The 72,089-nt window shown below is 44.6% G+C and overlaps 4 protein-coding genes and 3 pseudogenes across 4 annotated transcripts; 1 reads left to right on the top strand and 6 right to left on the bottom strand.

Moving 5' to 3' along the window:
- The first annotated feature begins 33,840 nt into the window (after positions 1–33,840).
- Positions 33,841–37,571, top strand: LOC121567928 (ribosome maturation protein SBDS-like). The gene is made up of 5 exons (XM_041878316.2): positions 33,841–34,090; positions 34,795–34,924; positions 35,067–35,267; positions 35,854–36,018; positions 36,420–37,571. The coding sequence occupies exons 1-5, from the start codon at positions 33,963–33,965 to the stop codon at positions 36,546–36,548; spliced, it is 753 nt and encodes a 250-aa protein (XP_041734250.1). The 5' UTR covers positions 33,841–33,962; the 3' UTR covers positions 36,549–37,571.
- Positions 37,572–39,389: 1,818 nt separating this feature from the next.
- On the bottom strand, positions 39,390–40,781 carry LOC121568377 (claudin-4-like). Its single transcript, XM_041878924.2, has one exon. It carries the CDS (start codon positions 40,438–40,440, stop codon positions 39,757–39,759), a length of 684 nt encoding a protein of 227 aa, XP_041734858.1. The 5' UTR covers positions 40,441–40,781; the 3' UTR covers positions 39,390–39,756.
- Positions 40,782–45,340: 4,559 nt separating this feature from the next.
- Positions 45,341–45,985, bottom strand: LOC121567926 (claudin-4-like). Its single transcript, XM_041878314.1, has one exon. The coding sequence runs from the start codon at positions 45,983–45,985 to the stop codon at positions 45,341–45,343; it is 645 nt and encodes a 214-aa protein (XP_041734248.1).
- A 6,337-nt stretch (positions 45,986–52,322) lies between these two features.
- On the bottom strand, positions 52,323–53,001 carry LOC121568168 (annotated as a pseudogene).
- A 1,233-nt stretch (positions 53,002–54,234) lies between these two features.
- Positions 54,235–55,580, bottom strand: LOC121567927 (claudin-4-like). The gene has a single exon (XM_041878315.2). It carries the CDS (start codon positions 55,458–55,460, stop codon positions 54,825–54,827), a length of 636 nt encoding a protein of 211 aa, XP_041734249.1. The 5' UTR covers positions 55,461–55,580; the 3' UTR covers positions 54,235–54,824.
- A 1,766-nt stretch (positions 55,581–57,346) lies between these two features.
- Positions 57,347–60,863, bottom strand: LOC121568376 (annotated as a pseudogene).
- A 10,335-nt stretch (positions 60,864–71,198) lies between these two features.
- On the bottom strand, positions 71,199–71,642 carry LOC121567925 (annotated as a pseudogene).
- Between the last annotated feature and the right edge of the window lie 447 nt (positions 71,643–72,089).

The raw sequence follows: 72,089 nt of genomic DNA, 5'->3' as shown, positions 1-72,089 counted from the left end.
TGACCAATGTTAATTGTGTAGATACTACTCTAAGAAAGACATGAGGTTTGGAACATAGGTTATCATAATCCGTTCAAAAGTTATTGGAGTTTTTACCCCTTGTAAGATGGCCACCCTTACAAAAAAAGATTGCAGTCAGAGTGCAGTATAATGTCACGATAGTCATAATGATTGGACCAAGGCGCAGCGTGATATGCGTACATCTTTTTAATTAGTACTTAATGACTACAACAAAACAACAAAACGAAACGTGAAGTCCTCGGTTAACAACACAAACCACCACGGAACAAGATCCCACCAAACACAAGTGCACAACAGGCTGCCTAAGTATGGTTCCCAATCAGAGACAACAAGCAACAGCTGATTCTCGTTGCCTCTGATTGAGAACCACCCCGGCCAACCTAGAAAACACATGAACTAGAAACTGAACATAGAACACAAAACATAGACCCTACACACCCTGGCTCAACATATAAGAGTCCCCAGAGCCAGGGCGTGACATATAACTGCAGTACACTGCAGTATAACTGCAGCTAGAGTGCAGTATAACTGCAGTACACTGCAGTTATTCTGCAATTACTGCATCCAAAATACTACAGTTGACTGCAGTTACTGCAATTTTACTGCAGTTTCAAAACTGCAAAAAAAAATTGTAAGGGCATAATTCGGGTGACTAAATCGATGGAGGCCAGAGTAAAAAAGGGTGCAAAAACCTAAAAAAAATGTATTGCGTCAGCTAGGCTGGATGCTCTGCGAGAATTAAGGATAAACTGACAGAATCACCGTTGAACTCGTCATCTTTCTTCTCGAATCCGGGGGACGTCAAACAGTATAGGAGGTAAGATAGATATACATTTTGAGACATGACATGTTGTATTTTCCTATTATTTCATACTAATGCAAAATTCCTGTTCTTTTTCGAATATTTCTCACAAAAACAAGCATATTTCTGTGAAATGTCAATGGAAGCACTGAGCATACCACAAGCTTTTTATTTTAAAATCATTTTACATTTAATTCAGCTCGTGTCATGCTAATTTAGCTTTTTGTGACCCACTGAAAATACTAAAATACTAAAAAGTTCCTGCGAGAAAGCGGCACCACTCTGTCAACAGAGCTCAGAGCTTATTATCGGATGTATTAGGTTACGAAATCCGACTTTTTACAAATATAATGTGAAAGATATGTTAGAGAAAGACCCCACTGAACGATTAAGAACATGAAGAATCATATGTCTTGGTAAAATGTATGTTAAACATAAGGAAGTGAAATTTCATCACCCAAGCGCGTTTTCACCCACTCGGCAGACTGTCAGTGAATTCATTATAAGCTTAGCACAGCGATTGATGACCTGCTGTCTCAATGGTGTTTTGAGAGGAAGTCTGATGTATTGAGGTACAGTCAGTATTAGGCTACCTGTCTTTGACATCCTCTAGTGGTAGAGCCATATACTACATGACCAAAAGTATGTGGCCACCTGCTCGTCAAACATCTCATTCCAAAATCATGGGCATTAATATGGAGTTGGTCCCTCTTTGCTGCTATAACAGCCTCCACTCTTCTGGGAAGGTTTTCCACTAGATGTTGGAATATTGCTGAGGGGACTTTCTTCCATTCAGCTACAAAAGCTTTAGTGAGGTCGGGTTCCAATTTATCCCAAAAGTATTCGATGGGGTTGAGGTCAGGGCTCTGTGCAGGCCAGTCAAGTTCTTCCACACCGATCTCAACAAACCATTTCTGTATGGACCTCGCTTTGTGCACAGGGGCATTGTCATGCTGAAACAGGAAAGGGCTTTCCCCAAACTATTGCCACAAAGTTGGAAGCACAGAATCCTCTAAAATGTCATTGCATGCTGTAGAGTTAAGATTTCCCTTCACTGGAACTAAGGGGCCTAACCTGAAGCATGAAAAACAGCCCCACACCACCAAACTTTACAGTTGGCATTATGAACTGGGGATGATAGCGTTCTCCTGGCATCCGCCAAACCCATTTTTACGCACTACGTGCTTCAGCACTAGTTGGTCCCGTTCTGTGAGCTTGTGTGGCCTACCACTTCGGGGCTGAGCCATTGTTGCTCCTAGACGTTTCTACTTCACAATAACAGCACTTACAGTTGACCGGGGCAGCTCTAGCAGGGCAGAAATTTGACGAACTGACCTGTTGGAAAGGTGGCATCCTATGACGGTGCCACATTGAAAGTCACTGAGCTCTTCAGTAAGGCCATTCTACTGCCAATGTTTGTCTATGGAGATTGCATGGCGGTGTGCTCGATTTTATACACCTGTCAGCAACGGGTGTGGCTGAAATAGTCGAATCCACTAATTTGAAAGTGTGTCCACATACTTTTGTATATATAGTCTAGAAATGCCATTATACACTGAACACAAATATAAACGCAACATGTTAAGTGTTGGTCCCATGTTTCATGAGCTGAAGAAAAAAAATCCCAGAAACGCACAAAAAGCGTATTTCTTTCAAATTTCATGCACATTTTTGTTTACATCCCTGTTAGTGAGCATTTCTCCTTTGCCAAGATAATCCATCCACCTGACAGGTGTGGCATATCAAGAAGCTGATTAAACAACATGATCATTGCACAGATGCACCTTGTGCAGGGGACAATAAAAGGCCACTCTAAAATGTGCAGTTTTGTCACACAGCACAATGCCACAGATGTCTCAAGTTGAGTGAGCATGCAATTGGCATGCTGACTGCAGGAATGTCAACCAGAGCTGTCGCCAGAGAATTGAATGTCCATTTCTCTATCATAAGCCGCCTCCAACGTCGCTTTAGAGAATTTGGCAGTATATCCAACCTGCCTCACAACCGCAGACCACGTGTATGGTGTTGTGTGGGCAAGCGGTTTGCTGATGTCAACGTTGTGAACAGAGTGCCCCATAGTGGCGGTGGGGTTATGGTATGGGCAGGCATACGCTACGGACAACGAACACATTTGCATTTTATCTATGGCAATTTGAATGCACAGAGATACTGTGACAAGATCCTGAGGCCCATTGTCGTGCAATTAATCCACCGCCATCACCTCATGTTTCAGCATGATAATGCACAGCCCCATGTCGCAAGGATCTGTACACACATCCTGGAAGCTGAAAATGTCCCAGTTCTTCCATGGCCTGCATACTCACCAGACATGTCAACCATTAAGCATGTTTGGGATGCTCTGGATCGACGTGTACGACAGCGTGTTGCAGTTCCCGCCAATATCCAGAAGCTTCGCACAGCCATTGAAGAGGAGTGGGACAATATTCCACAGGCTACAATCAACAGCCTGATCAACTCTATGCGAAGGAGATGTGTCACGCCGCATGAGGCAAATAGTGGTCACACCAGATACTTACTGGTTTTCTGATCCACGCCCCTACCTTTTTTTAAGGTAACTGTGACCAACAGATGAATATCTGTATTCCCAGTCATGTGAAATCCATAGGTTAGGGCCTAAATTATTTATTTCAATGGATGGTTTTCCTTATATGAACTGTAACTCAGTAAAATCTTAGAAATTGTTGCATGTTGGGTTTATATTTTTGTTCAGTATAATTATATGGGAAGAACCAGAGCCATATATTTAGAGAGTTAGGTTAAGTATTAATATTGTTCTAATTCTAGACATTCAGTTACAAAGCATTGTTTAAATATTCTGCATGTAATGTCAATACTGATGGAGAGTTAACATGTCTGCCCTAGAATGTTTAAATAAATGCATCATAATGCAGAAACCGCATTTTCTCAACTCTCTAAATAGATTGGCTCTGTGTAGAACCAATCATACTGTAAAGAGTCGGGCCAACGCGGTTTCTCTCTGAACTATCTGAGAGCGCCACTATCTCCTCCATAGCCATTGCTAAGTGATAATTGACGCTTCCGCATTGTGCTGTTTACATGCAATATGTTGACACCACAACACAGTACAGACTTGGATACACATTATCCCGAATGCTAATCAATAAAAACATCTGTTAAATTTGCTCTGTTTTGATTGTTTACAGCGGATCATTTCATAGGGAATTGTCGGAGGCTCTCTCATATTTTTTAAGACGATAACATGGCAGCCGTTCTAAAACCTGCCTGAACTCACTATACACAGTGCATTTTGTTACGTTAGAGCCTTATACTAAAATTTATTTAATAAAACGTTTTCATCATCCATCTACACACAATACCCCATACTGACAAAGCAAAACCAGGTTTTTAGAAATGTTGGAAAATGTATTACAAATAAAAAACAGAAATACCTTGTTTATATAAGTATTCAGACCCTTTGCTATGACACTCGAAATGGAGCTCAGGTGCATCCTGTTTCCATTGATTATCCTTGAGATGTTTCTACAACTTGATTGGAGTCCACCTGTGGTAAATATATGCAGTTGAAGTGAGAGGTTTACATACACTTAGGTTGAAGTCATTAAAACTCGTTTTTCAACCACTCCACAAATGTCTTGTTTACAAACTATAGTTTTGGCAAGTAGGTTAGGACATCTACTTTGTGCATGACACAAGTAATTTTTCCAACAATTGTTTACAGACAGATCATTTCACTTATAATTCACTGTATCACAATTCCAGTGGGTCAGAAGTTTGCATACACTAAATTGACTGTGCCTTTAAACAGCTTGGAAAATTCCAGAAAATGATGTCATGGCTTTAAAAGCTTCTGATAGGCTAATTGACATAATTTGAGTCAATTGGAGGTGTACCTGTGGATGTATCTCAAGGCCGACCTTCAAACTCAGTGCCTCTTTGCTTGACATCATGGGAAAATCAAAAGAAATCAGCCAGGACGTCAGAAAAAAAAATGGTAGACCTCCACAAGTCTGGTTCATCCTTGGGAGCAATTTCCAAATGCCTGAAGGTACCACGTTCATCTGTACAAACAATCGTACGCAAGTCTAAACACCATGGGACCACGCAGCCGTCATACCGCTCAGGAAGGAGACGCGTTCGGTCTCCTAGAGATGAGCGTACTTTGGTGCGAAAATTGCAAATCAATCCCAGAACAACAGCAAAGGACCTTGTGAAGATGCTGGAGGAAACCGGTACAAAAGTATCTATATCCACAGTAAAATGAGTCCTATATCGACATAACCAGAAAGGCCGCTCAGCAAGGAAGAAGCCACTGTTCCAAAACCGCCATAAAAAGCCAGACTACAGTTTGCAACTGCACATGGGGACAAAGATCGAACCTTTTGGAGAAATGTCCACTGGTCTGATGAAACAAAAATAGAACTGTTTGGCCATAATGACCATCGTTATGTTTGGAGGAAAAGGGGGTTGCTTGCAAGCCGAAGAACACCATTCCAACCGTGAAGCACAGGGGTGGCAGCATCATGCTGTGGGGGTGCTTTGCTGCCGGAGGGCCTGGTGCACTTCACAAAATAGATGGCATCATGAGGGAGGAAAATTATGTCGATATATTGAAGCAACATCTCAAGACATCAGTCAGGAAGTTAAAGCTTGGTCGCAAATGGGTCTTCCAAATGGACAATGACCCCAAGCATACTTCCAAAGTTGTGGCAAAATGGCTTAAGGACAACAAAGTCAATGTATTGGAGTGGCCATCATAAAAAGCCCTGACCTCAATCCTATAGAAAATGTGTGGACATAAATGAAAAAGTTTGTGCGAGCAAGGAGGCCTACAAACCTGACTCAGTTACACCAGCTCTGTCTGGAGGAATGGGCCAAAATTCACCCAACTTATTGTGGGAAGCTTGTGGAAGGCTACCCGAAACGTTTGACCCAATTAAACAATTTAAAGGCAATGCTACCAAATACTAATTGAGTGTACGTAAACTTCTGACCCACTGGGAATGTGATGAAAGAAATAAAAGCTGAAATAAATAATTCTCTCTACTATTATTCTGACATTTCACATTCTTAAAATAAAGTGGTGATCCTAACTGACCTAAGACAGGGAATTTGTACCAGGATTAAATGTCAGGAATTGTGAAAAACTGAGTTTACATGTATTTGGCTAAGGTGTATGTAAACTTCCGACTTCAACTGTATAAGGTCCCACAGTTGACCGTGCATGTCAGAGCAAAAACCAAGCCATGAGGTCGAAGGAATTGTCCGTAGAGCTCCGAGACAGGATTGTGTCGAGGCACAGATCTGGGGAAGGGTACCAAAAAATGTCTGCAGCATTGAAGGTCCCCAAGAACACAGTGGCCTCCATCATTCTTAAATGGAAGAAGTTTGGAACCACCAAGACTCTTCCTAGAGCTGGCCGCCTGGCCAAACGGAGCAATCGGGGGAGAAGGGAGGTGACCAAGAACCCGATGGTCACTCTGACAGAGCTCCAGAGTTCCTCTGTGGAGATGGGAGAACCTTCCAGAAGGGCAACCAAATCAGCAGCACTCCACCAATCATGGCTTTATGGTAGAGTGGCCAGACGGAAGCAACTCCTCAGTAAAAGGCACATGACAGCCCGCTTGGAGTTTGCCGAAAGGCACTTAAAGGACTCTCAGAGAATGAGAAACAAGATTATCTGGTCTGATGAAACCAAGATTGAACTCTTTGGCCTGAATGCCAAGTGTCACATCTGGAGGAAACCTGGCACCATCCCTACGGTGAAGCATGGTGGTGGCAGCATCATGCTGCAGGGATGTTTTTCAGCGGCAGGGAGACTAGTCGGGATCAAGGGAAAGATTATGAAAACCTGCTCCAGAGCGCTCAGGACCCCAGACTGGTGCGAAGGTTAACCTTCCAACAGGACAACGACTCTAAGCACAAAGCCAATACAATGCAGGAGTGGCTTCGGGACAAGTCTCTGAATGTCCTTGAGTGGCCCAGCCAGAGCCCGGACTGGAACCCAATCGAACATCTCTGGAGAGAACTGAAAATAGCTGTGCTGCAACGCTCCCCATCCAACCTGACAGAGCTTGAGAGGATCTGCAGAGAAGAATGAGAGAAACTCCCCCAATACAGATGTGCCAAGCTTGTAGTGTCATACCCAAAAAGACTCGAGGCTGTAATCGCTTCCAAAGGTGCTTCAACAAAGTACTGAGTAAAGGGTCTGAATTCTTATGTAAATGTCATATTTCATTTATTTTATTTTGCAAAACTTTCTAAAACCTGTTTTTGCTTTGTCATTATGGGGTATTGTGGGTAGAGTTATGAGGGGGGGAAAACTATTTAATTCATTTTAGAATAAGGCTGTAACGTAACAAAATGTGGAAAAAGTCAAGGGGAGTAAATACTTTCCGAATGCACTGTATATGGCTCTGGATAGAACCAGCTGGTGCCAAACTAAGCTTCGAAATCTAATGTGTGACATCCTGACCCAAAACATCCTGCTCACTCACAGCCAGCCAATGTACCTGAAAGTGTTTGTCTTTTTTCTCCACCCAGCTCACAAAATGGGTGATTCATTTGAATGAGTAGCAATGACTGCATTGAGTTGAGACCAATTAAAAACGTTCCTTAGCATTCTGGAACTGCTTCAGCTCAGTGTTCTATATTCCATACGTATAGTTCCCTCTGGGTCAATGTTCTGAAATTAATCTTCCGGTATTTAAGTGAATGTAGACTGTTGCATTGTGGTTAATTGCTGGATTGCTTTTTTATATGTCCGTCTAGGGGCCTGAGGGAACTCAAACTTAATATGGAACAAAACTCAAGACATATCTCTTGACAATGGGGAAGCAAGCGTGCAAACTAATTTTAATCAAACAGTCATGGATTAAAAAGATGTCTCCTGGACTAAATGCTCATATAGGCCTTCATTATTTGTAAGAAACATACTCTTCTCATTGACTGTGGATGACCATTGACAAGCAAGGAAATATTGTAAAAATTAAAAATACAAATTAAATAGATTCTTCAGAACTCAGCTGTCTATTTTAATCTCTCCCATGTTCCTCCTCAAATATCTCCCTAGATACACTGAACAGATCTCAATCTGTCTGAACACAGTGGACTATCTTTCATGTGTCTTTCTCCTCAAATCCATCACTGACACGTAAAGATGTCATACATTCCACCGAACACATTGTGAACAAAGAGAATGGGCAAAATTCTTAAAGTTCAACGTAAAGTGAAAGAAGGAAAAGGTAGAATATGTACATACTCAAGTCATGGCCTTTACTGTCCTTCAGCCATCCCGAGATGCTGAAAACACACAAAACATAATTTATTTCACACCCCGTCTTGAGCAAACACACACACACACACTTTCCCCTGCGGGCAAACATGATAACTGACAGTTGAGAAAGAAGTGCTCCTTCCTGGTTATAGAGGTCAGGATCAACTTTGAGGAATCCAACCTCACTAAATAATATTTCCCTCCTGGTTAGGCAAATGTTTTATAACATGATACGATTCATATGTTTTATATTGGGCATGCTTGATATGTTTTTATCACTGAACAACCAAATTATTTGCTAATTGTGGGCGTTGAAAACGTTCCCATTCTGGTTCAAATGTAAAGGACATGCCAATCAAATGGACAGGTAGACAGAGGGGATGGATACTTGTAGCTCTTACTCTTTCTCTCCATTCCTTCTATCTCCACCAGTGAGTGTGATTAAAATGAGATGAGGAGTAAATGTCTCCTCTCCCTCGTCTCATCTTGAGTCACTCGTCCCCAGAAGTCTGGGGAGTGGGCGTCCACAGCACGTTCACAGCTCACTCTTACGCAAGTCCCCACTTCGCCTGCCCAGGCTGGTGTCTACCAAACCATCTGCCGCTTTCTCCGCTTTTTCTTCAATGAAACCACGTTTACTCCACAGTCACATGTTCAGCTTATGTGTTAGCTGCTAAAGCAAGGCAAGGAGGCTTCACACCACTCACTCTGGTGTCTCCATGGAGCCTGAGTTCACAGAAGCCAAATAGAGCATGTGCTTGTCGGCAAATCAGAGGATGGGAGGCCTTTGACTGTGTTGTGCTACAATACTATGGCAAAAACAGCCAGGAGAAGTTGTAAAAAAAAAATACATCATAATGGCTTATGGATCAATGGTATGAAGTTAGAAAATGGTTACCCTTCAGCCTCACAGATACAGTACCATACAGTACCATGAACTATGTTGAAACTGAAATTGAAACCATGGCTATGTTCCAATCAAGTGTCCATACTAGCAAACCTTGTATAATGCATGCCCATTACATTTCTACGTAGTATGCTAGTTTGGGTGAACATGATGGCGCCGAAGGGGATGGCTGCCGTTTTATGGACTCTTAACCAACCGTGCTATTTTGTGTGTTTTTTCTCATTGTTTGTAACTTATTTTGTACATAATGTTGCTGCTACCGTCTCTTATGACCGAAAAGAGCTTCTGGACATCAGAACAGCGATTACTCACCTCGAACTGGACTAATAATTTTAATGAGTCGGATGAGAGGGGTTTGCTCCAGACACCCGACAGGGCCCGCATACCCATCATTCGCAGTAGAAAGAAAAGGAGATATCGAGGAAGGAGATCGGGGTGCTTGGTAAGGAGCCGGCGACGAGTGGCTAATCTGCCTTTGCCATCGATACTATTTGCCAATTTACAATCGCTTGATAATAAAGTGGATGAACTACAGGCACGAATATCCTACCAACGGGACATAAAAAACTGTAATATCTTATGTTTCACCGAGTCGTGGCTGAACGAAGACATGAATAACATACAGCTGTCGGGTTATACACTGTATCGGCAGGATAGAACGGCAGCCTTTCGTAAGACAAGGGGTGGTGGTCTATGTATATTTGTAAACAACACCTGGTCCACGATATCTAAGGAAGTCTCAAGGTTTTGCTTGTCTGAGGTAGAGTATCTCATGATAAGCTGTAGACCACACTATCTACCAAGAGAGTTTTCATCTATATTCTTCGTAGCTGTCTATTTACCACCACAAACCGATGCTGGCACTAAGATTGCACTCAATGAGCTGTATAAGGCCATAAGCAAACAGGAAAACGCTCATCCAGAGGCGGAGCTCCTGGTGGCCGGGGACTTTAATGCAGGGAAACTTAAATCTGTTTTACCTCATTTCTACTAGCATGTTAAATGTGCAAACAGAGGGAAAAAACTCTAGACCACCTTTACTCCACACACAGAGACGCGTACAAAGCTCTCCCTCGCCCTCCATTTCGCAAATCTGACCATAATTCTATCCTCCTGATTCCTGCTTACAAGCAAAAACTAAAGCAGGAAGCACCAGTGACTCGGTCAATAAAAAAGTGGTCAGATGAAGCAGATGCTAAGCTACAGGACTGTTTTGCTATCACAGACTGGAATATGTTCCGGGATTCTTCCAATGACATTGAGGAGTACACCACATCAGTCACTGGCTTCATCAATAAGTGCATCGATGACGTCGTCCCCACAGTGACTGTACGTACATACCCCAACCAGAAGCCATGGATTACAGGCAACATCCGCACTGAGCTAAAGGGTAGAGTTGCTGCTTTCAAGGAGCAGGACTCTAACCCGGACGCTTATAAGAAATCCCGCTATGCCCTCCGACGAACCATCAAACAGGCAAAGCGTCAATACAGGACTAAGATCGAATTGTACTACACTGGCTCCGACACTCATCGGATGTGGCAGGGATTGCAAACTATTACAGACTACAAAGGGAAGCACAGCCGCGAGCTGCCCAGTGACACGAGCCTACCAGACGAGCTAAATTAATTCTATGCTCGCTTCGAGGCAAGTAACACTGAAACATGCACGAGAGCATCAGCTGTTCCGGAGGACTGTGTGATCACGCGCTCCGTAACCGATGTGAGTAAGACCTTTAAACAGGTCAACATTCAGACGGATTACCAGGTGGTGTACTCCGAGCATGAGCTGACCAACTGGCAAGTGTCTTCACTGACATTTTCAACCTCTCCCTGTCTGAGTCTGTAATACCAACATGTTTCAAGCAGACCACCATAGTCCCTGTGCCCAAGAACACTAAGGTAACCTGCCTAAATGACTACCGACCCATAGCACTCACATCTGTAGCCATGAAGTGCTTTGAAAGGCTGGTCATGGCTCACATCAACACCATTATCCCAGTAACCCTAGACCCACTCCAATTTGCATACCGCCCCAACAGATCCACAGATGATGCAATCTCTATTGCGCTCCACACTGCCCTTTCACACCTGGACAAAAGGAACACCTACAGTGGGGAAAAACAGTATTTAGTCAGCCACCAATTGTGCAAGTTCTCCCACTTAAAAAGATGAGAGAGGCCTGTAATTTTCATCATAGGTACACGTCAACTATGACAGACAAATTGAGAAAAAAAATCCAGAAATTCACATTGTAGGATTTTTTATGAATTTATTTGCAAATTATGGTGGAAAATAAGTATTTGGTCACCTACAAACAAGCAAGATTTCTGGCTCTCACAGACCTGTAACTTCTTCTTTAAGAGGCTCCTCTGTCCTCCACTCGTTACCTGTATTAATGGCACCTGTTTGAACTTGTTATTAGTATAAAAGACACCTGTCCACAACCTCAAACAGTCACACTCCAAACTCCACTATGGCCAAGACCAAAGAGCTGTCAAAGGACACCAGAAACAAATTTGTAGACCTGCACCAGGCTGGGAAGACTGAATCTGCAATAGGTAAGCAGCTTGGTTTGAAGAAATCAACTGTGGGAGCAATTATTAGAAAATGGAAGACATACAAGACCACTGATAATCTCCCTCGATCTGGGGCTCCACGCAAGATCTCACCCGTGGGGTCAAAATGATCACAAGAACGGTGAGCAAAAATCCCAGAACCACACGGGGGGACCTAGTGAATGACCTGCAGAGAGCTGGGACCAAAGTAACAAAGCCTACCATCAGTAACACACTACGCCGCCAGGGACTCAAATCCTGCAGTGCCAGATGTGTCCCCCTGCTTAAGCCAGTACATGTCCAGGCCCGTCTGAAGTTTGCTAGAGTGCATTTGGATGATCCAGAAGAGGATTGGGAGAATGTCATATGGTCAGATGAAACCAAAATATAACTTTTTGGTAAAAACTCAACTCGTCGTGTTTGGAGGACAAAGAATGCTGAGTTGCATCCAAAGAACACCATACCTACTGTGAAGCATGGGGGTGGAAACATCATGCTTTGGGGCTGTTTTTTCTGCAAAGGGACCAGGACGACTGATCCGTGTAAAGGAAAGAATGAATGGGGCCATGTATCGTGAGATTTTGAGTGAAAACCTCCTTCCATCAGCAAGGGCATTAAAGATGAAATGTGGCTGGGTCTTTCAGCATGACAATGATCCCAAACACACCGCCCGGGCAACGAAGGAGTGGCTTCGTAAGAAGCATTTCAAGGTCCTGGAGTGGCCTAGCCAGTCTCCAGATCTCAACCCCATAGAAAATCTTTGGAGGGAGTTGAAAGTCCGTGTTGCCCAGCAACAGCCCCAAAACATCACTGCTCTAGAGGAGATCTGCATGGAGGAATGGGCCAAAATACCAGCAACAGTGTGTGAAAACCTTGTGAAGACTTACAGAAAATGTTTGACCTGTGTCATTGCCAACAAAGGATATATAACAAAGTATTGAGAAACTTTTGTTATTGACCAAATATTTATTTTCCACCATAATTTGCAAATAAATTCATTAAAATTCCTACAATGTGATTTTCTGGAAAAAAAAATCTCATTTTGTCTGTCATAGTTGACGTGTACCTATGATGAAGATTACAGGCCTCTCTCATCTTTTTAAGTGGGAGAACTTGCACAATTGGTGGCTGACTAAATACTTTTTTTCCCCACTGTATGTGAGAATGCTATTCATTGACTACAGCTCAGCGTTCGACACCATAGTGCCCTCAAAGCTCATCACTAAGCTAAGGACCCTGGGACTAAACACCTCCCTCTGCAACTGGATCCTGGACTTCCTGATGGGCCGCCCCCAGGTGGTAAGGGTAGGTAACAACACAACACGGGGGCCCTTCAGGGGTGCGTGCTCAGTCCCCTCCTGTGCTCTCTGTTCATCCATGACTGCATGACCAGGCAGGACTCCAACACCATTAAGTTTGCCGACGACACAACAGTGGTAGGCCTGATCACCGACAACGAGGAGACAGCCTATAGGGAGGAGGTCAGAGACCTGGTCATGTGGTGCCAGGATAACAACCTCTCCCTCAACATGATCAAGACAAAGGAGATGATTGTGGACTATAGGAAAAAGAAGAGGACAAAGCACGCCCCCATTCTCATCGACGGGGCTGTAGTGGAGCAGGTTTAGAGCTTCAAGTTCCTTGGTGTCCACATCACCAACAAACCAACATGGTCCAAGCACACCAAGACAGTCATGAAGAGGGCACAACAAAACCTATTCCCCCTAAGGAGACTGAAAAGATTTGGCATGGGTCCTCAGATCCTCAAAAAGTTATACAGCTGCACCATCCAGAGCATCCTGACTGGTTGCATCACTGCCTGGTATGGCAACTGCTTGGCCTCCGACCGCAAGGCACTACAGATGGTAGTGCGTACGGCCCAGTACATCACTGGGGCCAAGCTTCCTGCCATCCAGGACCTCTATACCATGCAGTGTTAGTGGATGGCCCTAAAAATTGTCAAAGACTTCAGCCACCCTAGTTATCGACTGTTCTCTTTGCTACTGCACGGCAAGTGGTACCGGAACACCAAGTCTAGGTCCAAGAGGCTTCTAAACAGCTTCTACCCCCAAGCCATAAGACTCCTGAACATCTAATCAAATGGCTACGCCGAGCTGTAATCAATGAATAGTATTCTCACATAGGTGTTCCTTTTGTCCAGGTGGGAAATGGCAGTGTGGAGTGCAATAAAGATTGCATCATCTGTTGCTCTGTTGGGGCGGTATGCAAATTGGAGCGGGTCTAGGGTTTCTGGGATAATGGTGTTGATGTGATCCATGACCAGCCTTTCAAAGCACTTCATGGCTAGAAAGAGAGAGATGGACAGAATAAGAAAGGTAGGTGAGAACAGAGGTAGTAAGTGGGAGAAAAATAGGGAGAGATCACTCACACCTTGTACACGAGAGACCTGCCTCACTTACTTCAAGCATCTCCTAAAGAAGTCGAACCACCTTCAGATTTATGAAGGCATAAATCCACAACTAATCTTAAATACATCCATGATTAAACACATCCAGGATCCCATATGGGATACATTTGATTAAAAGTCATTTTCTTTTGTTGGAGCTGCTTGATTAAATAAAGAAATGCATATGTATGGAGTTTGGGAACTCCTCAGGGTACGTGGCTGATTAAAATGATGTTGCCCACCACATATTCATCGGCGTTGGCCGGATTAAATAAAGCACCGGAGACTGCAGGAGGAGAAAGTAGCGCAGCTAACTCACATTACCATGACAATACGAGAAAGAGGGCAAGTGCATGCATACGTGTTTAGTATAGCAGTATTGTCAAGGAATCCACTCCAGATAAAAGTGTAAGAAATAGAGAGAGAGGGAGGTTCCTTGTGGCTCCCAAGAGGAATGTAATGACATGGACCAGTCAGAACAGCAGGCCCCTGCTGGTGTCCTGGAGAGCCCTGAGGCCCGGGACAGCGATGAGGGCAGTGACCCAGTCAGCAGCAGCAGTAGCGTCAGCAGCAGTAGCAGTGAGGAAAGCGGAGCCAGGGAAGAGAGAGCCCCTGCTCCCTCCAGCAGTACTCCTGAGCCACCTGCCATGGAAAGCGGCAGCCTGGACACGGGGACCAGTGAGGAGCCCATGGAGCAGGACTAGGACCTCAGCATCCATCTGACTATTTAGAACATCTGTCCTCAAGTCCAGCTTGAGTGTCACCGGTGAAGGGGATGCGCCATCCTGGTCCCCTAGATACTTTACGGCTTGTCTAAATTTTGGGCACTCCTCAAAATGACCACCTGATGTGGGCATAAACATTTTATTTTGAATCAAATATTTTTTAACTGGATTTCCTTTTTTCTACACTATTTCTGAGTTCCATTTTAAGGCTTGTGGTCTCTAGAGGTTTTTGTTTCAGCCTTGATCAGTCTTTGGAGTTGCAGATTATGCTTGTTGTAGATGTGCTGATAGGACGGGGTGTTCATCTGGCAATTGTTTTCCCTCATCAGTTTAAGCTTTTGGCAGGAAAGGTAAAGCAGGCAGTTTTGTTCCTGTAGCCAGTTTCTCTCTGTGGATTATCACCCCAGCCACACCAGAGTCGAGACAAAGCTATCCCCGCTAATTAACTTCCTCATTATTTATGCCGTCAGTTACTCACTCCAGCAATGAACTAGCTAGAATCATTTCTGTTTCTGACTGAAGCACAAGCCTTAGCATCGGGTGCCAATGACATGGATGTCGATTAAGGCAGCCCCTCCGCACCTCTTTGAGGGGTGGGGTTAAATGCGGAAGATATTTCAGTTGAATGCAGGTAGCGGCAGGGGTGGCAGGTAGCTTAGTGGTTAAGAGCGTTGTGCCAGTAACCGAAAGGTCGCTGGTTCTAATCCCTGAGCCGACTAGGTGAAAAATCTGTTGATGTGCCCTTGAGCAAGGCACTTAACCCTAATTGCTAATGTAAGTCGCTCTGGATAAGAGCGTCTGCTAAATGTAAAATGTAAATACCTTATTGTGGACAGAATAAACTTGCATTGAGCTACGTGAACCACAAATCAGCTCTGTGAGATAACATGCATACCTCCCATTACTAATGTTAAGTTCAGTGTTGCCTCAGAGCTCTGTTCTGGAGATGCCTGGTTATCCTTAGTCTGTTCCTGCTCTTACAGGAACCGCCCGTCTTACAGTTTCCACTGCGAGCCTGCAACCAGGGCCTGCAGGAAGTTCAGGAACTTGGTCTTCCAGACCAGGAAGTCAGCCTGCATGCTGCCATTACGGGTCTTCACTACGTTGCAGTTGCCATCTCCTCTGGACAGAACACAAATGCCACTCAAATGCTGTCCAAGTGCTTACTCACCTAAAGGAGAGGGAAGAAGGGGTTGAATTATGTTTTTCAGTGAGCCTAGAGAAAGTGGATGGTTAGCTATTGGACAGGAGAGAACAGTCATTGTGGTAATGGTAATCAACTGAATGAGCTTAGTATTCTAGTGTGTACAAAAAGAGGAATGTATAATATGCAAAAAAATATCCATAAAAGTATCAGACAAGCAAAGAAACTGATTGCATTTCATAAGTGTAAGTAGCACCACACATAGTGGAAACATATCAATGGGAGAAATGTTTTGTCAGATCTCTTACCGTATTGTAGTGGCTGCCATACACAGAGTTGCCCAGGCCAAACACTGCATATCTCAGTCTATTCAGGTAGGTTTCCCCATATCTGAAGTCAGTGGATGCCTCCTCCAGCCACTTACAGAACCATTCTCTGTGGGCTGTCCGTCAGTGTACATTTACATTTTAGTCATTTAGCAGACGCTCTTATCCAGAGCGACTTACAGGAGCAATTAGGGTTAAGTGCCTTGCTCAAGGGCACATCGACAGCTTTTTCACCTAGTCGGCTCAGGGATTAGAACCAGCGAACTTTCGGTTACTGGCACAACACTCTTAACCACTAAGCTACCTGCCGTACATAGCTAATAGGAACACACTGACTTGTTGGAGCACTGGAGAGAGAGAGATGGAAAGTGGAAGAATATGTAGCATAGACATATAGAATAAGGATAAATGATATATCTGGTATATACATCCAGTGAGACAGAAATGGCCCCATTTCCTTATAAAGTACAATACATTTGGCCAGAGCCAAATGAAGTGCACTTCATAGGAATGAGGATGCAGCTATGGACAACCTACTGCATTGCATGCAACCAGAATGAAAGTAGGAATCAATAACAGAACAGCAGCATAGGGAGTACTATGATGAAGTATGAGGACAACAATTTGAAGGCAGAACAAATCTCCAAAGCAGAGCAACATTGTAAATGATTTAAGCCCTACAGGGCAGCCAGTGTAGGGTGCCCTTAGCCCCATGGTTTCCTACGGCAAAGAGCTGCCTGCAACACTCTATGCTGCTCAAGGGAGAGAGCATCATGACTGATCACTGGGTACAGAGAGTCAATGCACTGAGCATCTGTAACTAGATCTCTGGGCCGGTGGCCGGGCTGAGCACCTGTGGTCAATTCTCTTTGGGGAGAGGGATTTTCATCTCCAAACTGTAAAGTATCCCTGTTGAATAAATGGCAATTTCCTATCAGGCTGCTGCACCAGGCGACCAATCTCCAATTAATTTATCATATAGAGTGGAGTATTGCAAAACAAAATGGAATACTGATGAAAATAATACATCTTTCCTGGTTGAACAAGATTTATTTAACATATTTATACATGTGCTAGCCATTGGTTTGAAGAATACAAAAAAATAATTACAAAAAGTGGCAAACTTGAAGCTAAGATAGTAGCACTTCAGTACTGCACGAAATCAGTATGTGAATGATAACATATAATAGTATGGTAACAAGTTATAGTTACTCACAACTTTTAAAATTTAAACATGACTTCCCAGATAGATACCAATTAAGGTCAGTATAATTACAGAATCATTTTCTTCCAGGATAAAGGAAACATCACCTCATCAGCTAGTCTGTCATCTGGTTCATAATCTTCATGTCGATCACTTCAGCTGGCAAGCCCAAAGTCTTCACCTCCTCTGCTAGCTCTATAGCAAAGCCCTGGGACAAATTAATTATCAATGAAAGTTAATTCCAGTATGCAATTCTGCTCATAAAAACCTTGCCCATTCATGTACTGTAATGCTAGCGCCTTTCAGTCCATTCACGAACCTACAGGGCCTTCAGAAAATATTTTCCACATTTTGTTGTGTTATAGCCTGAATTTAAAATTGATAAAATGTCGATTTTTTTTGTCAATGGCCTACACACAATACCCTATAATGTCAAAGTGGAATCATGTTGTTTTTTTGTTTTGTTTTTACAAATGAATAAAAAATGAAAAGCTGAAATGTCTTGAGTCAATAAGTATTCAACCCCTTTGTTATGGCAAGCCTAAATAAGATCAGGAGTACAAATTTGCTTAACAAGTCACATAATAAGTTGCATGGACTCCCTCTGTGTGCAATAATAGTGTTTAACATGATTTTTGAATGACTACCTCATCTCTGTACCCCACACATACAATTATCTGTAAGGTCCCTCAGTCGAGCAGTGAATTTCAAACACAGATTCAACCACAAAGACCTGGGAGGTTTTCCAATGCTTAGCAAAGAAGGGCACCTATTGGTAAATGGGTAAAAATAAAAAAAGCAGACATTGAATATCTGTTTGAGAATGGTGAAGTTATTAATTACACTTTGGATGGTGTATCAATACACCCAGTCACTACAAAGATACAGGCGTCCTTCCTAACTCAGATGCCGTAGAGGAAGGAAACCGCTCAGGGATTTCACCATGAGGCCAATGGTGACTTTAAAACAATTACAGAGTTTAATGGCTGTGATAGGAGAAAACTGAGGATGGATCAACAACATTGTAGTTACTCCACAATACTAACCTAATTGACAGAGTGAAAAGCAGGAAGCCTGTAGAGAAAAGATTCCAAAACATGCATCCTGTTTGCGACAAGGCACTAAAGTAATATTGCAAAAAATTTGGCAAAGCAGTTTACTTTTTGTCCTGTGTTATGTGTTATGTTTGGGCAAATCCAATACAACACATTACTGAGTACCACTACACATATTTTCAAGCATGGTGGTTAATGCAGCATGTTATGGGTATGCTTGCAATCATTAAGGACTGGGGAGTTTTTCAGGATAAAAAAGAAACGGAATGGAGCTAAGTACAGGCAAACTCCTAGAAGAAAACCTGGTTTAGTCTGCTTTCCACCAGATACTGGGAGATTATTTCACCTTTCAACAGGACAATAACCTACCTAAAGCACAAGGCCAAATCTACACTGGAGTTGCTTACCGAGAAGACAGTGAATGTTCCTGAGTGGCTGAGTTACAGTTTTGACTTAAATCTGCTTGAAAATCTATGGCAAGACCTGAACATGGTTGTCTAGCAATGATCAACAACCATTTTGACAGAACTTGAAGAATTTTGAAAGAATAATGTGCAAATATTGTACAATCCAGGTGTGGAAAGCTCTTAGACTTACCCAAAAAGACTCACAGTTGTAATCGCTGCCAAATGTGCTTCTACAAAGCATTGACTCAGAGGTGTGAACAGTTATGTAAATTATATATTTATTGTATTTAATTTTCAATAAATTTGATACAATTTCTAAAATCATGTTTTCACTTCGTCATTATGGTGTATTGTGTGTAGATGGGTGATTAAAAAAAATATTTAATCCATTCTGAATTCAGGCTGTAACACAACAAAATGTGGAATAAGTCAAGGGGTATGGATACTTTCTGAAGGCACTGTACCTGCCGTGCAGGGCGATTATGTTAAGCGCCCCGACGCTCTGTCTAATGTTAATAATCCTCCCTTGCGATACGGTTTTGGAAACCTTTGGATCTTTACTTTCATATCATCAATTTTAATATAAACAATATACTTACTGTACGATGTTTTTTAAAACACGCTTCCAGCTGACTTACGACACTTCCTCCCCATTTGCGCTCCAATGGAAATGTCAGGATAAGAGGGAAGTGTCATATGTCTGCTGGAAGCATGCGGTATTCAAAACACAGCCATGTGAATCTGTGCTAAAACTGCATACAGTAAGTGTATCTTTTGTATTTGTACAATTATTTCTCAGTAATATAAAAGTTAGGCCTAAAGGTTTCCAAAACCATATTGCAAGGGAACGTTTCTAAGCGTCGGGACTGTAGTACACATTGGCCGTGCTGTGGTCCATAAATTCAAATAAGAACCCAAGGGCTGGGTATGCCCCCTTGGGTTCTTGAGAGCTAATAAAAACCATGCATCCCTACAACTATTATTTTCTCAGAAAAATCGAACCCTGTACCACTAAAAAAAAGTCCATGGTTGCAGAATCGCCCTCTTACCTTTGCAGTCCCAGTCTGTGATCCATAGAAGATCTTTACTTCAGATACATTAACCACTTTCTCCTTCTCAACACTGTAACAATTCTTCTTCACAGCTTTGTAGAGCCAGGGGCTCACTGGATTGGTAAGGGTATTCTAATGGGGTACAGAGAAAAATAACTTGTGTGAGGCACATAGATTCAGTTCCAGTGATAGTCATTCATTTGGAGAGCTTGGGACTACAAGGTTCTATCTGCAAAAAGATGATTCTGAGATAATTGGTTTTAAAGTTCCAAACCCTCATTGGTTTGAATGGTGTCAGCTATCTTTATATTGTATTATTTTGAACTTAACAACATTAATTGGGGTATTTAGAGAACTATATAGGTAGAGAACATTGAACAGAACAAGGCTATGTCAACAACTCCATTTTGACAAAAATGCAGATAGTCCCAAGCACTCAATTTTACTCTTGGGGTGCATTTGTAAATTCGCTCTGGCTATCTACTCCCTCGCTATTTCAAAGCACTCTCGTCTGAGTGTGCCAGAGCACAGAATAACTGTTGAATTTACGAACGCTCAACACCGCTTTAATATGGCTGGTGTCAGTAAACGTTGGCAAAAAAGCATAATTAAATTATTGCCAGCTTTCTGGCACTCCAGATTGAATTTACGAACACACCCTAAATTGTTATTATTGCGGTCTGTCTTCCTTGTTCCTGCAAAGACATTATGTTCAGGATTATCCCAAAGGCTGGCAAATGGTGATATCGAGTCGTTTCATCTTACGGCCCAAATGGAATGTATGCAGCCGGCTATACATTCGTATCCCCGAGGACCGGTTTGTGCATAAAATATTCTCCATTCAGGCTGCAAAGGCATACATTTCCTCCTTAACTTGATTTAATGGCGAAAAGGTGATAAAAACTGGGAAAGTATGCATACTTTCTTTATGAAACACCATTTTCCACCACCATTAGCTAATGCTAATCCTGAATGTTGCATATCATTAGTTTTAGAGGAATGATTCCATAAATGTTTCAATTTAATTGCCAATATGCCAACATTCCATTCAAACAATGCAGTCAATCTACAGTCATAAACTGCCTAAAATCAGCTGATGATAGGACTTAGACAAGTTGTAAAAGCAACAAGAACTGATATTGTATCATGTAATAGCACTCACAGCATTCCAAGAAAACAACAAATGAGATATTTATGGTCTGTTTACATATATTTAAAAAAGCTATTTATACAGAACATTGGTATAAAGAAGGCGTAGCAGTGCGGTCATGTACTCTTGTGTGTCTGTGTAAATAGCCAGTTTTTTTCTTTTTTTGTCTTTTGTTGTATATATTACCCTATCACACTTTTCATCCTTCTACAAATATACTTTCCTGCAACCCGCCTCACTCAATGTGGAACGGATTCTATTATTTACTTACCTTTTATCTAGAATTTCCAGTTGAAACTAGCTAGCCAGCTAACTAGCTACTTGCTATTAGCCACCGTTAGCGTTTTTTCACCCAGAACATCGGATATTCTGCCGGAATAACTGAATCACTGGACCTTAACACCGGATCGCAACCAGCTAGCCGCAACCGAATGGATGTTGCTGTTGGCTAATCACCACTGCTCCCGAAGCAAGCACCAGTTAGCCTTGAGCTAGCCTCGAACCAGGCCCATAACCCGGCTATCTACCTCTCTGTCTACCGGACGGGAGTAGCCAGCTAACTAGCTACTTGCTATTAGCCACCATAAGCGGGGGGGTTTTCACCATTGTCCATGGCCTGCAATACCTACCAGCCAGCTTTAGCCTGGACTATTATCGGCCAGTCTGCACAGCGTATTATCGACCCAGAACATATCGGATTTTCTGCCGGAATCACTGAATCACTGGACCTTTAACACCGGATCATCGCAACTAGCTAGCTGGAACCGAATGGATGTTGTAGTTGGCTAATCAGCCTTGAGCTAGCCTCGAGTCAGGCCCATCTCCTGGCTATCTACCTCTCTGTCAACTGTACGGGACCTCCTAGTGTCGACACGGAGCCCGCCGTTCCATCACGACTGGTCTGCCGACGTAATCATCTGTGGTTTCAACAGGCTTCCCGTTGCGACGACCACGAAGATCCATCTGCTAGCCCTGGCCCGCTAGCACACGCAATTCAACAGCCTTGCTTCCTGATCGTCTGTGCTGTAGCACCAATTCGAACTGCTCTCGGACTCACATTGCTGTTCACTGGACCTTAAGATCACTCAGCTGCACAGCTGATGCCTGCTGGACTGTTCCTTTACACGGTACCCTGTCCTGTTTTATCTGTTTAGCCTCAGCCCAAATTTTCATCGCCATTTCCAGTTGTTGTCTTAGCTCTCTCGAATAACACCTGTGATTGCGTTATGCCTCTCTCCCATGTCAATATGCCTTGCCTATTGCTGTTCCAGTTAGTTCTTATTATACAATTTCACTGTAGAGCCCCAAGTCCCTCTCAAACTGCCTCAAATAGCTCCTTTGTTCCACCTCCCATACACGCGGAGACCGGCTCAATCGGTGTCTCCAGTGATGCCATCTCCTTCATTGTTACCAAACACTTAGGTTTACCTCCACTGTACTCATATCCTTCCATACCCTTGTATGTACATAATGTCCTGAATCTATTCTACAACGCCCGGAGAACTGCCCCCTTTATTCTCTGTACCCAACGCACTAGAAGACCAGTTCTTAAAGCCTTTAGCCGTATCCTTATTCTAGACCTCTTCTGTTCCTCTGGTGATGTAGAGGTTAACCCAGGCCCTGTAGCCCCCAGTATCACTCCTACTCGCCAGGCGCTATCATTTGTTGACTTCTGTAACCGTAAAAGCCTTGGCTTTTTGCATGTTAACATTAGAAGCCTCCTTCCTAATTTTGAGTTATTTAGTGCATTAGCACACTCCGCCAACCCTGATGTTCTAGCAGTGTCTGAATCCTGGCTTAGGAAGGCCACCAAAAATTCAGAAATGTCCATCCCCAACTACAACATTTTCCATCTAGATAGAACTGCCAAAGGGGGTGGAGTTGCAATCTACTGTAAAGATAGCCTGCAGAGCTCTATCATACTATCCAGGTCTGTGCCCAAACATTTTGAGCTCCTACTTCTAAAAATCCACCTTTCCAGAAATAAGTCTCTCACTGTTGCCGTTTGCTACAGACCCCCCTCAGCCCCCAGCTGTGCCCTGGACACCATATGTGAATTGATTGCCCCCCATCTATCCTCAGAGTTCGTACTGCTTGGTGACCTAAACTGGGATATGCTTAACACCCTGGCCATCCTACAATCCAAACTAGATGCCCTCAATCTCAGACAAATTATCAAGGAACCTACCAGGTACAACCCTAAATCCGTAAACATGGGCACCCTCATAGATATCATCCTGACTAACTTACCCTTTAAATACACCTCCGCTGTCTTCAACCAGGATCTCAGCGATCACTGCCTTATTTCCTGCGTCCGTAACGCGTCCGCGGTCAAACAACATTAAAAAAAATATATTTTGTCATTTAGCAGACGCTCTTATCCAGAGTGCATACATTATTATTATTGTATTTATTTTTTCATACTGGCCCCCAGTGGGAATCGAACCCACAACCCTGGCGTTGCAAACATCATGCTCTACCAACTGTGCTACATCCCTGCTGGCCATTCCCTCCCCTACCCTGGACGACGCTGGGCCAATTGTGTGCCGCCCCATGGGTCTCCCGGTCGCGGCCGGCTACGACAGAGCCTGGATTCGAACCAGGATCTCTAGTGGCACAGATAGCACTGCGATGCAGTGCCTTAGACCACTGCGCCACTCGGGAGTATACCACCACTCATCACTGTCAAACGCTCCCTAAAACACTTTAGCGAGCAGGCCTTCCTAATTGACCTGGCACAGGTATCCTGGATGGATATCGATCTCATTCCGTCAGTAGAGGATGCCTGGTTGTTCTTTAAAAGTGCTTTCCTATCAATCTTAAATAAGCATGCCCCATTCAAAAAATTCAGAACTAAGAACAGATACAGCCCCTGGTTCTCCTCAGACTTGACTGCCCTTGACCAGCACCAAAACATCCTGTGGCGTACTGCATTAGCATCGAATAGCCCCCGCGATATGCAACTTTTCAAGGAAGTTAGGAACCAATATACACAAGCAATTAGGAAAGAAAAGGCTAGCTTTTTCAAACAAAAATTTGCATCCTGTAGCACTAACTCAAAAAGGTTTTGGGACACTGTAAAGTCCATGGAGAATAAGAGCACCTCCTCCCAGCTGCCCACTGCACTGAGGCTAGGAAACACTGTCACCACCGATAAATCTACAATAATCGAGAATTTCAACAAGCATTTTGCTACGGCTGGCCATGCTCTCCACCTGGCTACCACTACCCCGGCCACCAGCTCTGCACCCTCCGCTGCAACTTGCCCATGCTCTCCACCTGGCTACCACTACCCCGGCCACCAGCTCTGCACCCTCCGCTGCAACTTGCCCATGCCCCCCGGCCACCAGCTCTGCACCCTCCGCTGCAACTTGCCCATGCCCCCCCGGCCACCAGCTCTGCACCCTCCGCTGCAACTTGCCCATGCCCCCCGCTTCTCCTTCACCCAAATTCAGACAGCTGATGTTCTGAAAGAGCTGCAAAATCTGGACCCCTACAAATCATCTGGGCTAGACAATCTGGACCCTTTCTTTCTAAAATTAGCAGCCGAAATTGTCGCAACCCCTATTACTAGCCTGTTCAACCTCTCTTTCATAACGTCTGAGATTCCCAGAGATTGGAAAGCTGTCGTGGTCATCCCCCTCTTCAAAGGGGGTGACACTCTAGATCCAAACTGTTACAGACCTATATCCATCCTGCCCTGCCTTTCGAAAGTTTTTGAAAGCCAAGTTAACAAACATATCACCGACCATTTCAAATCCCACCATACCTTCTCCGCTATGCAATCCGGTTTCCGAGCTGGTCATGGGTGCACCTCATCCACGCTCAAGGTCCTAAATGATATTATAACTGCGATCGATAATAGAGAGTACTGCGCAGCCGTCTTCATCGACCTGGCCAAGGCTTTCGACTCTGTCAACCACCGCATTCTTATTGGCAGACTAAATAGCCTTGGTTTCTCAAATGACTGCCTCGCCTGGTTCACCAACTACTTCTCAGATAGAGTTAAATGTGTCAAATCGGAGGTCCTGTTGTCTGGACCATTGGCAGTCTCTATGGGGGTGCCACAGGGTTCAATTCTCGGGTCGACTCTTTTTTCTGTGCATATCAATGATGTCGCTCTTGCTGCTGGAGACGCTCAGATCCACCTCTACGCAGACGACACCATTTTGTATACATCTGGCCCTTCATTGGACACTGTGTTAACAAACCTCCAAACGAGCTTCAATGCCATACAACACTCCTTCCATAGCCTCCAACTGCTTTGAAACACTAGTAAAACTAAATGCATGCTCTTCAATCGAACGCTGCTGGCACCCGCCCACCCGACTAGAATCACTACTCTCGGCGGGTCTGACCTAGAGTATGTGAACAACTACAAATACCTAGGTGTCTGGTTAGACTGTAAACTATCCTTCCAGACTCACATTAAGCATCTTCAATCCAAAGTTAAATCTAGAATCAGCTTCCTATTTCGCAACAAAGCCTCCTTCACTCATGCTGCCAAACATGCCCTCGTTAAACTGACTATCCTACCGATCCTTGACTTTGGCGATGTCATTTACAAAATAGCCTTGAACACTCTACTCAGCAAATTGGATGTAGTCTATCACAGTGCCATCCGTTTTGTTACCAAAGTCCCATATACTACCCACCACTGTGACCTGTACGCTCTTGTTGGCTGGTCCTCACTACATATTTGTCGCCAAACCCACTAACTCCAGGTCATCTATAAATCACTGCTAGGCAAATCCCGCCTTATCTTAGCTCATTGGTCACCATAGCAACACCCACCCGTAGTATGCGCTCCAGCAGGTATATCTCACTGGTCATCCCCAAAGCCAACACCTCCTTTGGCCGCCATTCCTTCCAGTTCTCTGCTGCCAATGACTGGAACGAACTGCAAAAATCTCTGAAGCTGGAGACACTTATCTCCCTCACTAACTTTAAGCATCAGTTGTCAGAGCAGCTTACTGATCACTGCACCTGTACACAGCCCATCTGAAATTAGCCCACCCAACTACCTCATCCCCATATTGTTATTTATTTTGCTCATTTGCACCCCAGTATCTCTATTTGCACATAATCTCTTGCACATCTATCATTCCAGTGTTAATACTAAATTGTAATTATTTTGCACTATGGCCTATTTATTGCCTTACCTCCATAACTTGCTACATTTGCACACACTGTATATATATTTTCTGTTGTATTTTTGACTTTATGTTTTGTTTACCCCATATGTAACTCTGTGTTGTTGTTTTTTATCACACTGCTTTGCTTTATCTTGGCCAGGTCGCAGTTGTAAATGAGAACTTGTTCTCAACTGGCTTACCTGGTTAAATAAAGGTGAAAAAAAATAAAATAAAAATAACGTGTAAACTGTATTTATAATTATATGACAATAGTTTAGTTTGCCAATAATTCTATTACACAATTTCTGATATATCACATGCCTTACTTTTATTTTCCTGCATAATTATGATCAGGATAATGCCTCTACTGCCATTCATTCCAATTAGACTGGTTTGGATTTCTCCCAGACCAATATGGATGTCATTTTCAACCCATTCTGTAACTTTTAGGGTTTATGACATAGCCCCGCTAGTAATTTTAGGATCTCCATAATATACATACACATCAGCTAGAGATCTCAGAAAGGACACAAAAGTTGTTTTTGAATTAGAATCTAGCAGCTGCTAGCAGGCTCAAGGTTATTCTTTCAATGACATCAAAAATCCTCTGACTGGACTATCCTCATCTCATCTTTCACTTTCAGATACCCAGTTATCTCTCTGCGACACTCTCAATCACCATCAATATCAGCGCCAAAAACATGGGTTATCAAATCCAAAAGCAGTAAAGTTGAGCCCCGCAACATTGTCGTTTCTGTCTCCTGTGCAATGTTTTGTATCACCGATGTAAATATTGACAAGTGTTTAATTAAACAGGATCAGTGTCCCGAAATTGGGACAGTTGCTGTTCAATATAAGATATTTGACTAGAATGGCGTTGTAAACAAAAGCCAACTTTCCGGACATAGACATGTCTTATATGGTCAGAAAGCTTAAATGATTGTTAATCTAACTCCAGTGTCCAATTTACAGTAGCTATTACAGCGAAAGAATACCATGCTATTGTTTGAGGATAGTGCACAACAACAAAACACTTTTATCAAGGCAACTGGTTTGATACATGATTCACCTCTGACGGTAAATAATGTAGTCACATTTAGTAATCTTGCTCTGATTTGTCATCCTGAGGGTCCCAGAGATAAAATGTAGCGTAGTTTTGTTTGATAAAATCAATTTTTATATCCTAACACGATCCATGATGTATACATCTTTTCGCATGAATTCCGACTCTTTCAATTTGCAACAAACAATTTATGAAATCTAATCCGCTAAACCTTGTCTCACCAGGTCAAGTTCGGTTTCTGTGCAATCCTCAGACACTCAAGGTAACCAAACCTTGTTTCATCATTCTACATTACGTATTGGCTACGCAACACGTCAATTAGCCCATGAAGGTCAGCCATCATTACAGTGGCTTGCGAAAGTAATCACCCCCCTTGGCATCTTTCCTATTTTGTTGCCTTACAACCTGGAATTAAAATTGATTTTGGGGGGGGGTTGTATAATTTGATTTACACAACATGCTTACCACTTTGAAGATGCAAAAAGAAATGAGATTAAAAAACTGACAACTTGAGTGTGCATAACTATTCACCCCCCCCCCCCCTCCCCAAAGTCAATACTTTGTAGAGCCACCTTTTGCAGCAATTACAGCTGCAAGTCTCTTGGGGTGTGTCTCTATAAGCTTGACACATCTAGCCACTTGGATTTTTGCCCATTCTTCAAGGCAAAACTGCTCCAGCTCCTTCAAGTTGGATGGGTTCCGCTGGTGTACAGCAATCTTTAAGTCATACCACAGATTCTCAATTGGATTGAGGTCTCAGCTTTGACTAGGCCGTTCCAAGACATTTAAATGTTTCCCCTTAAACCACTCGAGTGTTACTTTAGCAGTATGCTTAGAGTCATTGTCCTGCTGGAAGGTGAACCTCCGTCCCAGTCTCAAATCTCTGGAAGACTGAAACAGGTTTCCCTCAAGAATTTCCCGGTATTTAGCGCCATCCATCATTCCTTCAATTCTGACCAGTTTCCCAGTCCCTGCCGATGAAAAACATCCCCACAGCATGATGCTGCCACCACCAAGCTTCACTGTGGGGATGGTGTTCTCGGGGTGATGAGAGGTGTTGGGTTTGTGCCAGACATAGCATTTTCCTTGATGGCCAAAAAGCTTAATTTTAGTCTCATCTGACCAGAGTACCTTCTTCCATATGTTTGGGGAGTCTCCCACATGCCTTTTGGTGAACACCAAACGTGTTTGCTTATTTTTTTCTTCAAGCAATGGCTTTTTTCTGGCCGCTCTTCCGTAAAGCCCAGCTCTGTGGAGTGTAAGGCTTAAAGTGGTCCTAAGGACAGATACTCCAATCTCCGCTGTGGAGCTTTGCAGCTCCTTCAGGGTTATCTTTGGTCTCTGTTGCCTCTCTGATTAATGCCCTCCTTGCTTGGTCCATGAGTTTTGGTGGGCGGCCCTCTCTTGGCAGGTTTATTGTGGTGCCATATTCTTTCCATTTTGTAATAATGGATTTAATGGTGCTCCGTGGGATGTTCAAAGTTTCGGATATTTTTTTATAAGCCAACCCTGATCTGTACTTCTCCACAACTTTGTCCCTGACCTGTTTGGAGAGCTCCTTGGTCTTCATGGTTTCGCTTGCTTGGTGGTGCCCCTTGCTTAGTGGTGTTGCAGACTCTGGAGCCTTTCAGAACAGGTGTATATATACTGAGATCATGTGACAGATCATGTGACACTTAGATTGCACACAGGTGGACTTTATTTAACTAATTATGTGACTTCTGAAGGGAATTGGTTGCACCATATCTTATTTAGGGGCTTCATAGCAAAGGGGGTGAATACATATGCACGCACCACTTTTCCGTTATTTATTTATTGAATTTTTTTAAACAAGTTCTTTTTTTCATTTCACTTCACCAATTTGGACTATTTTGTGTATGTCCATTACATGAAATCCAAATAAAATAAATTTAAATTACAGGTTGTACTGCAACAAAATAGGAAAAACGACAAGGGGGATGAATACTTTTGCAAGGCACTGTTTGCACCAATGAAACGGGCAGTGTTAACTTGAGTGACAGTGTCTTGGTCCAATGACCACCTTTCCTTTTGTAACATAGCTAGGTAGATAGCCAATGAGCTGGGCTTTCATGAGTATGTGATCGCTCTTTGTAGGACAAATGGCTGTTATGCTGGAGCTCTGCGTAAAACGATTAATTCTCAATTGAAAATCAACAGGACGCAGGGATGTTTACGTTACGCAGCGGTTCGCTTTCTTCTACACACTTTTCTAATAACTGAAAAAGTACAACATGGCTACTTAGAGTGGATAAGCTAAATCTAAGTCCAAGTATACAAATTGGGATGAGATTATTGCAGAAATTGACCGGGAGAGTGACACAGAACAATGGATGAGGAGTTCAGCACGCAAAAAAGATTTTTGGAAGAAGATACTTTTAGATCAGTAAGTAAATACCTTTTTTGCTTCTCATGCTAATGCAGTTGTTTAAATGGTTGCATATTAATTTGAGATATTTTTATTTGATTTCTATTGATATATATATAATACACTGCTCAAAAAAATAAAGGGAACACTTAAACAACACAATGTAACTCCAAGTCAATCACACTTCTGTGAAATCAAACTGTCCACTTAGGAAGCAACACTGATTGACAATAAATTTCACATGCTGTTGTGCAAATGGAATAGACAACAGGTGGAAATTATAGGCAATTAGCAAGACACACCCAATAAAGGACTGGTTTTGCAGGTGGTGACCACAGACCACTTCTCAGTTACTATGCTTCCTGGCTGATGTTTTGGTCACTTTTGAATGCTGGCGGTGCTTTCACTCTAGTGGTAGCATGAGACGGAGTCTACAACCCACACAAGTGGCTCAGGTAGTGCAGCTCATCCAGGATGGCACATCAATGCGAGCTGTGGCAAGAAGGTTTGCTGTGTCTGTCAGCGTAGTGTCCAGAGCATGGAGGCGCTACCAGGAGACAGGCCAGTACATCAGGAGACGTGGAGGAGGCCGTAGGAGGGCAACAACCCAGCAGCAGGACTGCTACCTCCGCCTTTGTGCAAGGAGGAGCAGGAGGAGCACTGCCAGACCCCTGCAAAATGACCTCCAGCAGGTGTCATGTGCATGTGTCTGCTCAAACGGTCAGAAACAGACTACATGAGGGTGGTATGAGGGCCCGACGTCCACAGGTGGGGGTTGTGCTTACAGCCCAACACCGTGCAGGACGTTTGGCATTTGCCAGAGAACACCAAGATTGGCAAATTCGCCACTGGCGTCCTGTGCTCTTCACAGATGAAAGCAGGTTCACACTGAGCACATGTGACAGACGTGACAGAGTCTGGAGACGCCGTGGAGAACGTTCTGCTGCCTGCAACATCCTCCAGCATGACCGGTTTGGCGATGGGTCAGTCATGGTGTGGGGTGGCATTTCTTTGGGGGGCCGCACAGCCCTCCATGTGCTCGCCAGAGGTAGCCTGACTGCCATTAGGTACCGAGATGAGATCCTCAGACCCTTTGTGAGACCATATGCTGGTGCGGTTGGCCCTGGGTTCCTCCTAATGCAAGACAATGCTAGACCTCATGTGGCTGGAGTGTGTCAGCAGTTCCTGCAAGAGGAAGGCATTGATGCTATGGACTGGCCCGCCCGTTCCCCAGACCTGAATCCAATTGAGCACATCTGGGACATCATGTCTCGCTCCATCCACCAACGCCACGTTGCACCACAGACTGTCCAGGAGTTGGCGGATGCTTTAGTCCAGGTCTGGGAGGAGATCCCTCAGGAGACCATCCGCCACCACATCAGGAGCATGCCCAGGCGTTGTAGGGAGGTCATACAGGCACGTGGAGGCCACACATACTACTGAGCCTCATTTTGACTTGTTTTAAGGACATTACATCAAAGTTGGATCAGCCTGTAGTGTGGTTTTCCACTTTAATTTTGAGGGTGACTCCAAATCCAGACCTCCATGGGTTGATAAATTTGATTTCCATTGATCATTTTTGTGTGATTTTGTTGTCAGCACATTCAACTATGTAAAGAAAAAAGTATTTAATAAGATGATTTCATTCATTCAGATCTAGGATGTGTTATTTTAGTGTTCCCTTTATTTTTTTGAGCAGTGTATATAGACCTGAGGTATACACTGTATTAGCGTAGCCTATATGTATGTTATGTTAGCTATGACATGCTGTGGCTGTGGTTTTTGAGGGTCTTATTGCCTATTGGTCCACATATTCCATTATAGTGATTGTGTTCCCCATACTCTATATAATATATATGTTTATAGATATGTGTTGTGTATTTGATGTATTGATGCAGGGCTCATCCCCTGCTAAAATAAAGGTTAAATAAAATAAGTAATAATAAACTTGTGTTGTAATTGATTAAAAAAATAAATAATCCTTAATAGTGGTAGAGACAGATGACCTCTGAGAGCAAACTCCAAAGAGACCACTTTCAAGTCCTCCATCCACAACTCATTCAAACGTAGGAACGGGTTCCTCCAGTCTGACCCCTCTGCTGTTTCTGGCTCCACACCCACCCCGGCCCGGCCATCTACAGGTGTGAAGGTTAGTACCTTTTATGTAGACATTAGTACCTTTTTATGTAGGGCGCTAATGATCCATCAAACTACCAGCCTTCCAGGACACCTACAGCACCCGATGTCACAGGAAGGCCAAAAAGATAATCAAGGACAACAACCACCCGAGCCACTGCCTGTTCACCTCGCTATCATCCAGAAGGCGAGGTCAGTACAGGTGCATCAAAGCTGGGACAGAGAGACTGAAAAACAGCTTCTATCTCAAGGCCATCAGACTGTTAAATAATCTTCACTAGCACATTAGAAGCTGTTTACATATCTTGCATTACTCATCTCATATGTATATACTGTATTCTATACTGTTCTACTGTATCTTAGTCTATGCCACTGACATTGCTTGTCCATATGTTTATTTATATATTCTTAATTCTGTTGCTTTACTTAGATTTGTGTGTATTTGGTATATGTTGTGAAATTGTTCGATATTACTTGTTAGATATACTGCACTGTCAGAGCTAGAAACACAAGCATTTCACTACACCCGCAATAACATTTGCTAAACACGTGTATGTAACCAATAAAATTTGATTTGATTTGATGACATTCCTGGGAGTGTGTAAACTTTTGAATTTTTTATTACCATAGCATTTTTGTATGTTCTATATAGTTATGTACTTGAAAATGTATAAATTGACCAATTCGGCCACATTTGGGCAAACTCGTGATGAACACATCGGAGACGTCATACAAAATCTTATGTAGCCCTCTCATTCTTTAATGTATCAGTCTGAAACTTTTGCGACACTTGCTTCAGGTCCTGAGCTACAGGCAGTTAGATTTGGGTGTGTCATTTTAGGCGGAAATTGAGATGAAGGGTCCTATCCTCAAGAGGTTTTAAGGAACATCGAAGTTCAGCAGCTGGAAGCAGCCACATTGTTACCGTGATGAAACAAAATGAATTGTGGGAATTTGAGATTTAATTGTATCACTTATATAAAAATCTGATTATATTTTATAAAATGTTATGATATCTCATTGGCATAGCAATAGTTTTACACTACTCTCCTCCATTACTTTCCAACACCCATACACACACAAAAATATGTATGCACGCATGACTGTAAATCGCTTTGGATAAAAGCGTCTGCTAAATGGCATATTATTATTATTATTATTTATATTCTCTGACTGAAATACACCGGTACAGGAACAACGTCATGAGCAATTTAGGGTGTGTTCGTAAATTCACTCTGGAGTGCTCATGGGTGTTCGTAAATTCAGAGCGTTGTCAGATTGTCCATTGGTAATTTCTGAGCGTTTTGCTCTCGGAGCATTCAGAGCGCACATTGGACGCTCTGGCCGGGGAATAGGGTTGATCCGAGCGTTCTGACCTCACAATGGCAGTCAAGCAAGGTTGGTTAACTTGCTAGCTATTTCCAGACACAAATGAAGAACACCTCACTCTGACCATTTTACTCCCCCTAGCAAGGCTGGTTAGGCTGTTTTCATGTTATCTAGAGTGTTTGTGACTAACTGTGATGCTGGCAACAATTGAATTACCCTCTTTTGCCGACATTTACTGACACCAGCCATATTCAACGGGCGTTGAGCGTTCGTAAATTCATCAGTTATTCTGCGCTCTGCCACACTCAGATGAGAGTGCTCTGAAATTGGAGTAGATAGCCAGAGTGAATTTATGAAGTCGCCATTCATTTACAAGCGTTATTTTATCTCGTTTGTCAAATACATAAAAAGTAAACATATTTTTCTTTAATAGTAGCAGTCGTTATCGTACCGTATAAAATGTAAATATATTTTTTTTTACAAAACAGGTCTGTGTAGGGATCTGAATAGACATTTAAATCCAACTGAAGGAGTTTTGTTTTTGTTTGACATTCAGTGTAGTATCGGGAATTTGGATAGTGTTTTTTAGTTTTTGGTAATTAGTATGAATTTTTTCATTCAAAACATTTTGTTTTTGGGGTATTCTTTACAACCCCATACAGTAGGTGGCGGCAATACACCGTATGAGTGTAGTCTGCCAATAAACCTTGAAGAAGAAGAATTACAAAACAGCTTCCACTAGAGACCAACAAAAAGTCGGAACGTTTGTACCTAGTATGTGTTTCAGTCCAGCGGAATTGTTGTGAAACTCATAGCACACCAACGCCGCAAGAAATTTATCGCCTTACTGACAGATTACTCTGTTTTGTAAAGCAGAAATATGTCCATATTTACACCAACAAACCAGATCCGACTCACAAATGTGGCGGTGGTGAGGATGAAAAAGGGAGGAAAACGATTTGAAATCGCCTGCTACAAAAATAAAGTGATGAGCTGGAGATCTGGAGCGTGAGTATTTAAGGAATTTAGCTGATAGCTAGCTAGCAGCAAGAAGCTAGCTAGCTAAATCTATCTGTTTGATACCCACCGAGGCATATAGCAAACACTACCATTATGTCAGACAAATGATAGTATGTTTTCATCTTTGATGTATTTCTAATTAGCTCCGAATGTAACTAAATAATGTTTAAACAATATGTGCTGTTTCGGAGGAGCAAGTCATGACCTATCACTGGCCTTGTATCGTGCATCATATTCTTACCCAGGGCCGAGAGGCTGTGGAATAATGGGGATTTGAGGAACAGTCTAGGTGCCATGTGTTTTGCATCACTGATTCTTTGGACTTTGAAGCACCTACACCTGGCATTTTTTGAATAAAAAAAAATGGGACCTCCCTCAGAACCAAATCCAGTAGCTGGTCAGAGTTCACACAATATTTGGTTTTAGGTTGTAGAGATTAGCCTTACAATCACTATAGGTATTGAAAGCATCATCTAGCACAGTGCTTCTATTTTTGCCCTAGCACTATTCACCTGATTCCACTAACCAACTCATCGTCAAACCTTTGATTAGTGGAATCAGGTGTGTAGTGCTAGGGCAAAAAAATTGCACCCCTTTGGATCCCCAGGACCAGGATTAAGAAACGGTGATAGCAAAACCCCATGTAAACGCTTAATACATTTCCATACCATTTCCATTTGCCAATTACACAGAGAGAAGGACCTGGATGAAGTGTTGCAGACCAGCTCTGTTTTCAATAATGTTTCTAAGGGTCAGGTTGCCAAGAAAGATGATCTGTCAAAAGCCTTTGGAACAGATGACCTGACAGAGATATGCAAACAAGTAAATACATTGACAAATACAAACTAACACCAGTAACTAATATTAAACTCACATTCAACATTATGTATTGCTGTTAGATTTGCCTATTCTGTATTGCTGTTAGATTTGCCTATTCTGTATTTGTATTTTCTTTGTCGGTCAGATTTTAGCTAAAGGAGAACTCCAGGTTTCAGACAAGGAGAGGCAGAGCCAGTTGGAGACGAGTTTCAGAGACATTGCGACCATCGTGGCGGAGAAGTGTGTGAACCCAGAGACCAAGCGACCATACACAGTCAACCTCATAGAGAGGGCCATGAAGGATATCCACTACTCTGTCAAGGCCAACAAGAGCACCAAGCAGCAGGTATGGCTGGGACATAGTGTTGTTGCTACAGTACACTCTGGAGCCTAGACATTGTGGTAGAAATATTTGACTCAAAAGTAGTCAACTCAAAAATTTCTCTCAAGAAACTGGAGCTTGTGAATCCAAAAATTAGACTTTATTATTATGTAACAAAGCCGAGGTGCTCCATGGAACATCTACTCTCCTTGGCTCAAAGCTTTCCTTTTATCCAAATACAAATGCATAGTCATCCTTACATTGAATATACAGTTACTCCCCTTAGGGTAAATTATTAACTTCTTTCATGGCCACACCACCCTTATCTCTCAACGTCTAGATGTCACATGTTGTTTTCTCCAAAAAGGCTATGTGAACTTTTCCAGATGAGACCTCTTTCCCTTATACAAGCAGTGGCAAGATGTAGCCATACATTATTCCCTTCAAATGTGAGGAGTTTGATCTCTCATATTAAACATTCTTAACATGTATGTTGTTTAGCTATATAAACCAGGATACTTACATGGATGGCTTTCAGTACATACCAACTAATGACAGTCTTTGTCATGCTAATGCCCAATGAATCTAACGGCTGTTTGTTTGTCCCTAGGCTCTGGAGGTGATCAGGCAGCTGAAGGATTCCATAGACATCCAGAGGGCTCACATGAGGCTAAGGCTGGTCCTGCCGGCCAAGGACGGCAAGAGGCTGAAGGAGAAACTCAAACCCCTCCTCAAGGTGGTGGAAAGTGAAGACTTTGACGACCAGCTGGAGATGGTGAGAGACAGATCCCTCTGGTCAACACTGTGGGGCTGTAAAGCACATGTGTCAAACTAATTCCACGAAGGGCCGAGTGTCTGCGGGTTTTCGCTCCTCCCTTGTACTTGATTGATTAATTGAGGTCACTAATTAGTAAAGAGCTCCCCTCACCTGGTTGTTTAGATTCTTAATTGAAAGAAAAAACCAAAAATCTGCAGACACTAGGCCCTTCACGGAATGAGTTTGATACCCCTGCTCTAAACTGAAATGGTTATATCTTATCTAGACATGATACCCAAACGAATATGTAATACATTGTATATGCTATGAGTGGTAAATAGTTCAAGTAATGCAACAACAACAACTCTCTCCCTCCCCCTCTCTATATATATTTCTCTCCCCCTCCCTCCATCCTCCAGGTGTGTCTGGTGGACCCAGGCTGCTTCAGGGAGATAGATGAGTTGATCCGCTGTGAGACGAAAGGTAAAGGTTCCCTGGAGGTGCTCAGTCTGAAGGATGTGGAAGAGGGAGACGAGAGGCTGGAATAGCCTTCACACAGAGCCCTATAGGACTACATACATACACTATCTTGCCACACAAACTGCAAACCCATAATTAAAGAGACCGCTATTTCTAATACCAATGGAGCCCTTCTTATTTCCAGACTGTATATTTAAATATATATATTTTCCTGCCCTAAATACAACTACTGGATGTATAGTCTCTCGTGACTGCTGATTTGTTTCTGGGTGCCGAGATTACTGGATTTATAACCTCTTGCAAGTTGCATGATGCTTTAGCGCGGAGGTTGGTGGAAACCTGTGCTCAAATATTGAGATGCTCTGTATTTCTTTAGTTTACAAAACAAGTTTGAGTCTTGTCAGGTATTGACCAGTTTTTCACTTCATATTATGAGTTTTGACAAACACTGACAGAACATTTTCAATCATTATATTGACCCATTTCCGGCCGTGTCATGAAAAGTTGCATGCGCATGAAAGGGGATTGTTTACATGGAAGTGGATAGGACAACATGCGATGTTAAATGCAGCTTGTGCAAGTTAACAAACGTGGAATCCGATGGTTAACATCTACAACATCGCAGATGTCATCGGAGGGTTGATTTATCTAGAAAAATATCACAAATGGAGCTAGATAGATAAAGCCAGAAGAATAATATACTTGTTGAACATAGCTATAGCCATCAGTCTTGTGTTTTCATGGTCATCACTCACTGCTAAGTTTGTCAAGGTCCCGACATCGGTGTATAGCTATCTGCCACAGGGCTTTTTGCTGCGAGCATGCACGTGCACAACTCGAATGTGACGTTTGCTTATAAACAGAAAATGGCTCTATATAATTGAATGAAGTAATTTTTATGAGTCAACTTCTACTCAAGTAATTAATATGGTTTTGACCCTGCCTTTCATTTTACCAAGTGTGCCATTTCACCATGTTTGAAAAGTCATTTTATTATGAATAGTTCATTTAACCACTTAATTTTTTGTTATTTTTCAAAATTAAATGAGTCTTTCCTTATAAACAATTGCAAATAAAAACGTAATAATCTATTTCATCTATTTCATTGTTTTTATTAATTATTTTGTGATTTAATCCCAAGTTTATGCAGGTAAAGTGACAATATCAAGAATTTATGTTACTGACATTATTCAAGAGCAGAAATTGTACCATACCATAATTGTACAGTGCCTTCAGAAAGTATTCATACCCTTTGACTTATTCCACATTTTGTAGATCGTTTTTCTCACCTATCTACACACATTACCCCATAATGAAAAGTGAAAACATGTTTTTAGAAATGTTTGCAAATGTATTGAAAATTTAAATAGAAATATCTCATTTATTTAAGTATTCACACCCCTGAGTCAATACATGTTAGAATCACCTTTGGCAGCGATTACAGCTTGTGAGTCTTTCTGGGTAAGTCTCTAAGAGCTTTGCACACCTGGATTGCACACTATTTTCTAATTATTATTAAGATTATTCAAGCTCTGTGAAGTTCGTTGTTAATCATTGCTAGACAGCCATTTTCAAGTCTTGCCATGGATTTTCAAGCTGATTTAAGACTAAACTGTAACTAGGCCACTCAGGAAAATCCAATGTCGTCTTGGTAAACAACTCCAGTGTACAGTATACTTGTAGTGGTCCTCTGTTCTGTAGCTCAGCTGGTAGAGCACGGCGCTTGTAACGCCAAGGTAGTGGGTTCGATCCCCGGGACCACCCATACACAAAAAAAAAAAAATGTATGCACGCATGACTGTAAGTCGCTTTGGATAAAAGCGTCTGCTAAATGGCATATTATTATTTATATTATACTTGGCTTTCCGTTTTAGGTTATTATCCTGCTGAAAGGTCAAATTGTCTCCCAGTGTCTGTTGGAAAGCAGACTGAACCAGGTTTTCCTCTAGGATTTTGCCTGTGCTTAGCTCTATTCCGTTTCTTTTTATAAAAAACAACTCCTTAGACCTTGCCAATGACAAATATATCCATAACATGATGCAGCCACCAACATGCTTGAAAATATGAAGAGTGGTACTCAGTGATATGTTGTTGGATTTGCCCCAAACATAACGCTTTGTATTCAGGACATAAAGTCCATTTCTTTGACACATTTTTAGCAGTTTTACTTTAGTGCCTTATTGCAATCAGGATGCATGTTTTGGAATAGTTTTATTCTGTACAGGCTTCCTTCTTTTCACTTGGTCATTTAGGTTAGTGTTGTGGAGTAACTACAATGTTGTTGATCCATCCTCCGTTTTCTCCTATCAAAGCCATTCAGCTCTGTAACTGTTTTAAAGTTACCATTGGCCTCATGGTGAAATCCCTGAGCAGTTCCCTTCCTCTCCGGCAACTGAGTTAGGAAGGACGCCTGTATCTTTGTAGTGACTGGGTGTATTGATAACTTCACCTTGCTCAAAGGGATATTCAATGTCTACTTTTTAAATGTTTTACCAATCTACCATTCAGTGCCCTTCTTTGCGAGGCATTGGAAAACCTCCCTGGTCTTTGTGGTTTAATCTGTGTTTAAAATTCACTGCTCGACTGAGGGACCTTACAGATAATTGTATGTGTGGGGTACAAAGATGAGGTAATCATAAAAAAATCATGTTAAACACTATTATTGCACACAGAGGGAGTCCATGCAACTTATTATGTGACTTGTTAAGCACATTTTTACTCCTGAACTTATTTAGGCTTGCCATAACAAAGGGGTTGAATACTTATTGACTCAAGACATTTTAGCTTTTCATTTATTATTAATTTATAAAAATGTCTAAAAACAGAATTCCACTTTGACATTATGGGGTATTGTGTGTAGGCCAGTGACACACAATCTAAATGTAATTTTTAAAAAATATTCAGGCTGTAACACAACAAAATGTGGAAAACGTCAAGGGGTGTGAATACTTTCTGAAGGCACTGTAACACTTTAATGCTTAACCCTCACCAGCAATACAAAAATTAAGCAAATTGACAACATTTCAGACCCAATTATTACAGTTGAAAGCGCAATTCACTCTCCATGTTTAGTGCTACTCCTTTACCCTTATCATAAATTCTTCAACATCTTTCAAAGTGCTTCATTGCAGTAGGATAATGACTTCTAACATTTACTATAGTACCTAGAAATCCATTCATACCTAATACATATGCAATTTAGGTAGGATTTCACAGAAGAATAGTTCATAGGTGGAAGGTTCCTCACTCAAGGCCCTCAGTGATTGCATCTTCTCATTAAGGCTGTGTTGTTTCCCGAGCATACTGGCTGTGTCTAAAAGCAGTCCTGTGGATAGTATCCAGGGGGTTGGTTGGCTCCTGCTCCACCCCAGGATAACCTGGAGGGTAACCCCCTCTTTCTGACTCCTCCTGTTGCTGGAACGTGGGGCATCTGGTACTGCGAAACCCTCCCACTACTAACATCAGAGAGAAGGAGATCCATCCTATGTACAGAGCAGGTCCCCAGTCTCTCCTCAGCACCACAGCACCCTCCAGTGGCTCGTTAGTGTGGTGGCAGGTCCAAGCAACAGGGACAAGCAGCAGTATTCCAGACAGCACAAACAACACACCGGAGACAACTTTCACCTGATTCCTCTTCGGAAACCACACCTCTCCAATGATACTGATGAGCACAGCAAAACCTCCAGCAGCTATAGAAGCCATGATCAAGCCTCTCCATGTTTGGAAGTTTCCAGAGAGGGATAACAAAGACTGGTAGAAGGAGCAGTGGAGGCTACCGTCATGGTTGAGGTCCCAGTAGTCCCATTCCAGCCACACCCCGTCCCAGTATGCCGGCAGCGTGGCTGTGGAGTTGTCCAGAGTGCCGCTGACTTTCCACAGGGGCAGACAGCGGGTGAGGATGGCGCACAGCCAGCCTATAATGCCCAGGCCCAACGCCGCTAACTCCAACTGCCTCTTCATGACTGAGCTGAGCTTAGCTCCTCACAGGAAGAGGCCTAACAGCAGGGTTTAACCAGCTGCAGGCACAGCAGGGTGGGGTGTATGTGTGCCTGTGTGTGTGTGCCTGCCTGTGAGCGTGTTTGTGCCTGTGTGTGTCTAGCCTGTGTGATGTGAAAGCGCTCCTTCCGGATTCCTGAAAAGAAAAGGGCGTGGGGCAGCAGTGCAGCTCTACAGCTGGGGAATAAAGGGGATTCCTTCTGTTTACTGTGCCATGGTTTCACAACAATCCCTATTTTTCAGTTTCGCCACAGCCACTAAAACAAAGATGCCACTGTGTCTTCTGTTGACTTCAGCCTCTGACTTTGTGGTCTTGTAGGAAAATGTAATTGTGAAATAAGCCTTGTGTGCCTCACCATGTACAGCATCTAGTCTTTCACACTTAATTCTGAATGCTCGATGTTCTCCCTTCTAATCAGTTTTGATACACTTTTTCCAATAAGATAAATAAAAGAGATGCAATAAAAGTAATTTAGAATCAAAATGTTTATTTATATTCGGATCAAATCGCAAATCAATCAAATAACATGCTTTGTTGCCCTCTAAAATCTATTTTCTTTGCATGTGTAACACTCTGGCTCTATGGACGTTTATATTGAGCCAGGGTTGTTCATTTTCTTGTGTTTGGGTGTATTTCATTTGGTGGTGTTGGGTATGGGTGAGTTTCAGTTTGTTTGTGTCATGTGGTGATTGGTCGATGACTCCCAATCGGAGGTAACGAGTGTCAGCTGTCGGCTCGTTATCTCTGATTGGGAGCCATATATATTCTGTGTGTTTTCTCCTTTGTTTTGTGGGTTATTGTTTCTTTGTTGCTGTTAGTAGTATTCAGTATAGAACTTCACGGATCGTCATTTGTTGTTTTCTTCGTGGTTGCTTTAAGTTAATAAAGTCATCATGTCCACTCGCAACGCTGCGCATTGGTCTCCTCCTTCAGACGATCGTGACAGAATAACCCACCTAAAGAGGACCAAGCGGCGTAACAAGCGGCAACAGGACCTACCTACGCAGGATTTATGGACGCCTCCTAAGGATTTTTGGACATGGGAGGAGATTCGGGCTGGAAAGGGTCCTTGGGCACAACCGGAGGAATATCACTGCCCTCGTGAAGAGCTGGAGGCAGCTGCAGCCGAGAGGAGGTGGTATGAGGAGGAATATCACCGCCCTCGTGAAGAGCTGGAGGCAGCTGCAGCCGAGAGGAGGTGGTATGAAGAGGAAGCGCGGAGTCGAGGCTGGAAGCCCGTGGTTACTCCCCAAAAAATTTTTTGGGGGGGCACATGGCTTTAGGCGCCTGGGCAGCAGGAGGCTGCCACAGGTAGAGCTGGAGAGAAGGCTATCGGATTACGGGAGCCATTGGCGAGTAGAGGGAGGGAAGTTGTTGTGGCACGGCATGAGAGACTGAAGTGTGTTCCCAGTCTGGTCCGGTCCGTTCTTGATCCCCAGTTAAGGCCAGTGGTGGGTGTTCCCGGTACGGACCGGTCTGTTCCTACTCCACGCACCAGGTCCACGATGTGCGTCGCCAGCCGGCCAGAGTCTGCCGTCTGCCCTAGGGCGTCTGAACTGCCCGTCTGCCAAGCGCTGCATAAGCCGCCCGTCTGTACTGAGCCTGCAAAGCCGTCCGTCTGCCATGAGCCTTCAGAGCCGTCCGCCAGACAGAATCATACACCTGCTATGGAATCAGCAGGAGCCGACGCAGCCTATGCTGGACTGGAGGCTCGGGTTCGTGACTCGGCAGGAGCGGCTCATGCGGATGGGAGCCGTCCTGCTGGAGGTGATGACTGCAATCCGAGGCTGGGGTCCGCCTCCACCGCTAGCCGCCCAGCCAGCACCATCAGCCAGCCATGAGCAGCCAGACCCGTTAGCCAGCCATGAGCAGCCAGATCCGTCAGCCAGCCAGAGCAGCCAGACCCGTCCAGCCAGCCATGAGCAGCCAGATCCGTCAGCCAGCCATGAGCAGCCAGATCCGTCAGCCAGCCATGAGCAGCCAGATCCGTCAGCTAGCCATGAGCAGCCAGATCCGTCAGCCAGCCATGAGCAGCCAGATCCGTCAGCCAGCCATGAGCAGCCAGATCCGTCAGCCAGCCATGCAGCAGCCAGACCCGTCAGCCAGCCATGAGCAACCAGATCCGTCAGCCAGCCATGAGCAGCCAGATCCGTCAGCCAGCCACGAGCAGCCAGATCCGTCAGCTAGCCATGAGCAGCCAGATCCGTCAGCCAGCCATGAGCAGCCAGATCCGTCAGCCAGCCATGAGCAGCCAGATCCGTCAGCCAGCCATGAGCAGCCAGATCCGCCAGCCAGCCGTGAGCAGCCAGATCCGTCAGCCAGCCACGAGCAGCCAGATCCGTCAGCCAGCCACGAGCAGCCAGATCCGTCAGCCAGCCGCGAGCAGCCAGATCCGTCAGCCAGCCACGAGCAGCCAGATCCGTCAGCCAGCCATGAGCAGCCAGATCCGTCAGCCAGCCATGAGCAGCCAGATCCGTCATCCAGCCAGGATTCGCCAGAGCCGTCGAGCCAGGATCCGCCAGAGCCTTCCGCCAGACAGGATCAGCCAGAGCCTTCCGCCAGACAGGATCAGCCAGAGCCTTCCGCCAGACAGGATCAGCCAGAGCCTTCCGCCAGACAGGATCAGCCAGAGCCTTCCGCCAGACAGGATCAGCCAGAGCCTTCCGCCAGACAGGATCCGCCAGAGCCGTCCAGCCGAGATCCGCCAGAGCCGTCCAGCCGGGATCCGCCAGAGCCGTCCAGCCGAGATCCGCCAGAGCCGTCCAGCCGGGATCCGCCAGAGCCGTCCAGCCGAGATCCGCCAGAGCCGTCCAGCCGGGATCCGCCAGAGCCGCCCAGCCGGGATCCGCCAGTGCCGTCCAGCCGGGATCCGCCAGAGCCGTCCAGCCGGGATCCGCCAGAGCCGTCCAGCCGGGATCCGCCAGAGCCGTCCAGCCGGGATCCGCCAGAGCCGTCCAGCCGGGATCCGCCAGAGCCGTCCAGCCGGGATCCGCCAGAGCCGTCCAGCCGAGATCCGCCAGAGCCGTCCAGCCGGGATCCGCCAGAGCCGTCCAGCCGAGATCCGCCAGAGCCGTCCAGCCGGGATCCGCCAGAGCCGTCCAGCCGGGATCCGCCAGAGCCGTCCAGCCGTGATCCGCCAGAGCCGTCCCGCCAGGATCCGCCAGAGCCGTCCCGCCAGGATCCGCCAGAGCCGTCCCGCCAGGATCCGCCAGAGCCGTCCCGCCAGGATCCGCCGGAGCCAGCCAGCCAGGATCCGCCATCTAGTCAGGTGCTGCCCCTTAGTCCGGTGCTGCCCCTGAGTCCGGTGCCGCCCCTTAGCCCGGTGCTGCCCCGTAGTCCGGTACTGCCCCTTAGCCCGGTGCTGCCCCTTAGTCCTGTACTGCCCTTTAGTCCGGTACTGCCCCGTAGTCCGGTGCTGCCCCTTAGTCCGGTGCTGTCCCTTAGCCCGGTGCTGCCCCTTATCCCGGTGCTGCCCCTTATCCCGGTGCTGCCCCTTAGGCCGATGCTGCCCCTTAGTCCGGGGTTGCCCCTTAGTCCAGGTGGGGTTAGGTGGAGGGTGGTCATTGGGAGGAGGCTACCGAAGCAGGTTGTGACTGTGGTGGGGTGGGGATCACGACCGGGGCCAGAGCCGCCACCATGGACAGACGCCCACCCAGACCCTCCCCTAGTCCTGATGTTGGTGCGCCCGGAGTTCGCACCTTTAGGGGGGGGTACTGTAACACTCTGGCTCTATGGACGTTTATATTGAGCCAGGGTTGTTCATTTTCTTGTGTTTGGGTGTATTTCATTTGGTGGTGTTGGGGATGGGTGAGTTTCAGTTTGTTTGTGTCATGTGGTGATTGGTCGATGACTCCCAATCGGAGGTAACGAGTGTCAGCTGTCGGCTCGTTATCTCTGATTGGGAGCCATATATATTCTGTGTGTTTTCTCCTTTGTTTTGTGGGTTATTGTTTCTTTGTTGCTGTTAGTAGTATTCAGTATAGAACTTCACGGATCGTCATTTGTTGTTTTCTTCGTGGTTGCTTTAAGTTAATAAAGTCATCATGTCCACTCGCAACGCTGCGCATTGGTCTCCTCCTTCAGACGATCGTGACAGCATGCAGATTCTAGTCACAAAATAAACTGTGATAAACATTGTTACAAAACACATTACAAGTAATAACCACAGTTGAATAAGATGTAAAATACAACACAGGGATGTAAAAACAATCTGGTTCATTCAGTGGATGTACTTGTACTGTCAATAACAGTAACCTATTGATTTTCAGTGATTATCTTTCAATAACAGATATTTCCTCAGCAAACATCTTTCATGGTGATAGTGAACATTTGAATAGCTACAAGTACCTAAGTCAGACTTATTTTGTAACAAGAATTAATTAACATGATCTTATTTTTAATAACTTCCACCAAAGCTATAAAATAGTTGGAATTATTTTGCACTATGGCCTATTTATTGCCTTACCTCCATAACTTACTTCATTTGCACACACTGTATATAGATTTTCTATTTTTCTATTGTGTTATTGACTGTACGTTTCTGTTTATCCCATATGTAACTCTGTGTTGTTGTTGTTTTTATCGCACTGCTTTGCTTTATCTTGGCCAGGTCGCAGTTGGAAATAAGAACATGTTCCCAACTGGCTTACCTGGTTAAATAAAGGTGAAATAAAATAAAAAATTAATCGTTCCAGGGCAATTCTAAATGTATCAAAGTCAGACAATAGACTGCATGACCAGACCTACAATGTACACAATTACAATGTTCTCATGGAAAAACATGCTGTGACATGTCTCTTCAGAGTGCCAACAACTGCCAACTCTATTTGCCTGAAGTTAACAGGCAAATAAAGCACTCCCCCCTCACACATAGTTCTTTATGGCGTAGCTGCTGTGAGTGGGCGTCCTAGCCAGGGTGTACCTACTGCTGGATCCATGCCTGCCCTCTCTCCCCCCTGGAGGACAGCTGGTACACAGCACCCCTCCTCCACAGAACAGGAACCCAGAGGTCACCCAGCCCACATAGATGGCCGCCCCCATCTCCTTCTTCAGCATCTCAGGGACCCGCGGGTTATAGAAGTCCCTAATGATGGACTGGGCCGTCCAGGACACAGCCACTATGGTGCTTAACCCAGCCAGGGCGAAGGTGACCCCTGCGGCCTGCACCACGCAGGCTTTGACCCTGGGATTGCTCAGGCAGTTGGTGCACCTAGCCCCCAGGAGGAAGACGAGGAACGCCAGGCAGCCCAGTACCATGCTGATGACGATGAGGCCCCTGGCCGCCTGGAGGTCAGGGGACAGGTCTAGAAGAGCGTCGTAGATCTTACACTGCATCTGTCCCGTGGTTTCAGACACACAGGTCATCCACAGGCCCTCCCAGAACACCTGCATGACCACCAGGTGGGTGCCAATGAACGCTGTGACCTTCCACATGGGCAGGGCGCAGATCAAGATGGTGCCTGCCAGGCCCACCATGGACAGGGTGATGCCCAGCTCCTCCACAGCCATGGGGGGGGGGGGCGCTACAGTTTGCCCAGAACTGGGGATGAAACAAAGGGAAAATAAGTATTAACAATATGCTCAACATGGCTGTTTGCTCATTCATGGCTGGTTCATACCACACATATTTTTTTCTATTTATACTTTTTTAATTTCCATTTACAAAGACAACAACGGAAAAGTTTTGGTCATTTAGTAGACACTCTTATCTAAATCAACTTACAGTACTGAGTCCATGCATTTTCATACTGTGACCTGGCAGAAGTCAAGCCTGCGGGGGGGGAGGTCAATAAGTACATGAATTCCCTTAACCAATTGTCCATGCTGAAGCACTGCAGTTTATGCACTTTCCAATTTAAAAATATTGTCTGTTTGACTGAAAGGAAGGCCAAAGCAATGATGCATTGCGTGGTTCTAAGTTGGACATTGTCCACCGTACAGTACTTCCTAACAGGCACACTACAGGACAAAGTGGGATACATACATAAAGAATTCCAGCAACATATCTACCTCAGTCCAAAATCTTTTGATGGCTGGACATTTCCAGAACAGATGCATTGGTGTACCAACCTCACCACAGCCATGCCAACACAAATATGAAAGGCTTTGATCCATATTTTTCAACCTATGAGGTGTGATATAATCCCTGTGCAAGACCTTCGTTTGAATAATTGTATACCTTACACAGTTGGATATCGATGTTGTGTTTTTCCATATTGCATCCCACTGTGCTGCGGTGAGAGATATGCCCAAGTCCTCTTCCCAACGTAACTGAGTAGGGATGTTGCTGTTTGGGGAGGAGTGGCCAATCAGCTTGTATAATGCGGAAACTGTTCCTTTCCCATTAGCAGCACCCCTCAGTTTGTTGCTTATCACACTTTTAGATCCCTTTTAGGAAATTCATTAAAAAATTGATTTGAGCTGCAAATAGGGTATAAATGCCATATCATTCAGGCCAAATTCTGCTAGAAACTCTTTCAGTGGAATGATACTGTATCTCTCACCCTTATATCCTGCCCCGTCTAAATGATGTTTTGGAGTTGCCAGGTTCTGTGTCTTGCCAACTGCAGTAAACAAGGGGTTGTTCCATATTGGACATGAAGGGAGGGATGCTCCATTGATAGATAACCTTTTATGAAGTATCTTTGCCACTTCACATGAAAACTCCAGTAGTGGATAATCTATTTTACAGTGGAAGTTGGGGTACTACCATAATGATTATATGGAGATAGATTTGCTACAGTATGTTCTGTTTACAATTTTCTCCTCTAGCCACTCACAGTTACCACGCTTTGCTTCTCACTTCGCTGCTAAAAATACATTGAAGATCTACTAAACCAGAATGGTTTAAATAGTGAATTGCCAGATTTAATTATGCAACAGTGTGCCTGCAATGGACTATACAAGGTCAGTGATTCAGTCAGCACAACATTGAGATGTGATATATCTCGTTAACTTGACATGAGTTTGACTTTACTAAATAAAGTGATATACAAAACAAATTAAATGTATTCATTTCCGTGACTCTGAGCAGCGTTTCCCATCTATGTTCCTATTAGATAAACGTCACAGGATGTTTACAATGGTAGGTGGCATTGTTAGGAGGTTTGTCATAGTTTTTGTCATGTGGGGGGTAGACAGTTTCTTCATCATTTGTCGTAATAGAACTGTGCTGAGAAAGGGCATAATGATATACCACTAGGAAGCAGTAGTGTGTCATCAGTGTATTTGATGGAGGGACATGACTGAGGTGTTGCACTATATTGCAGGTTTCTTTGAATATAATAGAAAGAGAACAAGAAACAGTGAAACAGTCATTCTGAGTGAAACAATTATGCTAAAGTTGATACTGGGCGGAATATGAGGATGATTTGATCATTCAATCTTACTGAATATTAATGGACAGTCTTTCTGTAACACTACTAAATATAATGTGACAATCAATGAGTTGATGTAAAAGTTTATCTTAATAACACGATAACAAAAACACCTAAGGCTAAGAGAATTTACTGGTGAGACAAATTAGACAAATAACTAAAGGAAGGGATTGTATTTTTCTGCATGAGAACGGCGTAACTCGAGCCCCTCTCTCTCCCTGATCGACAGATCTGATAGCATGGGAACATAACACTGCTTTCTCACAGCTTAGTGTGAACTGACTCAACTCACTCCAGTCTTTTTATAAACTCAACCATAATTGATTATTTTATTGATTTAGACGTTAAGAGTGGATTGATTGCCCCTTTACAATAATAACTGTCACAATAGACATACAGTCAAACAAAAAAAAAAACATTGTAAAGTGGTTGTACTACTGGCTATAAGGTGAATGCACCAATTTGTAAGTCGCTCTGGATAAGAGCGTCTGCTAAATGACGTAAATGTAAATGTAAATGTAAATGTCAACCCAATGTCTGGAGGCCTTGTAATTGTATATGTTGGTCGAAAAACACATTGAAGTGATGTAGTCATTGAGTTTGAAGCCTGGGTGGAGTTCTCTGACACCAGTTCCTGTCAAACAGGTTTTCTCAGTGTTCTGTTTTAACCTCACAGACAGTATTTTATGATCATGATGAATGCATATGGAAAACAAGAACATCAGTGGGAGAACTGAATCAACACACACACCTGAAATATGAAAAGATAGTGTCATGTAATAAAAGAGACCATACAACACTATTAATAGGTGCTGACTAATATAATTTGCAACAGTGGACTGTAAAATCAACTTCCTTTAAATGGTTGAAAATTACATTGCCATGCAATACTTTGAGAAACAAATAACATTTACACTACCGTTCAAAAGTTTGGGGTCACTTAGAAATGTCCTTGTTTTCGAAAGAAAATAAAAAAAATTGTCCATTAAAATAACATCAAATTGATCAGAAATACAGTGTAGACATTGTTAATGTTGTAAATGGCTATTGTAGCTGGAAACAATTTTTAATGGAAAATCTACATAGGCGTACAGAGGCCCATTATCAGCAACCATCAGTCCTATGTTCTAATGGCACGTTGTGTTTGCTAATCCAAGTTTATCATTTTAAAAGGCTAATTGATCATTAGAAAACCCTTTTGCAATTATGTTAGCACAGCTGAAAATGGTTGTGCTGATTAAAGAAGCAATACAACTGGCCTTCTTGAGACTAGTTGAGTATCTGGAGCATCAGCAATTGTGGGTTCGATTACAGAATCAAAATGGCCAGAAACAAATAACTTTCTTCTGAAACTCGTCAGTCTATTCTTGTTCTGAGAAATGAAGGCTATTCCATGCGAGAAATTGCCAAGAAACTAAAGTTCTCATACAACGCTGTGTACTACTCCCTTCACAGAACAGCGCAAACGGGCTCTAACCACAATAGAAAGAGGAGTGGGAGGTCCCGGTGCACAACTGAGCAAGAGGACAAATACATTAGAGTGTCTAGTTTGAGAAACCGACACCTCACAGGTCCTCAACTGGCAGCTTCATTAAATAGTACTCGCAAAACACCAGTCTCAACGTCAACAGTGAAGAGGTGACTCCAGGATGCTGACCTTCTAGGCAGAGTTGCAAAGAAAAAGCTATATCTCAGACTGGCCAATAAAAATAAAATATTAAGATGGGCAAAAGAACACAAACACTGGACAGAGGAAGATTGGAAAAAAGTGTTATGGACAGACAAATCGAAGTTTGAGGTGTTCGGATCACAAAGATGAACATTTGTGAGGCTCAGGCGAAATGAAAAGATGCTGGAGGAGTGCTTGATGTCATCTGTCAAGCATGGTGGAGGCATTGTGATGGTCTGGGGGTGCTTTGGTGGTGGTAAAGTGGGAGATTTGTACAGGGTAAAAGGGATCTTGCCATACCCTGTGGATGGCACTTGATTGGAGCCAATTTCCTCCTACAACAGGACAAGGACCCAAAGCACAGCTCCAAACTATGCAATAACTATTTAGGGAAGAAGCGGTCAGCTGGTATTCTGTCTATAATGGAGTGGCCAGCACAGTCATCGGATCTCAACCCTATTGAGCTGTTGTGGGAGCAGCTTGACCGTATGGTACGTAAGTGCCCATCAAGCCAATTCAACTTGTGGGAGGTGTTTCAGGAAGCATGGGGTGAAATCTCTTCAGATTACCTCAACAAATTGACAACTAGAATGCCAAGGGTCTGCAAGGCTGTAATTGCTGCAAATGAAGGATTCTTTGACGAAAGCAAAGTTTGAAGGACACAATTATTATTTCTATTAAAAATCATTATTTCTAACCTTGTCAATGACTACATTTCCTATGCATTATGCTATATTTCCTATTCAAACTCATTTCATGTATGTTTTCATGGAAAACAAGGACATTTCTAAGTGACCCCAAACTTTTGAACGGTAGTGTACATATATCTAAACAGTGGCATGTAAATACACTCATACACTCTTACAAAGAAACGTGCTATCTAGAACCTAAAAGGGCTCTTTGGCTATCCCCATAGGAGAACCCTTTTTCGTTGCAGGTAGAACCATTTTGAGTTCTATGTAGAACCCTTTCAATAGAGGGAACCGAAAAAGGTTATCATATGGGGACAGCTGAATAACCGTTTTGGAACCCTTTTTTCTAAGAGTGTAGTGTTTCCCTGGCTAAGCAATCAAAAACGTGTGCATATTTTCCTTCATAGTACACTGTCTGTGCATACAACATCCTTCCACTGGAACCTTTTCCTTCATATTCCACTGTCCGTCCATATACAGTTGAAGTCGGAAATTTACATACACCTTAGCCAAATACATTTAAACTCAATTTTTCACAATTCCTGACATTTAATCCTAGTAAACATTCCCTGTCTTAGGTCAGTTAGGATCACCACTTTATTTTAGGAATGTAAAATGTCGAAATAATAGTAGAGAGAATGATTTATTTCAGCTTTTATTTCTTTCATCACATTCCCAGTGGGTCAGAAGTTTACATACACTCAATTAGTATTTGGTACCGTTGCCGTTAAATTGTTTAACTTGGGTCAAACGTTTCGGGTAGCCTTCCACAAGGTTTCCACAATAAGTTGGGTGAATTTTGGCCCATTCCTCCTGACAGAGCTGATGTAACTGAGTCAGGTTTGTAGGCCTCCTTGCTCGCACACGCTTTTTCAGTTCTGCCAACACATTTTCTATAGGATTGAGGTCAGGGCTTTGTGATGGCCATTCCAAGACCTTGACTTTGTTGTCCTTAAGCCATTTTGCCACAACTTTGGAAGTATGCTTGGGGTCATTGTCCATTTGAAAGACCCATTTGCGACCAAGCTGACTGATGTCTTGAGATGTTGCTTCAATATATCCACATAATTTTCCTTCCTCATGATGCCATCTATTTTGTGAAGTGCACCAGGCCCTCCTGCAGCAAAGCACCCCCACAGCATGATGCTGCCACCCCTGTGCTTCACATTTGGAATGGTGTTCTTCGGCTTGCAAGCAACCCCCTTTTTCCTCCAACATAAGGATGGTCATTATGGCCAAACAGTTCTATTTTTGTTTCATCAGACCAGAGGACATTTCTCCAAAAAGTACGATCTTTGTCCCCATGTGCAGTTGCAAACCGTAGTCTGGCTTTTTTTGGCGGTTTTGGAGCAGTGGCTTCTTCCTTGCTGAGCGGCCTTTCAGGTTATGTCGATATAGGACTTGTTTTACTGTGGATATAGATACTTTTGTACCTGTTTCCTCCAGCATCTTCACAAGGTCCTTTGCTGTTGTTCTGGGATTGATTTGCACTTTTCGCACCAAAGTACGTTCATCTCTAGGAGACAGAACGCGTCTCCTTCCTGAGCGGTATTACAGCTGCGTGGTCCCATGGTGTTTATACTTGCGTACTATTGTTTGTACAGATAAACGTGGTACCTTCAGGAGTTTGGAAATTGCTCCCAAGGATGAACCAGACTTGTGGAGGTCTACAATTTCTTTCCTGAGGTCTTGGCTGATTTCTTTTGATTTTCCCATGATGTCAAGCAAAGAGGCACTGAGTTTGAAGGTAGGCCTTGAGATACATCCACAGGTACACTTCCAATTGACTCAAATTATGTCAATTAGCCTATCAGAAGCTTCTAAAGCCATGACATCATTTTCTGGAATTGTGATACAGTGAATTATAAGTTAAATAATCTGTCTGTAAACAATTGTTGGAAAAATTACTTGTGTCATGCACAAAGTAGATGTCCTAACCGACATGCCAAAACTATAGTTTGTAAACAAGAAATTTGTGGAGTGGTTGAAAAACGAGTTTTAATGACTCCAACCTAAGTGTATGTAAACTTCCGACTTCAACTGTACCTTATACCACCAATACCTTTTGAAATGTTCATGCCGACCAGTTTGTCCCATGAACTGTCATGTTAAATGTAGGTCTTTGTTGGTGTGGAGGGGCTTGCCACAAAACCTGCTGCTTTGTTGTGACCTCCTGATGACTTGGCCAGTAGATATTTCACAGAGGGGGATTTGTCATCCTCCTTGGGGGAGCAGTTACCACAGAGGAGCCCCCCTTCCAGGAGTAGCAGGATCCCAGCCCCCCAGCTGATGTAGAGCGCAGCCCCCAGCTCCCTCCGCTGGGCATCCACCACAAGCGGGTTGTAGAAGTACTGGATGATGATACTGGCCGTCCAGGATACAGGGATGAGACACAGGATACCACTGATGATGAGCACCACCTCTGCCGCCATCATCACCCGTGCCTTGGCCACCTCCTCCACCACAAAGTTGGTGCAATTCCCCCCGGGGGAACGCCATGAGGAGGCCGGCGATTCCCACCACGATGTCCACCACGACCAGCGCTCTGGCAGCCTGCAGGTCAGAGCTGAGGGCCAGCATGGAGTCATATACCTTACACTGCATCTGGCCTGTGCTCTGGACCACACAGCTCATCCAGATGCCCTCCCAGATGGTTTGTGAGGTGACAATGTTGTTTCCGATGAAGGCTGTGACCCTCCACATGGGCACGCCGTAGACGATAATTGTCCCCACCCAGCCGAGCAAGGCCAGGGCACTGCCCAGCATCTGCATGCCCATGGAACCCATTCTGAATGCAATGTCTCTCTGTCTCTCTCTACTCGTTGACTGACTCTTTGTGTCTCCGAGTTAATATTGGAAGGTGATCAGGTGGTTATGTGCATTTCAAAAGGAGAAAGAAGAGTGTTACTGGCTGTTCCAGTTATAATAAACTGAGAGCCAGCCAAAGAATACCAGTCTTACATGATTCTTTGTTGTCTGTGGACAATAAAGGTTGGAATTTCATTTAATTCTCCTTTTTGGAGATGGTAGATCGGTTTACAAAAGCTGTTATTGTTCAAACACCCTATGAGGAACGAGGATGTTGGTATGTGCCGGAAAAATCACCAGCTTGAAAGCTCAAACAGCAAAATGAAATTTCAATGGGATTTGACATTATCAGGAGAAGAGTGCGAGAGATAATCTGATCTGTTTAAAGTCATACAACATATTTTTAGAATATGCACTGTTAACTTAAGCATAATGTAATGTACAGTATGTAAAAAGTGTGTCACTGTCACAAGAAGAAGATGTGACATGTTTTGGTATACTTGGCACAAGGAATTACGATGTAGTTTCGTGGGTGATAAGGTGATACTGTTCTTAATGCTTCTTAGTTAAAGAAAGTAGGGACTATTGTCTCTTCAACAATGAAAACAAACCAGGTTCTTCCAGTTTTTCTAATGTCTGTCTGACAGACCTAAATTCTAGTATTTTTTAATCTAAACAACAATAAATTATCAAAATATCCAGTAGGCCTATACATGTTGGCCCATCTGTGCACACCATCTCTACATAGCTGGTTCTGAGAGGAAGACAGTTTAAATAGCAGAACTGTTTCACAGACAATTGTTATTTTTTTCTTATCTCACCTGACTTAAGTTGGGCATTCTTGCCCCTCAAAGATTTTGAAAACGAATTGGTGTCAATCTGTCACTGCCAGTCTTTACAGTAAATGTCTCAGTGGGGATAATAGGGTAAATCTATTTCAAATCCTTAGAAGAAATCGGTGTTCTCAGGATTGTGTGACAGGGCAAAATATTTTCCTTAATTTCTTACTCGAATCAATGGGATGTTAAGTCCCACTTTCCAAAACCACTTTTGGTGTCATTCAAACAGAAGACAGCGAGGGAGGATCATCAGTAGTTCAATTCACCTAAATACTATGCTATCAGATATTTTCAGCTAAGATTTCAGCTGATAAAGGAAATCACAGTAACTGGGAGTCTATTTCTTAAAAAAGACAGTTAACACCAATGTATAAACTTTGTTGGAAACTTTTTATAAAAAAAATAAGGTTTGCAATTGAATAAGTTCTTTAGACATAATCAAGGAACATATATTGAACAGACAAACTTGGCTATTTGCAAAACATACTGTGATCTACTGTACAAAGTTATGACAAGTCAATCATACAAATATATTGTACCTATGGTTTAACTCTCAAATCATATTGTCCATGTTCTTACATGAATATCAATATTATCATTCTGGCACGGTGTCCTTATACAGTAAAAGAGAAGTTAGGGTTATGGGAATGGCTTCAATTCACTTCAGTCATCAACCCATGACTCATGAGATGATCCCTCCAGACAGCATATACAGTAGCACTACTTCTCTGTATTGTCATTTCTTATAGGCATCAGTTCTGTCTTGTCTTTTTCTTGCAAAGTTCTGAAGCACAATTTATTTTTCATAGATTCACTCTGTTCTGATTTCACATCACTTTCAAAACGTAAAATGCAGAAGAACAAGACTTGATAATACCAGTAACTTGCATGGTATTTTCAATTCACAGAGGATTACCAAAGATAATCAAATAATTTATAGTCTATTTTTCAACAGTTTCCAGCTCAAACGTAAGCTCTGCTGGTAGCTGTGGACCTTGCCTGTGAGTACTTCACTGGGTAGTTGTCACGCTCCTCCTTGGGTGGGCAGGAGCTGCAGAGGAGCCCCCCTCCCAGGATCAGGAGCCCTGCGGTGCCCCAGCCGATGTATAGCGAGGCCCCCAACTCCCTCCTCTGGGCCTCGACCAGCAGGGGGTTGTAGAAATCCCTGATGATGGTGTTGGCGGACCAGCAGACAGGGACGAGGATGAGGACGCCAGCCACGATGAAGATAATCCCGCTGGCAATGGCTACTTTAGCTTTGGAAGCCTCATCCTCCACGAAGTTGGTGCACTTTCCTCCAGCAATTCCCAGGAGGATACCAAAGCATGACGCGATGATGGCGATGACGCTCAGAGCTCTGGCGGCCTGCAGGTCCTGGGGTAAGGCCAGAAGGGAGTCATAGATCTTGCACTGCATCTGTCCCGTGCTCTGGGTCACACAGTTCATCCACAGGCCCTCCCAGATGACCTGAGCAGTCACGATGTTGGCTCCGATGAAGGCTGTGACTTTCCACATAGGCAGGGCACATACAATGATGGTCCCCAGGAACCCGATGATAGCCAGGACTAAGCCCAGCATCTGTCTTCCCATCGACACCATTTTGAAGACTTCTTGTTTTTTGTTGTAAAATCAATGAAGCTCAGGAAGAGGTTGTAGAGGACAGTCAACGCAGGTCAGCTCAGCTTGGTTGTAGTCGTTGTTAACTAATGGCTCAGTCATGTCCCCTGAAGTTATATGGATCTCTCTGCTCCTGAAAGGGAGGAGTCAAGCTCCTTACCCCTGACCTGAAACCAGATGAAATGGTAATTTTCAAGCCGGACCAGATTCTTTCACTTCCCCAATCGGTAGGTGTGGTTGACGACCGGTTTCGATGAGATGCGCATCAATCTCTTTGGACATGCTAACGAAAACGAGACCTGCCTATGTAGTGAACACCGGTTGGCTAGGTGGTTAGGCCTGTCTGCCCACTGGTTTCAGGGTAGAAAGATAAGCAGTCAACATTGCCACCTGAATTCTCATTAGTCATGGCCGGAAGTTCGAAGCTACTCCTTTTGTTCCTCGTTGTCATGATGACATTGTTTATTGCAGCTATTGTTTCCTGTAATCAAGTTGCTAATACCACCAGAATTGTGATAGCCAGAAGTAAGTTTAGGCCTATATTCAGTTTCTGTTTTCTTGGTTTTGATCCTGAAACCATTTACATTTTAGTCATTAAGCAGACGCTCTTATCCAGAGCGACTTACAGTTTGTGAGTGCATAAATTTTTTCATACTGGCCCCCCGTCAGAAACGAACCCACAACCCTGGCATTGCAAGCGCCATGCTCTACCAACTGAGCTACACAGGGCATTTCTTTTATGTAATAAACCAATACATTAAATAAACACATTACAGAACATTGCCTTTAAGTCCGGTACAGATCAAAGATACCTTGATTTTAAAGAAAGCTGTTGGTAATCTAATTTAATAACCTATTTGAGTTACATTTTAGACTCTCAAAACCATCCCACTGAGCATGGACGTCAATTCAACGTCTATTCCACGTTGGTTCAACTGACCTAATTTTATTGAAATGACGTGGAAACAATGTTGTTTCAACCAGTGTGTTCCCAGTGGGATGTTTGTATATTTGGAAAGAGGAGATATGAGGTAGCTTTTGAGTAACCATGATATCGCCAAAATAAAAGGAGATTCACAGATATGTCGTCATGTAACTGAAAGATATTGATCTCTTAAAATCCTTAAGAGTCTATTGACGCACCCCATCAAAATCCATCAGTTTAAGCTAAAGATATCTTTTTTTGCATGGGCTGTGTCTCAATCCGCCACATCCGCCTATGTCGGCCTTCCGCATCAGCGGTGGAAGGTGGCCGAGCTACAGCAGTGTTTGTCAGCCCATGAGACATCCCGAAAATTGGTCTTCTCGCGAAAATGTCAGTAGCATCCAAACAGTTTGGCCTAGAATCTAATATGGAAAGATGAGACTTTCACTAACACGATGGTGTTCTCCGTTTTGCTCTACAACCCCTACAAACCCCACGGGACTCGTCTGATGTCAGTAACGCTGATGTGCCAACTTCTGTCTGTAGCATCCTAACCGTTTGGGCTACAAACTAAGTGTCACAGGACTCATCTTAAAGTAACCCATACAAATGAATATAAGAAGTATGGAGGTAGTTTTGTGGCAACAAAAATAAAGGGGTTAAATATGTGTAAAAATATATTTCCTGAGCTTTCTTATATCTCCTAGATTTAGGACAGACACTTGAAAACCTTATTCCTCAATATTTATTTTTTACTGTCTTTTTTTACATTTATATGAATGTCTTATTCAATGCGCTTCTATGGGCTATAGTAGTAAAGGCCAAATTCAATATTTTTTTAAATAATTTATTAATATCTTTCTTTGATACCTAAAGGGGTCCTAAAATTCCAAAACAAATAGCTAAATGATCCATGGTATGAACATCCTAAAACAATTCCATGTGTTAGCTTAGTACCCCCCTCCCCCCAAAGGCTTAGACTTTTAGATTAATGATTTAAGGGAGAGTTTAATTCAAAATGCAACTTTTAAAACATGAATAGTAAGTTAGAAAATGCATAGGCTTTGATTATTGGTATGATTATTGCTCATAGTTCATGTACATTTGAAATTGCAGTTGTTGTTTCCAAACTTTTCCACAAAGACACATTAAGACTTCACATTATTTTATATAATATTTACAGAAAAATTTGTTGTTTTTCGTGTACAGATACATCACAAGTCATAGACCAACCAGCTATTTACAAAACAACAGTATCGGTTGCACAATGGGAGAAGAACACAGGTTGCTGCTAAAATGTCTCATAATGTTTGCATACTAGTAGTCAAGACATAAGGATTTACATTGTCAACATTTGAAAGAACAGATTCTTCCTCGTGTGCAGGTGCAAACACTCGTAAACAAAATTAATTGTATTCACGCCAAAACACTTTGTCTATAAATTGCATGTTATTCTCATCAATAATAATATCTACATATCAATGTGGACAAAAGTACATGATATAAATACATTTTGGTGGTGCAATTACACTCTGCAGAGGCAAAGCTAAGCAAAAAACAATAGCTTGAAAACATCAAGTTTGAGAATACCAGTCAATATTCAGGGAGACCTTCCCTCTTTCCATTTCACTTTGTTACAGATACTGTCCAGGCCGTCCAGGTGCAGTGTATGCTATTGGTGCTGCATACGGCTTGTTTGGTACATACGACCATGTCCCTGAGTAGGGTCTGCTGGTTGGGGTGTAAACTCTCACATAGGGCCCTGCCTGGACCATTGGTTGGTCTGGATAGGATACATGGGCGTTCCTTGAGGATAGCCTGGGTACCCATACATCTTCTGGGGTGGGCAGGAGGTGCAGAGGATGATCCACCCGATGAGGAGCAGCGCTGTGGAGCCCCAGCCGATGTAGATGGAGGCTCCTATCTCCCTCCTCTCGGTCTCGATGGTCAGAGGGTTATTAAAGTCTGAGATAGTGAACGCCGCTGTCCAGCAGACTGGGATGAGGACCAGAAGAGCACCAATGGTTAGCCTCATCACAGAGTCGTTTATCTTACACTGCATCTGTCCCGTGCTCTGCATCACACAGTTCATCCACAGGCCATCCCACACGATCTGGCCTGTCACGATGTTGCCACCGATGCACTTGGTCACCCTCCACATGGGGATACCCGTGGTCACTGCCACCCCCACGAAGCTGATTAAGCTGTGCAGCTGGCCCGACACCTCCTTGCCAATCCTCCCCATGGCGAGAGGCTGTGTCTGGAGTGGGAGAAAGAGAAGTCTGGCTGCCTAGGTCTGGAGCTATGTGGCATGTCTAATTGATGATCAGGAAGAATGTGCAGGAGGAGTGGTTTCCTGCCACCAGGTGAGTTGTTCCGGACAGACCAGATTCCTCAGCCTGTCACACTGTAGATACTGTGTGACACTCAGACAGAGCTGACGGAGTGGTGACAATCTTTAACTCAATACTGTCATCTTCAGAAAGCTCTCTTTCATATGCGACAGGTTCAAAACAACCTGGAGTTTAGATGGTTACACTTCCTCCCACCGAAAAGTAGGTTGGGAGGTTGGTCAGGGTAGGTTATAACCCGAACGTCTAGCAACCCTAAGGTTGTGAGTTTGAATCACATCACGGACAACTTTAGCATTTTAGCAACTTCAACTACTTAGTACTTTGCAACTACTTAGCATATTAGCTACCCTTCCCTTAACCCTTTTAGCTAACCCTTCCCCTAACCTTAACCCTTTAACCTAACTCCTAAACTTAACCCTAAACCCTAGCCTAGCTAATGTTAGCCAGTTAGCTAACGTTAGCTACCTAGCTAGAATTCGAAACATATCATATGTTTTGAAAATTCATAACATATACACTACGTTTTGCAAATTCTTAACATATAGTACTAAATGTAATTCGTAACATATCATACGAAATGGGTGATGGACATCCACAAATTAATACATACCATAGGAAATGTAACATACCATACTAAATGGAAGTTCACGGAATATGAAATGCTCTGAGACCAGTTTGCAGTCAGCAAGTGGGCCCTTGAGGAGATTTAAATAGTTTTATTGGCATTTGGTTTAATTTACTTTGTGGACAATCTTACCACACTGCCTCAAGGTAAATGGCCAGACTATGTAGCCCATCCTAAACAGGCAGCTGTCCAACTACTCCACACCCATCAATCACAATTCCAGCAATGAAAGGAATCAACAGTTTGATATCACTCATTCAAATATGGAATAAAAACAGACATCTCTTGTCAATTTAAAAACTTTGAAATTAAAATGATTGGAGTAAAAACAAAAAAGTCTGTTCACAAAGGCCCAAAGCAACATTGTTAGGCTATTCAATGTTCAAAGCAAACATTTCCATCTGCTCTTGCCGAGTAGGATTTTACAGATCTCGCCACGTTTTATTTGGAGGAGTGTCCCCGATCCTGGCCTGGTGGACACTGGCTAGAGATCCTCCACCCAGAATCATTAGTCCCGCGGACCCCAAGCCTATGAACAGTGATGAGCTGAGCTCCTGCTGCTGTGTGTCAATCAGTATAGGCTTGTAGAAGTCTCGGATGATCACGTGAGCTGACAAGCAGACAGTGGCGTGTATTCATGGATGCCAAGGGAAGCCCAACAAAAATGTATATTTCGTCTCTTTGTTTCATAATTTTCCTTCAATTCGCAAGAGGCTGAATGTTTCTCACAGGAGTAAGCAATATGTAGCTAGATGTAGAAGGCTAATTAATGTTAACTAGCTAACATTGCCCATGAACGGAAGTTAGCCTAGCGAGCAAGCATTTTAGCCTGGTAGCCTAGGACAACAAAAACTTAAAGGGTGTACTGTATGACAGTGATAGACTGTTTCGTCAACATAAAAGAGAGGAGGATGGCATTGCCATTTCTCTACAAGTAGGGTGAGTCATGTTTTTCTACTTTCTACCCACGCATGCACACAGAAATCAGAACCATGGACAGCCACATCATATTTAGCTTACATTGATTGGACTAAATTGTTTTGGCTTCCCCAGTGATTTTACCCATGCACCGCTTCTGCAAGCAGACCAGGATGCCAGCGACAATGAAAAATACCCCAGATGCTGTGGCGACTGTGGACTTTGACTGTTCGTCCTCGATGCAATTGGTGCATTTGCCCCCAGCCATAGACAGCAGGATGGCAATGAGTGCGACCATGATGGAGATGACCATCAGGGGGCGCGGGGCGCCTGTAGGTCCTGAGGTAGTGCCAGCATGGAGTCGTAGACTTTACACTGCATTTGCCCCGTACTCTCTACCACGCAGTTAATCCAAAGGCCAATCACATTATCTGTGCTGTGACAATGTTGTTGCCAAGAAATGCGATCACTTTCCACATGGGAAGCGCACAGATGATAATGTATCCAAACCATCTGATCACGCCGAGGCTAATGCCCAGGATTTGCAAACAAGCTGAAGGCATAGTAGCCTACTTCTAGATGGTGCTAAAATGCCAACAGTGGTTCACTTTATAAAAGCGTGTAGCCTATGATTGTTCCAGTCGACCATGCCATGGCAAAGCACGCTTATATGCACCTGTGTAAACACAGCCAAATTCTTATTTTCCCCATCTTATTGTTTTTCAGATTTATGATCAAGTCAACATGCATCTCTGATTGTTATCAAGCATCTCACAAGTCATTCTAAATAGGTCAAGGTTTACACACCAAGCAGAGCAGAGCATAGGGGTGTATGTACTGATACTGGCTCAAATGATTTACCTCAACAGATAGATCATTCACCTCACTAATACTCCAGTCAAAGTACACATTTGAGGGATTAATTGTTGCACTTTCACAAATAAATGGATAATACAGACTGATTATATTGTACAGTTTATTTACAATGATGATACAATTGTTTTAATTACAGGAACAATGTTAAGACAGTGCCAAAATGGAGACATAACTTGATATATTCCTAACTTAATGGATTTCATTTTACATTAATGGATATCAACAGGGTACTTCAGTGGTAGAGAAAATAGGTGTTTAAAAAACAACAACATTATATTACACTTATAAAATAACTGTCAGACAAGTCCTTCGAGCACAGTGTCCTAATTTAAATTCAATTTAATTAAGTAGATATTTAACATTCACTGACATGAACAACATCTACTCAACATTACAACCAACTAATTGCAGCATTACCACAAAAATGGAAGAGGCAAGTGGAAGGGAGAGAAAGTAAGGAACTTGTCTGTCGGCCCTACGTTAAAGACCGAAATTGGTTAAAGAAAATTGTGATAAATAAAAAGGTATACCAGTTTCATTTAAAGAAAAAAAAAAGAACAGTTATGCCATATAGATTGCAAAATAGTTGGGAAAAGATTTTCGTTGTACCGATTCCATGGCACATGGTTTATGAACTGATACACAAAATGACGCTGGATTCAAAACTTATGTCACGATCGTCTAATGAGGGAGTGGACCAAAGCGCAGCGCGTTGAGCGAACATGACTTTATTTAATTAAAGTGCAACACGAAAACCACAAAACAAATGACGATACGAGAAGTCCACAGTGACAACGACTGTACAGGAACAAAAACCCACAACCACAAGGTGAAAACACACAGTTTAAATATGGCTCCCAATCAGAGATAACGAGCCGACAGCTGACACTCGTTACCTCCGATTGGGAGTCATTTGACCAAACAAGGAAACACAACCAAATAGACAACCCAACCAAACAGAACACAACGAAACGAACACACCCTGGCTCAACATACAAAGTCCCGGAGCCAGAGCGTGACACTACCCCCCCCTAAAGGCGCGGACTGCGACCGCGCCTCAAAAACCCCAAACAGGGGAGGGCTGGGTGGGCATTACTCCTCGGAGGCGGCTCCGGCTCGGGCTTGACCACCACCCTTCTTCAATCCCCCGTAGCGCCCCCGGTCCGATCTGACCCAGCTGGTAGGATCTGGACTGACGACGCGCACCCCTGGCTTGGCGCGTGAGGCAGGAACGGACCGGACCTGGCCGACGATACGCACCCTAGGCTTGATGCGTGGATTCGGAACGGGCCTCACCAGGCTGACGACTCGCACCCTTGGCTTGGTGCGAGTAGCAGGAACGGGCTGAACCAGGCTGACGACTCGCACCCTTGGCTTGGTGCGAGTAGCAGGAACGGGCTGGACCAGGCCGACGACTCGTACCCCTGGCTTGGTGCGAGTAGCAGGAACGGGCTGAACCAGGCTGACGACTCGCACCCTTGGCTTGGTGCGAGTAGCAGGAACAGGCTGGATCCGGCTGACGACGCACACCGTAGGCTCTGTGCGTGGAGCAGGAACAGGCCGGGCTGGGCTGACGACGCACACCGTAGGTTCTGTGCGTGGAGCAGGAACAGGCCGGGCTGGGCTGGCGACGCACCCCGTAGGCTTTGTGCGTAGAGCAGGACCACTCGTGGCACCGTACGCTGCTCCGCATACCGCAGAACCTGCCCCGTCCCATGCTGCCATGCCTGAGTACGGGAAGTTGGTTCCGCTCTCCATCCCGGCCGAGCCAACCTGCCTTCTGGCCCCCAAAACCCGGTGGCCTCCCCTCCGAATTGCCCTGTGGCAGCCTCCTGCTGCCCAGCCGCCCAAGCCCTGTGCCCCCCCCCAATTTTTTTTTGGGGTTGCCTCTCGTCCGTCCGACGATGGCCCTGCTGACGCCGTTGCTCCTCTCTCGCCAGGGCCTTGATCCTACCCCAAGGTCCCTTGCCCCCGAGCATGTCCTCCCAGGACCACGATTTGCCCACCTGGGCCATCGCCAGCCTCTCGATCTCCTTACCCGGCGCTTCCTCCCATGTCCAGCCTCCTTGCTCCTGGACACGCTGCTTGGTCCTTTTACGGTGGGTTTTTCTGTCACGATCGTCTAATGAGGGAGTGGACCAAAGCGCAGCGCGTTGAGCGAACATGACTTTATTTAATTAAAGTGCAACACGAAAACCACAAAACAAATGACGATACGAGAAGTCCACAGTGACAACGACTGTACAGGAACAAAAACCCACAACCACAAGGTGAAAACACACAGTTTAAATATGGCTCCCAATCAGAGATAACGAGCCGACAGCTGACACTCGTTACCTCCGATTGGGAGTCATTTGACCAAACAAGGAAACACAACCAAATAGACAACCCAACCAAACAGAACACAACGAAACGAACACACCCTGGCTCAACATACAAAGTCCCGGAGCCAGAGCGTGACAACTTAGAGTTTTCCAATTTAAATATTATACAAAATTCTTGCAACCAATAGAATGTTATACACATTTACATTTTACATTTTAGTCATTTAGCAGACGCTCTTATCCAGAGCGACTTACAGTTAGTGAGTGCATACATTATTTTTTTATTTTTCATACTGGCCTCCCGTGGGAATCGAATCTACCAACTGAGCTACATCCCTGTACCCCCCATATATACAGTATATGGGGGGTACAACCATCCCAGCTCTGCAGATTTTGTTGCAAAGAGACAGAATCATTAGATCATTTGTTTTGGTTCTGTCCATATGTAGCTTGTTTTTGGTCGCAGGTTCAAGAATGGCTGAAGAATTGCAACATTTAGCTGGAGCTAACTCTGCAAATAGCACTGCTGGGTGATTTAAAAAGTCATAGTCAATTCATCAATAATATAGTAATACTCTTAGCAAAATGATTATCTTTCATTGTCAGGGTTGAGTGTAGAGGTAACGTGGAATCACACGCAGGACACACAGAGATTCGAAACAGATGTCTTTAGTGAAGTCCGAAAATACAAGCCAAACACGGCAACAGGCCACAGGCGAAACATACGCACACTGGTAAGAACCAAAGTAAATGCGCACAACGTGCAGGACTCTCTCAAACCAAACGAAATACAGAGAGCACAGAACAGCGAACCAACTACTACACGTGACATCGAACAATTACACACAACACCTGACCAAACACAAGAGAACTAAATAGGACGCATAATGAACACTTAACAATGAACAGGTGTAACAAACAGACAAAACCAATCAAACATAGAAACATAGAACGGTGGCAGCTAGTACTCCGGAGACGACGACCACCGAAGCCTGCCCGAACAAGGAGAAGGAGCAGCCTCGGCCGAAACCGTGACAGTACCCCCCCCCTTGACGCGCGGCTCCAGCCGTGCGCCGACCCCGGCCTCGGGGACGACCAGGAGGACGCGGAGCAGGGCGCGTAGGATGACCACGATGGAACTCGGTCAGAAGAGACTGGTCTAGGATGTTCCTCCTCAGCACCGCTCCTCCGGGCCGTACCCCTCCCACTCCACGAGATATTGGAGACCCCCCATCCGGCGTCTCGAATCTAGGATGGACCGAACAGTGTACGCTGGAGCCCCCTCGATGTCCAACGGGGGCGGAGGAGTCTCTTCTATCTCATAGTCCTGGAGTGGACCAGCTACCACCGGCCTGAGGAGAGACACATGGAACGAGGGGTTAATATTCTTGTAATCAATGGGCAGTTGTAACCTGTAACACATCTCGTTCAATCTCCTCAGGACTTTAAAAGGCCCCACAAACCGCCGACCCAGCTTCCGGCAGGGCAGGCGGAGGGGCAGGTTTCTGGTTGAGAGCCAGACTCGATCTCCAGGTGCGTACACTGGCCCCTCACTGCGGTGGAGATCGGCGCTCGTCTTCTGTCGACGGATGGCTCGCTGCAGATGGATGTGTGCAGCGTTCCACGTCTCCTCCGAGCGCCGCACCCACTCATCCACCGCAGGGGCCTCGATCTGGCTCTCATGCCAAGGTGCCAGAACCGGCTGGTACCCTAACACACACTGGAAAGGGGTTAGTTTAGTGGAGGAGTGGCGGAGAGAGTTCTGTGCCATCTCGGCCCAGGGAACATATCTCGCCCACTCCTCCGGCCGGCCCTGGCAATATGACCTCAGAAACCTACCCACATCCTGGTTGACACGTTCGACCTGCCCATTACTCTCCGGGTGGTAACCCGAGGTAAGGCTCACCGAAACCCCCAACCGTTCCATAAACGCTCTCCAGACTCTGGAGGTAAACTGGGGGCCTCGATCAGACACTATATCCTCGGGTACCCGTAATGCCGGAAGACGTGGGTAAATAGAGCCTCAGCGGTCTGTAGGGCAGTAGGAAGACCCGGCATGGGAAGGAGACGACAGGCCTTCGAGAACCGATCCACAACGACCAGGATGGTGGTATTCCCCTGTGAGGAGGGAAGGTCTGTAACAAAATCCACCGAGAGGTGAGACCAGGGTCGTTGTGGAACGGGCAGGGGTTGTAACTTACCCCTGGGCAAGTGTCTGGGCGCCTTACACTGGGCACACACCGAGCAGGAGGAGACATAAATCCTCACATCCCTGGCTAACGTTGGCCACCAGTACTTTGTGCTAAGGCAGTGCACTGTCCGGCCAATACCTGGATGCCCGGAGGAGGGTGACGTGTGAGCCCAATAAATGAGCCGATCCCGGACCTCGAGCGGGACGTACGTCCGACCCACCGGACACTGTGGAGGGCTAGGGTCGGTGCGTAATGCCCGCTCGATCTCCGTATCGACCTCCCATACCACCGGTGCAACCAGACAAGACTTAGGTAGTATGGGAGTGGGCTCAACGGACCTCTCCTCCGTGTCATACCGCCGAGACAGGGCATCTGCCTTCCCGTTCTGGGACCCAGGGATGTAAGTGATCTTAAACACGAACAGGGCTAGAAACATAGTCCACCGAGCCTGGCGAGGATTCAGTCTCCTAGCTGCCCGAATGTATTCCAGGTTACAGTGGTCAGTCAAAATGAGAAAAGGGTGTTGAGCCCCCTCAAGCCAATGCCTCCACACCTTTAGGGCTTGTACCACGGCTAACAGCTCCCTGTCCCCTACGTCATAATTACGCTCCGCCGGACTGAGCTTTTTCGAATAAAAAGCACAGGGGCGGAGTTTAGGTGGTGTGCCGGACCGTTGTGAGAGAACAGCCCCGATACCGGCTTCAGACGCGTCCACCTCCACTTGGAATGGTAAAGCGGGATCCGGGTGCGCCAGCACTGGAGCCGAGGTAAACAGGTCCTTCAGTCTCCCAAAAGCCCTGTCCGCCTCAGCTGACCACCGCAAGCGCACCGGACCCCCCTTCAGAAGGGACGTTATGGGAGCTGCCACCTGTCCAAAACCCCGGATAAACCTCAGGTTTAAAAAAAACCAAGAACTGCTGCACCTCTTTAACCGTGGTTGGTGTTTTCCAATTACGCACGGCTGACACACGGTCAACCTCCATCCTCACCCCTGACGCAGACAACTGATAACCCAAAAAGGAGACCAACTCCTGGAAGAACAGACATTTCTCGGCTTTGACATACAGGTCATGCTCCAACAACCTCCTCAATACTCGGCGCACCAGGGCTACATGTTCGGCCCGGGTAGAACTGTACACCAGAATATCGTCTATGTACACGACTACTCCCTGCCCCTGCATGTCCCGGAAAATCTCATCTACAAAGGATTGGAAGACTGATGGAGCATTCATTAACCCGTATGGCATGACGAGATACTCGTAATGACCGGAGGTAGTACTAAATGCTGTCTTCCATTCATCACCCTCTCTAATGCGCACCAAGTTATATGCGCTCCTGAGGTCCAATTTTGTGAAGAACCGTGCCCCGTGTAATGACTCCGTCATAGTCGCAATCAGCGGGAGTGGATAACTATATTTCACAGTAATCTGATTGAGACCGCGGTAATCAATACACGGGCGCAAACCTCCATCCTTTTTCTTCACAAAAAAGAAGCTCGAGGACGCGGGTGAAGTGGAGGGCCGTATGTATCCCTGTCTCAGAGACTCGGCAATGTATGTCTCCATTGCCCTCTTCTCCTCCTGTGACAAAGGATACACATGGCTCCGCGGGAGCGCAGCTCCTGCCTGGAGATCTATCGCACAATCCCCCTGTCTATGAGGTGGCAACCGCGCCGCTCTCGTCTTGCTAAACACGAGTGCCAAATCCTCATACTCGGGGGGAATGTGCAATGCGGGCATTTGGTTCGGACTCTCCACCGAGGTCGCCCCTACGGAAACACCCAGACATAGCCCCTCACACTGAGCAGACCACCCCTTAAGAGCCCTCTCTCGCCACGAAATAGTAGGATCATGGGTCATCAACCAGGGAAGCCCCAGTACCACCGGATACGCAGGAGAGTCGATCAGATAGAGCTGAATTGTCTCCTCATGACCCCCCTGCGTCTCCATCCTAAGTGGCACTGTGACCTCCCTAATCAACCCGGATCCTAACGGACGACTATCTAGGGCATGTACAGGGAAAGGATTATTTACCGGAAGGAGGGGAATCCCTAACTCTACACAGAATTTGCGATCTACAAAATTCCCAGCTGCGCCTGAATCTACTAGCGCCTTATGCTGGGAACGAGGTGCAACCTGTGGAAAACAAACAGGTATGGTTATGTGTACAACAGAAAGCTCTGGGTAAGTGGGGCGCCTACTCACCTGGGAGGACTCCCCAATGTGTGGCCTGCCTTCTCCTCCACCAGGAGACCCTCCCCAGCACCTAGCCGCGGTGTGCCCTCCACGGCCACAGTTGGTGCAGGGACGGCCCCCCTCGGGCTCCTTCTTCTCCTTCCTCTAGCGCCAGCACCTCCGAGCTCCATAGGGCTCGGCTCGGGAGGTGCTGGAGGGTGGAATGGGCGACCCCCACCTGGGACGCCCGCGGGTAGCGAGCAGGGTGTCCAGCCGAATGGCCATGTCAACCAATTGGTCAAATGAAAGCGTGGTATCCCTGCCGCCAACTCTCTGCGGGACGTCCTCCCGGAGGCTGCAGCGGAAGTGGTCTATGAGTGCCCGCTCATTCCACCCCTCATCTGCCGCTAGAGTCCGGAACTCCAGTGCAAACTCCTGAGCGCTCCTCATCCCCTGCCGGAGGTAGAATAGACGCTCCCCGCCGCCTTCCCTTCCGGTGGATGGTCAAACACTGCACGGAAGCGGCGGGAGAACTCCGCATAGGTGATAGTAGCGGCGTCTATTCTCCTCCATTCGGCGTTGGCCCACCCAACGCCTTGCCGGTGAGACAGGAGATGAGGGCGGAAACGCCTCGTGTCCCGAGGGCGCCCGGGTGTACGGTGGCGAGGTAGAGTTCAACTTGCAACAGGAACCCCCTGACACCCGGCAGCGGTGCCGTCGTACGCCCTCGGGAGCGCGAGCCGAATCCCACTGGGTTCCGGAAGTTGGACAGGCGGGCTGACCGATGGTGATGGTGCGGTAGGTGGGGGTGTGGGTACCCCGCTGGTCTCCCATCGATGGAGGGTGTTCATCACTCGGTCCAGGGCGTGCCCGATTTGGTTGATCCTGTCCTCCTGTCCACGAAGGCGCTCCTCGATGATCTCTGTGGGTGCGGGTGCTCCTGCTGATTCCATAGAGATGGTGTGTAATTCTGTCAGGGTTGAGTGTAGAGGTAACGTGGAATCACACGCAGGACACACAGAGATTCGAAACAGATGTCTTTAGTGAAGTCCGAAAATACAAGCCAAACACGGCAACAGGCCACAGGCGAAACATACGCACACTGGTAAGAACCAAAGTAAATGCGCACAACGTGCAGGACTCTCTCAAACCAAACGAAATACAGAGAGCACAGAACAGCGAACCAACTACTACACGTGACATCGAACAATTACACACAACACCTGACCAAACACAAGAGAACTAAATAGGACGCATAATGAACACTTAACAATGAACAGGTGTAACAAACAGACAAAACCAATCAAACATAGAAACATAGAACGGTGGCAGCTAGTACTCCGGAGACGACGACCGCCGAAGCCTGCCCGAACAAGGAGAAGGAGCAGCCTCGGCCGAAACCGTGACATTCATTTACAATATGTAGAATCTATGAGAATAGAAAGATTCAGAACTTTTGTGAAACATCACAGCACAGTTGAAAAATATATATGGCAAATACAAATCAAAACTGGATGGTGTTCAGAGATAGATGGGAGGGGTTGAGTGGAGCTGAAGGATGGGCCTAAAAACAAACAAAAGATAACTATTGTAAAATATACTGTGTCCGTTAATTGTATATAGTATGTAAAAGCTGGAAGTAGAAGCTTAAGTGTTGTTGTCCATTTGTATACTACGATTAGGGGAGGTCTGGTAGGGTTAGGGGAAAAAAATGAAGGAAAATATAAAAAAATATATATATCTTATATACAGTACCAGTCAAAAGTTTGGACACACCTACTAATTCAAGGGTTTTCCTTTATTTTTAAAATGTTTTACATTGTAGAATAATAGTGAAGACATCAAAACTATGAAATAACACATATGGAATCATATATTAACCAAAAAAGTGTTAAACAAATCAGAATATATTTTATATTTGAGATTCTTCAAAGTAGCCACCCTTTGCCTTGATGACAGCTTTGCACACCCTTTGAATTCTCTCAACCAGATTCATGAGGTAGTCACCTGGAATGCATTTGTATTAACAGGTGTGACTTGTTAAAAGTTAATTTGTGGAATTTATTTCCTTCTAAATGAGCCAATCTGTTGTGTTGTGACAAGGCGGGGGTAAAAGACTTGGTAAAAGACCAAGTCCATATTATGGCAAGAACAGCCCAAATAATCAAAGAGAAACGACAGTCCATCATTACTTTAAGACATGAAGGTCAGTCAATCCGGAAAATTTCAAGAACTTTTAAAGTTTCTTCAAGTGCAGTCGCAAAAACCATCAAGCGCTATGATGAAACTGGCTCTCATGAGGACCGCCACAGGAAAGGAAGAGGATAAGTTCATTAGAGTTACCAGCCTCAGAAATTGCAGCCCAAATAAGTGCTTCACAGAGTTCAAGTAACAGACACATCTCAACATCAACTGTTCAGAGGAGATAGCGTGAATCAGGCGTTCATGGTCGAATTGCTGCAAAGAAACCACTACTAAATGACACGAATAAGAAGAAGAGACTTGCTTGGGCCAAGAAACATGAGCAATGGACATTAGACCAGTGGAAATCTGTCCTTTGGTCTGGAGTCCAAATTGGAGATTTTTGGTCTCAACCATTGTGTCTTTGTGAGATGCAGTGTAGGTGAACGGACGAACTCCACATGTGTAGTTCCCACCGTGAAGCATGGAGGAGGAGGTGTGATGGTGTGGGGGTGCTTTGCTGGTGACACTGTCTGTGATTTATTTAGAATTCAAGGCACACTTAACCAGCATGGCTACCACAGCATTCTGCAGCGATACGCCATCCCATCTGGTTTGGGTTTAGTGGGACAATCATCTGTTTTTCAACAGGACATTTAACCCAACACACCAGATGACCTGGCCTACACAATCCCCCGACCTCAACCCAATTGAGATGGTTTGGGATGAGTTGGACCGCAGAGTGAAGGAAAAGATGCCAACAGATGCTCAGCATATGTGGGAACTCCTTCAAGACTGTTGGAAAAGCATTCCAGGTGAAGCTGGTTGAGAGAATGCCAAGAGTGTGCAAAGCTGTCATCAAGGCAAAGGTTGGCTACTTTGAAGAATCTCAAATACAAAATATGTTTTATTTGTTTAACACTTTTTTGGTTACTACATAATTCCATATGTGTTATTTCATAGTTTTGATGTCTTCACTATTATTCTACAAAGTATAAAAAAGTTAAAATAAAGAAAAACCCTTGAATGAGTAGGTGTACCCAAACACAGCACAGCAGCCCCCTTCCCATCAACAGCAGTGCTGCGGCACCCCAGCCTATATACAGAGACGCCCCCAGCTACCTCCTCTGGGCCTCGATCAGCAGGGGGTTTTAGAAGTCCCTGATGATGGTGTTGGCCGACCAGGACACTGGGATGAGGCAGAGGATGCCTGAGATGATGTAGAGGACTCCAGCCACGATACAGGCTTTAGCCTTGGATCCCTCCTCTGCTATGCAGTTGGTGCATTTCCCTCCAGCGATCGACTAGCAGATGCCGATCATACCGGTCAGGATGGAGATGATGATCATGGCTCTGGCAGCCTGGAGGTCCTGGGGTAGAGCCAGCATGGAGTCGTAGACCTTACACTGCATCTGGCCCGTGCTCTGCACCACACAGTTCATCCACATTCCCTCCCAGATGGTTTGTGCTGTGACAGTGTTGGCTCCGATGAAGGCTGTAACCTTCCACATAGGCAGGGCACACACAATGATGACCATCAACTACCCGATCCATGACATGACAATTCCCATAATCTGGATCCCCTGGGAAACCATCTTGACTGAATAGTTCCTCACACACACACTGTCAACTGATTGTTCCTGACCTCACACACTCCAACCTGAGTCTCACACACGCCTACCTGAGTATTACACTCTAACGGACAGATCCCGAGGAGTCCAGCTATTCCCAAAGAGTTCAAAGATGGTTCACACAAAAGAGGCCAGTATTTATAGAGTTGTAGTGTTGTAGAAGGTGGAGTTTGTAATGTGTTAAAAACAGAGATATGATGCAGGCATATGATACTAAAAGTCCCTGCTCTGCTCCCATTTGCTGATAGATGTTTATACACAAACAGACAGAAGCCCAGTGACCTCTAGCAGTGCTGACCTAAGAGAAAAGAGCAGCTTCAAGGTCATATAGCCACCTGACACAGAAACAAAACAGCTATTACTTCTGACTCACTACTATGTGACTGATATCAAAGAATGACTTGGATATTA

This window comes from Coregonus clupeaformis, chromosome 6 (assembly GCF_020615455.1).
Source record: "Coregonus clupeaformis isolate EN_2021a chromosome 6, ASM2061545v1, whole genome shotgun sequence".
Lineage (NCBI taxonomy): Eukaryota > Metazoa > Chordata > Actinopteri > Salmoniformes > Salmonidae > Coregonus > Coregonus clupeaformis.
Note: the sequence above shows the minus strand (reverse complement) of the source record. Positions and strands in the feature narration are given on the sequence as shown.

Excerpts from the sequence above, each read along its gene's own strand:
- LOC121567928 (XM_041878316.2), top strand. The coding sequence starts at position 33,963 with ATGTCCATATTTACACCAACAAACCAGATCCGACTCACAAATGTGGCG. Across the intron at positions 34,091-34,794 it reads ATGAGCTGGAGATCTGGAGC|AGAGAAGGACCTGGATGAAG; the intron begins GTGAGTATTTAA and ends CCAATTACACAG. Across the intron at positions 36,019-36,419 it reads TTGACGACCAGCTGGAGATG|GTGTGTCTGGTGGACCCAGG; the intron begins GTGAGAGACAGA and ends TCCATCCTCCAG.
- LOC121568377 (XM_041878924.2), bottom strand. The coding sequence starts at position 40,440 with ATGAAGAGGCAGTTGGAGTTAGCGGCGTTGGGCCTGGGCATTATAGGC.
- LOC121567926 (XM_041878314.1), bottom strand. The coding sequence starts at position 45,985 with ATGGCTGTGGAGGAGCTGGGCATCACCCTGTCCATGGTGGGCCTGGCA.
- LOC121567927 (XM_041878315.2), bottom strand. The coding sequence starts at position 55,460 with ATGGTGTCGATGGGAAGACAGATGCTGGGCTTAGTCCTGGCTATCATC.